The sequence below is a fragment of the Struthio camelus genome, chromosome 4 (assembly GCF_040807025.1).
Source record: "Struthio camelus isolate bStrCam1 chromosome 4, bStrCam1.hap1, whole genome shotgun sequence".
In the NCBI taxonomy this organism is placed as follows: Eukaryota; Metazoa; Chordata; class Aves; order Struthioniformes; family Struthionidae; genus Struthio; species Struthio camelus.
Genome location: NC_090945.1, coordinates 56,651,501 through 56,723,589, shown reverse-complemented (window position 1 = coordinate 56,723,589; position 72,089 = coordinate 56,651,501). Strand labels below are relative to the sequence as shown.

General features: G+C 42.3%; 1 protein-coding gene across 1 annotated transcript; it reads right to left on the bottom strand.

The window, feature by feature from the left end:
* Window positions 1-13,948: 13,948 nt before the first annotated feature.
* Window positions 13,949-48,580, bottom strand: KDR (kinase insert domain receptor). The gene is made up of 30 exons (XM_068942869.1): window positions 48,368-48,580; window positions 47,160-47,250; window positions 46,343-46,539; window positions 45,082-45,206; window positions 44,587-44,755; window positions 42,853-42,992; window positions 42,484-42,652; window positions 40,999-41,110; window positions 40,742-40,905; window positions 39,626-39,782; window positions 37,912-38,032; window positions 37,208-37,316; window positions 36,093-36,437; window positions 34,971-35,117; window positions 34,351-34,482; window positions 32,545-32,651; window positions 32,013-32,148; window positions 31,491-31,595; window positions 30,076-30,189; window positions 28,628-28,716; window positions 26,576-26,732; window positions 24,993-25,093; window positions 23,478-23,600; window positions 23,231-23,342; window positions 22,717-22,816; window positions 22,496-22,601; window positions 20,635-20,786; window positions 16,736-16,832; window positions 16,550-16,638; window positions 13,949-15,671 (listed from the first exon to the last, which is right to left on the bottom strand). The coding sequence occupies exons 1-30, from the start codon at window positions 48,417-48,419 to the stop codon at window positions 15,452-15,454; spliced, it is 4,038 nt and encodes a 1,345-aa protein (XP_068798970.1). The 5' UTR covers window positions 48,420-48,580; the 3' UTR covers window positions 13,949-15,451.
* Window positions 48,581-72,089: the final 23,509 nt, after the last annotated feature.

The following is a 72,089-nucleotide window of genomic DNA, read 5'->3' as shown; positions in this document are numbered from 1 at the left end:
AGTCCTTATGTCCCAGATGTGGCCTCACCAGTGCCAAGCAGTGGGAAATAATCACTTCCCTTGACCTGCTGATGACACTCTGACTAATACAGCCCAGGCTGTGGTTAGCCCTCACTGCTGCGAGGGCGCATTGCTGGCTCGTGCTCAACGTCTCCTCCACCAGGATCCCCAGGCTCTTTACCGCAGAGCTGCTCCCCAGCCAGCCAACCCCCAGCCTGCGCTGCTGCGTGGGGTTGTTGCACCCCACACACAGGTTGTTGCAGTGCTTTGCAGATCTGTGTTGAACTTTGCGAGGTTCCCCATCAGCCTGTTCCTCCACCATCTCAGGGTCTCTCTGAATGGCCTGCAATGAGATGACAGGCCTCTAACTTTTCTGGTCAGCACATCATGCTACATATACACCAAATCCCATATGACCATGAGAGGCACACTTCCTGTGATTGTCAGTGTGCTTAGTCTGTGGTTAGGTACGGGGCATCATGTCTCCTTGTTCCCTTTTCATGAAACAATCATACCTGAATGTACATACGAATGTATGTGCCCTATGACTGTTTTCAGACACACAGACGTGAGGGTGTCTTCTCTAAGTCAGCAGAAAGTGCTTATCATTAGATCACGTGGTGCTGACAGGTGCACCACTTTTTTTTTTTTTTGGCGTTCTGACTTTTAAGCTTTAGAACTTATTGAAGTCCATAATCCTGTCTTTTTAAAAAAGGGAAATGCTGTAATATCTCTTTCTGCACTATCAGCTTGATATTATGCTGGTGGAAGGGCAACACTTCCATTAATCTCAAGGAGCACGAGCCGACTTCCTTATTATCTTTCATTTGCCATTTATTATGACGGGAAGAAACACATTTAACAGATATACTACTTAATGGATGACCAAGGAGGTTATGGAAAGGTAAGCAGTAGTAATAATGATTGTAATGGTAGCAATCAGAAGCCAATAAAACACATCTAACGCTGACCTCAATTAACACTGACGTGCACTCTCATCTTAGCAGTAATATCAAGTAACTGCTACAACATAGTTAAAGCCCAGAGCTCTGCTTTCAAGGGACACTGGTGACAGTTCTGTTTTCAAAACAAACAATTAGAGGCCACAAATCAGGATACCAAGTTGAAATGTGGTCTCCTGAGGATCTCACGATCCTGAGCTTGAGCCCTCAGATAAACACAGTGCTGTTACACAGAGAATCACGTTGCTTTTCTTATTCTAGATGATAAACAGGTGTAACCTGCAGTCTTAAAATCCTGCCAGGAGTGGAGCAAATATCTATAGCTGGGATGACACCAGCCCTGTTCCAGTTTATAAAGCCAGATAATATAAGATACTTACTGAGTAGCAGGCTTAACCTCTGAGGTTAGAAAGTTCAGAGCAATTTGTTGCGAAAAGCTAAGGGCTTACATTAACAGGTCTCAGAAAAGATCCTGACAAGGCGAGGTGCCTAGATTTACGGCAGCATAGGAAATCCTACAGCCAAGAACAATATTCGTGGTGGGTAACTAGGGCTGCACCTAAAACACCATTTCTGTTGCATTTAGGAGCCCATATCTGCAGCAAATCTCCCGAGGAGGAACACTGGTAACTCTGTCGCACTATTTCAGAGTGTGCAAACTGGATTCCCTTCAGGCAACACTAACCTGAAAGCTGAGCTCTAGAAACACAACTGATGTGTCCCGGCTGCTGCTGAGCGTTCAGTCTGTAAGGCCAGATCAGAGCTAGTCCAAGGTAACCTCCTCTCCCCACATATGATGGGGACATTGGGTCCTCGGCATCAACAGACTCGCTCTGCAGAATCTGCCCCTGTTGGGCTGCTTTACCTGCTAATGCAGACACAGCCTTACAGACAATTTCGGTTGGTCTACACAAACTAGAATACTTACTCACGTGAAATTACTCAGGTACAATGACAACAAGCTCAGAAATATTCTCCGTGTTCCCTCTATCCAAAAGATTAAATTTGAGCTTGCCTCTTTTTTATGCCTAGCTGGTATTTGCGTGGCAGGGCATCCTCCACACTGCAGAGTTTCAGCTTCAGTGCCTGGATGCTATCCAGGATGCAGTCTCACATGACAGAAGCTGTCTAGGACCAAACCGAACCAGACATGTCTCTTCTACTGATCTCAACCGGATATGGGAGCCTCAGTATTTCTAAGGATCCAGACACTTGTTCCAAACTTCTCGAGGTCCTAAATATCAAATTACAAGTACCAATCTCCTCACAATAGCTGAAAGGCTATTTAATACAGAAGAGCATTTCACCCACATAATGTCACCCGTACCACTGGGTGAGGTGAAAACATCTGAAAGAGTTTTTGGTTAAAATGTGCAGCTACTACAGATTTATACTGGTGTGAAGCTTTGGCAATGGATTCTTTCTTAGCGTGAATGAACAGATTGTGAGATCAGTCTTTTCTTTAGTTTGGCTTCCTTGGGTGTTACCATGAAGGCTCCCATTACTCACCTATGGTCACAATGCAGATCTGTTTGTGTATGCCTTTCCAGTTTTAGCCTTCTGTGCAAAAATTTCTCTGCACTATTAGTGCTACTCCAGGTTGCTAGGACTAACAAACAGCACTAACAAACAGAGAACCTGCTCAAATATTTGGTAGATGAAAGATGTTCACAGTAAGAAAATAGGTGGGTTGCATCTGAAGGTGCTGAGAGAACTGGCCGCTGTCCTTGCAAGGCCCTTGTCGTCTTCTTCAAAAGGCTAGGGAGATCAGGAGAGGTCTGCAGTGATTGAAGAGAAACAGATTTTGCACATATCATCAAAAAAGGCCAAAAGGACAATCCAGGGAACTACAGACAAGTCATTCTCACTTTGATCCCTGGGAAAATCATGAAGCGAATCCTTTTGGAAGCTATTTCTGGGCTTATGAGGGAGAAAAAAGTGATTGGGTACAGTCAGCATGGATTTACCAAGGGTAAATCATGCCTGACAAATCTGATTGTTTTCCATGATAAAAATGACTGGATTTGTGGATGAGGGGAGAGCAATGGACGTCATTTACCTCGACTGTAGTGAAGCTTCCACACTATTTTCCACAATATCTTTGTACTCCAGTTATGATATTACTGGATGAGTGGGTAACTAAATGGGTAAAAAACTGGTTGGATGATCAGTCTCAGAGGGTTAATGGGTCATCCTCTACCTAGAGGCTAGTGACAAGAGGAGTACCATAACGGGGGGGGGGGGGGTCTATCTTGGGACCTGTTACGTTAAACATCTTTATCAATGACCTTGAGGAGATGGTGGAGTACATTCTTGTCAGGTTGGTAGAGGACAGCAAGCGGAGGGAGCAGTCAATACACTCACGGGCAGGGCTGCCGTGCGGAGGGACCTAGAGAGACTGGAGGAATGGGCCCTTATGAAATTCAGCAAAGAGAAAGCCGTAGTCCTGCACCTGGGAAGGAATAGCCCCCTGCAATGATACAGGCTGGGGACTGCCAGGCTGGGGAGCAGCTCTGCGGAAAGGCCCCGGGTTGCTGGTGGGCCATGAGCTGAGCATAAGCCCACAGTGAGTGCCGGCTGCAAGAAGGCAACAGCCTCCTGGGCTGTATGAACGGGGGCATGGCCAGCAGGGCGAGGGAAGGGGTTATCCCCCTCCACGCAACACTCCTTAGACCACGTCTGCAATACCTAGTCCACTTTTGGCACCTTCCAACTCAAGTTACCCCGTGATCCTATGAGAAGGCATTAAGTGCAACTCGTGCGGTTCCTTTAGAGGCTAGGAACGTTTGAAATGCAATATGCATCAGCATTCTCTGCCCTTGGATTTAGCAATTGTTGCAAGCAGTTTCCCATTCTTTTTCTCCATCTCATGGGTTTGTCAATCACAGAAAATGATGGGTCCTTACAGATCACATGTTGAAGCTGAGATTCATTTTTCCTTCTGCTCTTGGGCAGGCAATGAACTTCAGTGTCCAGCTCTGATTTTTTACATGTTAGCTGTCAGTATAAGTGTAAATCAGTGCAAGGTTTTCCACATAAAGAGTTAAAAAGAGGAAAAATATTTGAAAACTAGTGAGTCAAATTATATAGTCAGAAAAGGGCTGCGTGTCCTGAAATAGACCACAGAGGAGCAGTGCTGTAACTCAGTTTCCGTGTGAACCTGAGATTTTTATATATACCAGAAACTTTTTCCTTTCAGATCCGAAGTTTACCTTCCTCATCTGGCTTGTTGCTTCCTTTAGTTGCGCTGGGAGTGGACTGCTGTTTTGCAGGGAGAAGCCTGGGTTATTGTTATTTAATTTGCCTTCTTGTTTTTTTCCACAGATAATGTCCCATGGGTTTCAAATGCTGTGAGACCAGTGAAAGGCGATTTTTCTATACACCGTTTGTGAGATCCTGCAGAGAGAGCAATCAGTAAATTCTTTATCAAAAAAAAAAAAAGCTATATTGAATCTATATTAAAACTGACAGTGAAAATACTCCCAATTTTTAGTGAGTTTCACTCAATTCCCTTTACAAGATGGTGTTCCCTGCCGGGAGGGGGTTCATAGGAGGGCCAAAATCCAGTGTACTGCTGAAAAAACTTTTGAGTTTGCCCTGAACGCTGGGAAAAAAAAAATTAAATGGTCATGACATGGCATGTATTGAAGTCCAGCCATTCAAATTTTTGCATAACATTGTTCTTATGGTTCTTGCAGACCCCTGAGGGGAAGCCATGCTTATGTAGCCATGCTGTCTGTCTGTCTCCTCTGTCTGCCTCCCGCAGCTCCCACCTCACACCACAACCGTGTGAGGAGGAAGAGGAGGAGGAGGAGGGCTTGAGCAAAACACACTCTTTGGGGCAGAAGGCGCGCGGGCTGCCTCGCTGGAGGTGCCCAGACTGCTGATGCTGATGCATGTGACTTTTAGGAAAGATCGTAATCGCATCGTTGCAGGGAAATCGGGTTGGCTTTCTGTTCAGTAAGGAGGTCTGGCGAGGCTACGGCAATGGGGGCTTGGCTCGGTCTCTCTCTCTCTCGGTTCCTCCAGGCCTGTCTATTTTTCCCTTTTATTTGAGTTACCGCTAATATTAACGCATTACTTGTATAATCTATTTTATTTTAAAATGCCCTTATTTGGGGAGGGCTGAGTATAGAGAAATCCAGCTGTAACTGGATTTTTCTCACTACGTTCCTAGCACCATCGTAAGCATCACTTACCAGGAGCTGATTATCTCTTGCTTTTGCAATGCCAGTCACAGCCTTACTTATATCTCCATCTATCCCCACCAGTAATTAAGAAAAGCTAGACCAAATTTGCACAAGCTTGTTCTAAGGATACTGGGGAGGAAGACTAAAATGTTAAGGTGTCAGTGCATATATGTGTGTGAAGTAAGAGAGCAAGGGAAAAAGCTATTTAAATACTTAAGACCTAAGGGCTAATCTTAAACTCTCAAGATACAGCCTTTTCCAAGGGGGAGCAAAGTGAGTTGTTTCTGCAACTTCCTGGGGCCCCACCCCAGCGTTATGAGAATATTTGTGGAGGAAGCTTGTAAAAAAAGCTTCATATCCCTCACTTGGGAGGACGCTTACAGCGAGGCAGCAGGTCCCTGGAACAGCACGCAGAGAGCGGGGTGTCAGCTGAAAAAGGGGGTCTGCCCCTTCTCTGGGGGCGGCTTTATAAAGCTGCCAACTGGGTTCCTTCAGCTTTATGGGAAAGAGGTAAAAAGTGTTATAGGAATAAGTAAGACAAGTTAACTGCTGTGTTATAGCCCTGCAGAGGCCTCTTACTAATATGTATCACGCACAGCTGTGTAACTTCTGGGTCCAGATTGGCTCCCAGCCACCTAACCCCAGCAAGAACGTTGTACACAGGGGTGATGCCGGTCCTAGGCTGCAGCTCTCCTGGCATCATGCTCCGTTACTTCAAACGCTAAGCTTCAAATCCAGTGTGCCTTTTCTGCACACGCACATTTTCTGTGCAGTGATCTGCCTGCAGAGAAGCCGTGGACACGCAAGCCTTGCAAGAAGCGTGCAGAGGGTCAGAGCTGAGCTCACTGTATTTAGCTATGTTTTCTCACTGGAGACTTTCCCATGGCCAACATACGTGAGTACCTCAGAAAGGTTCATATGGCCAGGGAACATTCAAAGACCCAAAGGCAAACAGTGTTTACATCTCATTGACGTTCAGGAGCTGTTTAGCACCTCCGTGCTTTAGTGTCCAGGAATTTTTTCCCTATAAAATTACTAATTACACACATTTCCCAGTGATGTCAATGAGTTTTCCCTCTCTGGGCATCGCTGAGCATGGTCTGGTTTAGTGTTCAGTGAACTTACAGATACAAGCATGGAATGGTAACAAAAATGTGCTTTATTTTTTGCTCTATTAATTACCACTTTGCATTCATCTTGTGTTTTTCTCTGTCTTAATTAAAAAAAGGAGTAAACACGTTGACTTCTTTGCCAAGTTGTGTGGAAATACAGGATATATATATTTAGCACAAGTCAATCTGTTTAGAAGGTGTAGGAAACCCATCAGTTCCTGAGGCTGCAGATTTCCTCTGCACAACTTGTCATCTGCCTGCTATGGCTCATGATATTATTGCTGTGTACTTGAAATGTCAGGAATGTGTTGTTTATTTGCAGCCAAAAGGCTGAAAATCAGGGCCTAAAGTCTCTCATCCAAAGGTTGCACAGCTTAAACAAACTGCCAACATCAAGTACAGCCTGCGCAGCTGGTACACGGTGGCGATGAAGCATCATTGAAATCAGACTGCACCCGGCAGTCACACACGCTTGGTAAAGCATCTGATTCAGGATCTGTTCATTCACTTTTTGGAGATATATTAGTTTTCAAAGGGCTCTGGACTCTTCTAAACTGCTTAGAGCAATTTTAGCAGAATTCCCTGTACTCACCTGCATGGCGCTCAGTGCAGATTATTTCCGCTAAGAGCTGCTGTTTTAATGTGTGTTGAAAAACGCCATTGTAAGTTTTTATATGCAGCCTGAGGACTATAGCTTTTGTAGAGAATTACGGTGTTAAGTCACTGTTTTAGTTAGCTGTCAGAACTTGTAAGTTAACTTATAAGAACTTCAGAGCTCTTATACATACTACAGTACACTAAAACGCCATTCCAGGAGCGTTTAGCAGTTGATAGTGGAAGCCGAAGAAAGAGTAAAAAAGCAGATAGCAGAACTTCTCGCAGTTATCCTATCCCAGTTTCTGAAGATTTGCAGCTGAGAGACTTCTTGAATTTGAGATCGTGGCTTTACATTTAGTACCGCTGAATATTTTCTTCCATTAATTTGCCCAGTTTTGAACCCATGTAAATGCTGGGACCCTGTTGCAAGGAGTCTCACAGGCTCACTGAGCACAGATGAAGAAGTATAGCCTTGTGTTTGTTTTGAACTTGCCCTGGCTGCCCTCAATGGATGTGCTTGAGGAGACAGAAAACAGCTTTTCCCTACAAATATTTCTCCCTCCACAAGATACTAGCCAAGTATTACTGTTCTTGTCTGTATCACAAAAAAAGAAAGAAAGCAAGCCAGAAAGAAAGAACAAAAAAGAAAAAAGAACGAACGCAGAGAATTGATTTTTTTGAAGACTTTTAAGTATCTGCAGGAATATCTCCAAGTGTACTAGAAATCCTTTCGGCTGGAGTGAAGAGGATAAATTGATACACAGCGGACAGGGAAAGATGCTTCTCTGTCTTGCCATTTCAAAAAATACTCTGGAAAGGATGGCGGGTGGCTTTTGTCCTCTGCAGCAGCACCAGCAACTGCTTATGGTTGCCCCGTGCCACCTCCACCATTCCCATCCCACTCCCCACGATCTCTGCTTTTCAGCTGGATTTCAGTTGCTCAGCATGGCCAAGCATGTACCCCTCTTCCTTCAAAGCCCCCATCTCTGTCTTTGCACTTTCTAAAACACTGGTCCCATATAGGCTTCTCTGCTTATCCAGTGTGCCCTGGCCTGCCTTGTTTACTGGGATAGGAGAGTCTTCCGAATTCTTGTTATCCCATGTTTGGCTGGAGGGTCTAGATACAACTTAAGTATTATGACTATTAATGAAACTGATGCTAAGAAATTAAAGCTCTGGTAACTTGTCATCTGCCCGCACTTTAAGTAAAAGCCCTTAAAAAGGAGAAAGCGCGATATTATGAAAAACGAAAAGCATTTAATCAAAAATCAGATGACAAATCTGTCACAAGCACCAACGTGACAGACAGTTTTGCACCGAAGATCAGTGAATATTTGCAATGGGTGAAGAAGAAGCACTTTTATGGCATGCTGATTTGTGTATATATATGTGTATATATATGTGTGTGTCTGTGTGTATTTATAAAATTGCTTGAAAGCTGCGCAGTGGTAAGGAACTTCAGTGAAGTTTAGCAGTCAAGAGTATGGGCAAGACAGTTAAACACACGACAATGACTTTCTATAGTTTACTTGTAAAACTGTCACTTCAGTCCAAAGATTCAAGACTGAGGACAGATTTTGCAACACTCTCTTCAAGGTCTAAGGCATTTAGCTCATTGTACAAAGCCCGATTCCAGCAGAATTATAAAGATTCCTTCTTAAATTGACTCTAAAACTGGTCCCATAACAGGCTCAACAAACTGTATAGCCATTAAGGGATTCTACATCATACAATATTGATTTCTCTAATATGCATATAATTATACTAAGATGCAAATTGCTAATAAAACTTAATAATCCTCATGAAAAATTAGTGCCATTACCCTGAAAATATGCTTGAAATGCCTAAAGCTATTGTTTCAATAGCATTACCACACCATACGTTAAAAATTGTATTGCTTTATCTGCACGCTCCCTGCTGTTTTAGTACTTAACTAAACTGTGATGTTAAATAGTTGTTGCCAGTTTAAGAACTTTATCAGAAAATATAAAGATGTCTTTGTGACTGTAATTTAAAACTACACATAAGTGCACCCAAAAAGTTCCACTTGTGAAGTTATCTCCCGAGGGCTCTGTTTGTGAGTGTTACCCAGAGTTTAAAGAGACTTTTTATACCCCCAAGCCTTAACTCACTAAGTAACTGATAAGATAGGCCCTACTTTCACTCTGTTCTGGTAGTTTGTAGAGGTAAATGGTGCCCCTGTTTGTGCTGCATTCAAGCCATATAGCCTCTGCTTTCTGCATCTTATCCTGACCCGGAGCCAGCCAGGAGCCAGTTCAAACAGTCTGGGAATGGGGCTATGCTGGACACACAGGAGACAAGTTCAGCCCAACCCTTGGAAACGTTTCCCCAGCCAAAAATAGCAGAACTGAGAAGACGCCAACAAAATGGATCATGACATTGACTGATGTTTGCAAATACTGTGGTATGTCTGTCACGCAAATCATTTGATATGCTCCATCCTCTGATGCCTGTCCCACACTCTCTTTCCGCTAGCCGGAAACTGAGTGTTTTGTGGAGACCTGCTTTGGGACTCAGGCCAGGCAGATGTCACCTCCTCACCAAGAGGATGCACTTTCAGATTTTTGGAGATGCAGATTTTCCTATAGGCTAGAAATCTTCTGGATGGAAAGGGAATGACTAATCCATAAAATCCTAAATAACATGGAGAATATGAGTAGGTCCATGCACTGAGGCCATCAAGTGAAAATTTGCACAGAGCAGATTCAAAAAACAAAAAAGGTGGCTCTTCCTGAGTGAGACGCAGAAGACCTTGCTGCAGAGTGTGGCAGATGCCAAGAGTTTACATAGGCTCAGAAAGCAAGTGGGAAATCCAAAGAAGAGAAATCCATTAAAGGATATTAAACATAAGGGGCCATTGCTGGTTCTGATGTTTCAGCTTGGCTGATCAGTTCTTAAACCATAGCCTGAGCAGGGTAAGACACTCGACAGTGCACTTTATGCAAGTCTGTAAGTGAATTGCTAGAAAACTTTAGGGAAAAGGGGGCCTGTTTCTGCATGAAATACACTGTGTAAGGCAGCTTTCGGATGATTAACAACAAGCAGCAGTAGCCTTCCAGTCCTGCCATGCAATCTCTTAGTCTATAATAACCCTGTTTCTGAGTGCCTGACGTAAAGTAAAATTCTCCAGTACAAGAACATACGCATATTGGAAAAGGACATATGCAATTATTAGAATTGTCTTTCAATCTTGTCCTTCTCTCCTCTCCCCTGCTCCATGCTAATGCAGCACTGCTGAGTCCAGGCAGACTGAACCCAAGGCCCAGCTGCCCACCGGCCCCATCGGCTGCAGTGTTAAAGAGGCTCCTCAGAGCAGGGGTTTGTGCACTAGCTGTACACTACACTTGCTGCGAGCGAGCTCGGCGTCAGCCGTGCTGGCTTTGCTGCGTGCCGTGCTGCCCACATGGGATGCGGCGGCTGCTTAATCTTCACTGATTCTGGTACTTAGTCTGGCAGGCTTAAAACTACCTTGGGTATATCTTTAACGTGCTGCAGTCATGCTTCTGATTATAGTGTGAAAACAGCCCAAGAGAAATAAAACTCAAAGTAGCTATTGCCTTTGTGAAGTCATTATTAGAGCTGGGAGGCCACTTAGCATAATTACACAGAACAAGAGGGCAGCAACAGCCCTGTGGGATGCTGAACAGCTCAGCTCTCCCTGGAAGGCAGAGTTAAGCCTCATAAACCCCAACTCATATCTTCCACCTTTTGAAGAAAGCGTGTTTTTTTTTTTTTTTTTGGTCAAGACTCAGGAAATCACATGGCACTGACATTTTTCCTGGCACCAGAGGCTGTGTCTGGCACTAGAGCTGGGCCTGCAAATTCAATTCATTTGCCTTTTTTTTCGTTCAAACTTACAAAGCAGCCATCATTCACCATTGCATGTCATCCTAACAAGCTGCAAGGCAGAGATACTTCACATTCGAACCAACTGGTGGCAGTCAATGAATAACCTCTAGGTAACCAGAACACCCTTCATCATGAACCTGATATGTTTAACAGCTAATTAAATCTGTGTAGGGATTAGGCTTTACATTGTATAGTTTTATGGCAACAAAACCCAAGCTTCCTAAGATTACACTGAACAGCTCCTTATCTCAGCCCCCGCGATGTTTATCAGCACCATATGTGAAGAACTCCTGCTATGTTTCCCAATGACCTTCTGGGACTTAATCAGCCCGAATGTCAGGGGTTCAGGAGCTGAGGACATATATTATGACACAGAATGCAACGCGCAGCCAGGCAGAATGAAAATCCAGGGCCGAAATCCAAAGAAAAGGTCTCTGTTGCTTAACTTCTGTCCCTAATAAATTTGTCAATTAGTAAGAACAAACGTTAACTTTGTTTTTCTTGCCCTTACTGTTGCTTTGTTAGGTCCCATACTGCGAGGTAACACAGGGTGTGTACTCAAGTGTCAGTGACGAGGGGAAACCTCAGATGATTCACGGTTTGGGAATGTTTCACATAAAAATAGCAAAATCCAGCTTTATATATGTAGTCTACCCACGCTATCTAAGTATGCTTTCCAGCCTTAGAACCATCAAAAAGAGATGAAATAGCAGGAAAATTCTGTCCCCAATTTCAATGGATCTATGATTGTACAGTGCTTGCCATATTAGTCACACATTACTTTTAGGATTAATGAGCACTAGGTCTCAAGAGTCTGGCATGGTGCTTGGAGACATTCACATCAGAAAAAGACAGGGAGGATCATAATAATACTCTCAGTTGGGGTTTTTTATGCCTATGTGAAATAGACTTGCTTCTGAGTGGAGTTATGTTAACAAGAAAAACTGAGGCACAGATTGGGTTTCCCAAGACATTTCCATGCAAAGAATATGATACAATACATTTTTAAAATTGTTTTGCATGGAGATGGACCAAGCTGCCATGCTGGAATGCTCCCGTGTTCTTCAGATGCTGAGTGCCTACACTGAGAGAGATGACATTGCCGCTGTCCTCGAACCCCCAGACTGCCTATTTCAGGCACTGATCTGCTCAATTCCCTGCTTCCAAATCCACCAGCAAGTCCAGTTCATTCTGGAGGAGCCAGCCCAATCAATACCTCGCCTCACCCCTACTCAGCTGCTTATAGTGATATATTCAGATCCCAAATCTTGCAAATACCCCTTCTATTTGCAGTTCCTTGGGCTCAAATCCAGGCTGGAGTTTCCCATGAACTTCATGGATACGGATGTTGATCCAAGTACTGACATTTCTTTGCATGGCTACAGAACGGGGATAAAGAAAGGTCTGGTTTGTGAAGCATTTGCAGATCTATGTGCACTATACCCACTGTTTCATTGAAAATAGCCATTTTAGAATTTAAAACACAGTAGCTTGACTGGAGTACAGCTGAATGTGCTGCATCCAGACTATAACAAAAAGTCCAGCTGTTTTAAAGGGAGTAGCCATGTAGGAGAAGACATGTGGAACTGGATGCCAAATAAATGAACACATTTACAGAAGCTTTTCTTGTTCTTGACACTGAATATACTTTTTAAAAAAAATCTGATTTCCTTTCCTAAAGCAGGGGGGCTAGTTCATACATTTTCCAGGTACCTTTAAAATGATTTGAACTCACAAGACAGTTTCATTGGCTGTCAAGGATTTCAAGTCAAAACTCATTAGCTGAAATGGCCATTTTGCAGCTTCATCAGTTTGCATCATGGTGGATGACTGTTTCAGATGTACTGCAAACACTGTTAACTTGCGCTTGCACATCTGATGATTATGCGTGCAGCACACTATCTGTTACACCAAGCTGCAGAGGAACCAAAAATACAACATTTATACCCTTAAATTGAACATCCTAAATCTTGGGGAATTCGGGATCTAGGGAAGATGGACATTGATGACCACTGAAGAGCATCCATCTTCACCTCTCTGCCAGGGCTCTCCAACTCGCAGCTCTGCAGGGTACCCTTCAAGCCTTGCCAGATTCAGTATTTTATGACAATCATATAATAATACGCAGAATACTTTCATTAAAGATACTGAAGAACAAACAAATTGCGAAGGTTTTTTTTTTTTTAAAGAAGGCACCATTGGCTCTCAATTGCAGTCTACCAGCTAGAGTCTTGCCTGTGAAGCAAGATATGTGTCATAAATACGTAAACAGGAACATAAGTCCTTCCTAGAAGTCCTTCCTTACAGCAGATCTAAGAAGTTTCCGACTTACTCTTCTATCTATCTATCTGACCTCCCAGCTCTTGCTTTCCTAGCTGCAAAATGCTTTAGGTTCAAGGAGGGGAATGGAGAAATATCTCAAGCTGGACACCCTACCATCCTGCAGCTGGGGCATTTATCTAGTGTGTAGAAGGTATCTGGCCAGTACTCAGCCTGAGAAGAGTTTAGCAGTGTGATCTCCTGCTTTTAGGACAAGTGCTCTCACTACGCAGTAGCCTGTTTAAGGTTACGCAGTAGCCTATTTAAGGTTTCCAACTGCAATAAACAGAAGTTGAACTAAAATCTGAAGTTTGTAGCTTAATTTCCACTGCATAGGTTTTAGCAGACGTTCTTATGATTGATTCCTGATATGCTTATGATGATCAGCCTTGCAGTGAGAAGGAAGGAATACACAGCACAATAGAGAAGATCAAAAGGTGCAGTTTTAAAAAATAGACTTAAAATAAAACATTGCTGCACAAGAGTGGGGGCCAGCATTTCAGCTCTAAGAATAGAGGTGGAAGAAATACAAATAGGAAAAGATGAAAAAAGGCTGTAAGGGAAATAAGATTCTCCCCAGGCAAAAGCCACAGTACAATCAGATCAACCATTCCCTAACTGAAGATCATAAACACTTTCAGAAGTGATTCAGTCTGTACTAATAATCTATCCCTCTATCACTTCTCTGAATACAAGTGTTTTCAATTATTAAAAATAGCTGAAGTTAGTTAGTATAGGTACCCATAGAAACAGTGCTAGTCCTGTATGATGGTATAAATAAATTGATTCATTAGATGGTACTCGAAATATAGAGCAGCTGAAAATCTTCCTTGTCAATAGAAGGAATTTAAGAAAATAAATGCAAGAAGAGCAAACAGATCTACTCATAGCCCCTGCCTTTAAATTTCCAATCCCTTTTAATAAAGTAAAAAGTTTTAGCTATGAAAAATTGTGACCTTCGTAATGCTACAGAACACAGATACAAAATGTGAATAGTACAATATCCATTATATAACATATATTTATATTTTAATATATTACATTTATTTCTACATAAAGAGGCTATAAATACTGTATACGTCTTATATTCATGGTTGCTGGCATTTGACATAGTAAGTACAAACAAAAAAAACCCAAACACTAAAAAAAATTCAGAAAAGAATTCAGTAGAAATAGCTTTACATTTTAAAATCTTGTAGTCTGCATTGTGTCTATCAATAGAGCTCTGGGACTACAAGAATACAGGTAAGAAGTTGTCCAATAATTAATTAAAATATCACCACTTGGAGACCATTTGAGTTGTCGTGAAACCAGTCACTGATATGCAAGACTGCACAAGCCAAAATCTCTGCTGGTGCAAACCAATTCTGAGTTTGCAAGTGAAAGAATCGGACCTATGGTTGGGGGAGGGAGGATGAGATGCGAACGCAGGTTACATTTAGGATACCTCATAGGACTACAGGTATCCATGTCCTAAGGTAAATGATATTGCCTTTTCTACCTGTTTTACAGGCTGACTCAGTGACGACTCAGTGGTGGGAATTTTTTGCAGTCATTTCAGTCTAAGTCCTCAGGTATGTAACTGGCAGAGGCTAAGGGGGCACGGGAGGAAAGCTAACTCCAAAACCACCCTCAAGAGGGGAAGCATGCCCTAGGCATGCATGTCCCATCACCTGGATCAGAGCTCTGCCTCCCCCATGTCCCATCACTTGGATCAGAGCTCTGCCTCCCCCATATTAACCAACCTGACCGGGAAGTCTGCTCCAAGGTAATGCAGCTCATGAGGTCTTGTACAGCAACTTTTTTCCCTATCAAGGACAGAGACCATCAGCTCCATCTATATTTAGCCCAGCCTATGTTTAGTCACAAACTGTTGGTGTGTGCCAGAGCCTTGAGATGCAGGTTCCTTTTTTTGTTTGTGGAGGTGCAAGCAAGGGATAACTCTGAGAAACAAGAAGCCAGAGCCATGTTGTTTCCTTCCTGGAGTCCAGCCGCAAGAGGAAAAACAAAAAAGCTGGGCTGTATCTTTATTTCGTACAACTAGAAAGAGTAAGTTGAACACCATGCCGCTGCCAGTTTGGGCAGACGCTCAGTGTTGCCATGTGTTTTACTGGGGCCCCAAAGGCCACCACACTGCCTCTGCCATCAGGGCAACACAACACCCACACTCACAACAGTGAGGGGGCTTTACATCCTCAGCTGCCAATGTCTCTCAAAGAAAGTGGCCCATGGCCTGTCACTGCGCAGTTTTGCTGCAAGATACTCCTGTATCTTCTTCACAAAAAATAAACATCTTTTCTTAATCTCATGAACGCAGTCTTTCTATACATAAAACCTGAATGCCACCAGCCCAAGCAACGAACGCATATCCCTGGGGAATCCACAAGCTGCTCGCTTCGCCCTAGAGTGGCGGGGAGGAGAGGGGAACGGCGTTGTCGTACGCGAGCGTTTGTGCGCAGCAGAGCGGGGGTGAACCCTCCTGGGCGCACAAGAGTTCAGTCTCCTCACTGGAGTAGACGGTGGTGTCCATGTCGTCCGAGTGGTACCCGGACTGGTAGCCACTCGTCTGGTTGGAAGCTTCAGACATGACGGACTCGTTACTCTTGCTGGGCGCCAGCGTGCTGCAAAAACCAAACACAAACAGGCCTGAGATAGCTGTGGAGACTTTCCTCTGAATGGCAGATAGGAGATCCCTGCAGACAGCTGCTTTCCATCACAGCAATTAAAAAAAAAAGTGAAATGGTACATTTAACAAAATTGGCTTTAAGCCCTTTTAAACGTATGCCTCATCACAAGGTAAAACCTTTCCATTCTCCTGTTAGTTTCACTAATACATATAATGATAATTTTATGACAATACAGCCTGACACTGTGGGAGGTAGATTGTGACTGTAGATGAAACAGAGAGAGAAAACTTCAAGAGGCTTCATACATTTCAGCCATGTTGCAATTGTAACTACACTATACCTCTGCTGGCACTGAAGCTGTCCCGGAAAAAAATAATTCCTTTGAGAAGCTCTCTAAAAGCATACGTGAGATTTCAGCTACATGAATGCTACTGTTTCCTGTGAGTTGCACAATTAAAGCCCGGTACAATGCTCCGAAAATACACCCAGGTACATCCTGAAAACTCAAGAGTCAGTTTAAAAAATAAAATAAAAGAAAAGAAACCTTGCAGATAGGCCACCACAAAACTGCCTAATTGTGTGGCACTGCCTCAGTTCCTTCATGGAGTTGTTGGTGCTTTTGTAGTTGAGGAACACAAGTCCTTTCTGCGATGCTGTCTGATGCTCTCAACAGCTGCATTACCTCTCATCTCTGTGCACATGGGAGTCTTGGTACCGAACACAGATGACCAGGCATCCAGTGTGCTACTGCTTATTGTGTGCTTTTAATGGTATAGTAAGAAAAGAGTTCTTCTTTTAAGAAAATTCACACAGCTATGATCTTTTGCATTATTGCAGACAAAAGGTCAAATTCAATCCTATCTGAGCCTTACCTAAAGGGTATTTTCACTTGCTTATCTCTCTCTTCCAGTGTCTTCAGCTCTTCAGACGCAAGAATCATCCCACTGTCTGTCTGGTTTTCCTGTAAAGATATTAGATAGAAAACAATTAAATAGAAAGAGATAAAAAGGAAAAAGCTATATTAATAAAACGAAGAGACATACAAAGGACAGTTTTACCTCCTGAACAACCTTTACAGTGGCTACCAGTGGGACATCTTCAAAAGTTTTCACACTCACAGGTCGGCTTTTTCTTTTACTACCTTGTCGGTACTGACTGAAAAGAAAAAAAAAAATTAGGTTTTGTTCCACTATCCACAATTTGGCTGCTAATGGCACAATGATATCAGAATCCTTTTCTCTCTCTACCGAGAAGTTAATCCTTTTGTCAAAACATATTATGCAAACCTCAAAATATCCACTTATTGAAAAGGATGAACCTCCTAGAAAATGGCATGTTTCTGACCTTCTGCTCCTGACAACCTTGATCCTCAAGCAAATTCTAAGAAATGGCTCTGAGAAAACAGCTCCTTTCCTTAGTAACGCTGGAGGGCTTCACTTCCTGCAAGCTTAGCTTAGAAGTACAATAAACAGAGGAGCCTGGCGCACAGACATGTGTGTCTTTTTTTGGACTGCACTTCTGAGACCCCTGGCTGGACCTAGGACAACAACTGCAGATTCAGCAGTCTTCCTCCCTAAAGCCGTGGGGGTCTGGAATGGGAGCATTACATCTCTCTTGAAGGCTCTTCTCCAAAAGAAGTCCTCTGACTAGGATGACATCTATAACTCAATAAAAAAAAAAAAAGTGGATTTTGATGGAAGTACTAATACAGCAAACACAACAGCTACCCTCCACTTTCTCTCTGTCTAAGTGGTAATGTAATGAAATGGATGTTGTCTCTGGTCTGGCCAACCCAAATCAGAGCAGAAAGGCAACAGTAGCTGAGGTCTCCGAAGAAAGGCCTGCTTGTACCTCATCCCTACTGTCTCACTAGGAAAACAGGACCAATTTATCTTCCTAACAGCTAATGAAGAAAAAGGTATTCCAGGAAGCTATGGAGTTACACCTGCATTCACCAGATGAGGCCATGGTGGGGTACCCAGGCTGTTTTTAAGGGAGGTGATTAGGCCAGTCTGCCTGCAGTAGTGTGGTGCTCTTCCCCGGGATGATTTCTCTCTCAGCCATGCCATGCTGCAGCACAAAGCCGAAGGTAATTCAGAGCATTATTTATCCCATTTCCCAGCTTTGAGTCTAACTATGCCGAGTCCTGCCTCTCTCCAACAGACAATCATTTAATTTGACGGGGATTTTACAAGTTCCCTTTGTGACGGCTCAGATGCTCAGCTACACTTTGGAATGTTTTTGTAATATTAAACCCAAGTCCTTCCTGTTGTAAATAAAACTTATCCTTCTGCTGGGGGACACAGGGAATAACTGAATACTATCCTCCTTAGAGCTACCTTTTATATACCGAAAACTCTTACCACATTCCCTATTTGCTCTTCCTAGACCAAACAAAATAAGTTCTTTTGAGCTCTCTGCTCCAACCATGTCTTCTGTTCCTGTTATTCTCCAACTGTATCCAGTCCACTCAACATAATTTACTTCCCACCCAATCCAGCCAGGACCAAAAGTACCTAAATTCCACCTATCCCCAAGACCATAATCTAGTACACTTACTTTCCTGGACTAACCTTGAGTGACCTGAAATTCACTCCACACCTTGCCTGAAAGCTCCCTGTACACTCACATCTAACTGTCCATGCAGGCACAAACACTGTCCCAAGTGCTTCCCTGCCACATCTCTAGACAAACAGGTCCCTTTTTTTACTTTAAATTTTGCTTCAGTCTTGCAGAGGACCTTGACATGGCCAGGATTGTGGTTACCTGGGATGGTAAGGACTAGGAATCCTATTTTTTGTATATTAACTCTATGATCTGAATGACCACCCAGGATACGCAAGCCCTGGTTCTCCTCAGCCCAAAGAAGAGTCAGTCTACGTCTTCCACGCTGGTTAAAACGAATGAGATCCTCCTTGTTAAGCTGTGCAAACAGAAGCAGAAATGCTGTGGAGCCAGAGAGAGGCAATAATAGAGTCTGTCTCTAGCCTCATGGTTAGGGTTCTCAGCTGATAGCCTAACAGTATTTATCAACATGTGTCTGCATTTTGTATTAGACTATCACATAACACACAAAAACAACCAAAAAGCCTTACAGAAAATCAGAAGCAACTTTCCCTGCTATCCACCAGCCCAACTATTCTTTCCAAGAAGGAAACTTAGATCAGTTTGACTTGATTTTTCTTGACAAATCCATGTTGGCTGTTTTTAATCGCTTTATTTTCCTGTAGATATTTACCATTATTTATTTAATTATTTATTCTAGGATAGTTCCCCGGAATCAAAGTAACCTAATTCCCAGATGACTCCTTTTTCTTTCTTGCTAAAGATAGGCATTATGCTTACCCTTCTCCAAATCCTTTTTAACTCACCATTACCTGACAATCTTTCTTAATGACAATCTTTAAGGTCCAAAAACTGCCTTGGCTAGTTCCTGAGCCAAATATGGCAAATGTTAGGAGGTCCTACTCATTCAAATTTACCCTTGAAATCTAAAAATTCATAATCATATTTCCCCCATGCTTGCTGCTTTTCCTCCAGCTTTGAAGACTACATGAATCAGTCTCTCATCTTAGCTACTATTTTTGTGAATACTAAAAGAGACATCACTGAACAGATGAACATTTTCCACTACGTGCATGGTAAGATCCACGCCTGCAAAATAATTTTCAGCTCCAAGAACAGAAAAAGAAAGCCCCAAAACATGTCTCATAGTCCGCACTTTGCCTCTTCTAGCATGGTTTCCATGGGTGCTTTCTCTCAGATTCTGTGACACTGTAAGACAATACAAAAGCTGCTCAAAGTCTCTCTGAAAGTTTGATGGTGAGATTTAACTCCTTTTCGTAACAGGAAGTGTGGACTGGGAAAAGCCATACGTGAAGTGTTAAAAGTTGAACATAAGCATGATGTTTTCAGTGTCATATCATGCTTTTGCATCTTTTAAATATCCATATTTTGGACTGCCTCACTACTAAAACATGGGGCTGGGAGTTCAGCTCTAGGACCACAAGTCTACTTGAAACTCTAACTGTGCAGCGCCTTTCCATAGTCCTTTCCATAACCATATGAAAACGTGATCTCACACCACCCAAAATCACAGGGAACTTTGTCTTTGGTAGACGTTAATACAAGCAGTGAGGCAGAGGGCTCAGATAGCACTGTGGAAACTATAAGAAAGCTGTCAGCAGAGTCCATCTCTGCCCTGATCTTTTGCATTTAAGTCCTTCTATCCACCTCCTCCTCCTTCTCAAACAGCAGCAAGCACCCCTGGACTCCCAGTATCTAAGCTGACTGAATTTGCTCATAGGCAGCTCTGGGTGAGAAAATCCCTTTTCATATCCTGTGGAAAGAAACCTCCACATAGGCTCCCACGTGTGAGGTCCTTGCAAATTCTAGAGTTTCATCTTAACATAAGCCGTGCTGTGCATTACTGCAAACATCTTTTTACCAGGGGAGTCATCTCTGCTACGATACCCAGTAGCATCTGTCACTACCAGAAGCCTCAACAGCCCACCAGTATTTACCTAGCATTCCCCTTAGCTATCATTTCATGGCCTGTTTACCAGAGATTTTTTCATTTTAGGAGCAGAAATGCCAGGGAGGCTACCTTCCGACAGATCTATAGCTGTAATATAAGAGTATGAACACAGTTGGATTAGAAAAACTTTGTCTTTGTTCTGTTTCTTAAAAAATAAATAACAATACTCTTGTACTTTCCTGAATGAGAATATCAAATCTTAAAAGGACAGTGAAAAAAAATCTGAAGGTTATCACTAACATCTGGAGAGGTAAGAAACTAGTTTTTGCCTACAGAAATTCTACAGATTCATTTTTATCCCTATGGACAAGGTTAAATATGGACCAGAGCAGCTGAACTCTCTTCCTTTCATTTTCCCTGCCCCCAAAATGAACAAAAACTGCCGAGAGGCCCCAGTAGGATGTCCACCATATAAAATACCTAATTCCTGCTGTGTTGTCATAATGGAACTTAGGATCACAGACTTCCTCTTCCTCCCTACAGGAAGCAGGTGAAGTTGGGAGAGAGAGACCCGAATCCTCTTCCATACTCAGTGATACTGACAAAGGAAGGACAACGTAGTCTTTACCATCCTGCAAAATACAGTGAAAAAATATAAAAATGAAATATGCTGTACAGATATATAGGCATAAACAGTTGCATACACATACATGGAGAATGCATCAGTTCAACAGAACTACCTTGGTTATTTTATTAAACTATGAACATTATATCTTTTGATATGAACATATACCTTTGCAGGAGCAGCTATATGAAAAGAGGGAAACTTAAAGAGCCACTGTCACATAGTTTTAGATACAAAATTATGATGTTTAAATGACATACTGTAATATAATGTATAATCAGCATTTTGTCTTGATGTCTTTGAAATTAAAAATGTAATTTTTAGTAATGTTTGAATCCCAATAACACAAATAATGTGGACCTGAAGGAAAAAATAACCTTAAAATAAAAATGAGATTGAATTGGACTACAACATATGAATTATAAAGATGAGACTAAGCATAAAAGGTAAATGAAAAAAGGAATGAAACAGATAGCAAATCAGGAAGTTTTCTAAAAATACTCTGGCATTTAACTTGATATGGTTAACAATAATAATATTCTTTAAAATGTTCTTACACTCATTTAAATTTCCCTTTGAGGTATGAAGAGAGAAATGGATTATGCATCCTTTGGTAATGCATTTCCCATACAAAATCTTTTAGTTAAATTTAGGAAATCTTGCATTTTTTGCATCTATCCCTTTTGGATCATGATACGCATACAATTAACTATTAGCTATCAGGGCAAAAATCCCTTTTGCCTTTCACAGTTACAGTACATTACAGTTCATGGCAAGATGGTCTAAATCATTAGTAATCTTACTATATTGGTTATGGTCAAATATACACAAAATGTGCTCTGACCATACGTAAGATTCAAGAGATTCTTTAGGAAAGCAAACAAATTATTTTTTCTGAGCTTTGGGGTGCACAGAAGATATGGTAATTTTAAAGGATATGGTAATTTTAAAGGATAGGGAATTTTAAAGGATAGGGAATTCTCATCACTACCAATAGGTTGGATAGGGAGAACAAGTATAAATGCAGAGCATGAGGCAAAATTCAGCCTCAGTCTAAAGGGTTTGCATCCATTTCCCAGGCCTTGCCCACATTTGTGGTACATGAAGAGGGAGCCACAAGATGGAGAACCAGAAAGGAGGTCCGTTTACTCTAACTGGAAGGCTCACTTACTACACCACCTTGGACAATTTTTAATACTGTTATACTCACGGAGCTGCTGATACACACAGAAATGCCAGTGCCCTAATTTTTCAGAGGAGTCTTTAAGACATTGCGGCCCATCCTCTCATATACTAAGATATCTATCTTCTGTAGTGGAAAAATCAACAGGAGTAACCTGTTGAAATGTCTCCGCAGTTAGATACATACATGGAAACGGAGATAGAGCAGGGAAGTGACCCTATGCTGATAACTCACCAGCAACCAAGTTATTCAAAGCTAAATAGCCAAAAGAGTAGTGTTATGGGAAACCTCTGCTGGCAGAGTGAGGTGGCTTTTCGTCACCACGACACAGCTCTGTGATCTTTCCTCTCCCAAGCCATTCTTTTCTGACAGTTGTCCCAACTGCTCTTAAATGATGGGAGCGATAGAAAAAGCCAGGGCTCGCTCCTCCATGGCTTTAACAGTCAGTACCCAGCCACAGAATTTCACGGTGGCTGGGGGGCAGACGGGGTTCAGCTGATGGCTTTGCCAAGCACAGAATACATTTCATGTACCTGACGGACATTGGCTTGCAGTAAATTTCCCAAGTGCTCCACTAGCTCAGAAAAAGTTGGTCTTTGCTTAGGATCTCCATGCCAGCAATCCAGCATTGTCTGGTACCTAGAAGGACAAGCCCATTAAAATATTAGCATAGAGAAAAAAGAGCATATTGCGTATTCAAACACCTGCTATTATTGTGAGGTATATGTGGACAGCTAGAAGAATAGTTTCTCACATTTCTGGTGTTGTATAGTCTGGTGCTCTCATTCTTGTTCCTTCTTTCAGTCTTCTGCAAAATTCCTCATCAATTTTCACTCCAGGGTATGGCGAAGCACCTAAAATGAGAGCAATGGCAATTTTAATGCATTAGACACTTAAATTCTGGGTTTAATTTTCAAACAAATAATTCACTATGGCCCAAGCTAATAAGGTAGTTCAGCATACTTGTCTGTACAAACAATTTATATTTATGATGGCAACGGCAATTGATTGAGTAAATGAGGCACATAATCACATACTGAAATTGCATGAAGACGCATTTCAAGTCCACATTCTTACAGTTGTACTTTGAGGAATTTGAGTATTTTATTTTGATGGAAAAAATAAACAAAAAACAAAAAAAAAGTTTTCATAATTTTGAAATTTTTAAGAAGTAAAATGTTAAAGATGATCCAAGAACAATTCTACTGTTTTCTTTAACAGATATTTCAGTTTCAAGATGGCTTAGTAATGAAACTGAAATGACTCACCTAATGAAAATATTTCCCACAGCAGAACTCCAAAAGACCATACATCACTCTGAATGGTATATACTCTATCAAAAATGGTTTCTGGTGCCATCCATTTTAGGGGTAGCCTGGCCTGAAAGCATTAAAAAAAAAAAATCCAAAATATTGTAGATTAGTAAAAAACTGAGTTTCCACAAATGCACTTATGGTGAGAATGGAATCACAACTTTGAATTAAATCTTTCTCAAGTACAGCGTCTGAAACTTACATCTCCTTTCCTGACGTAATCGGGGTCTTTGTAGATGTCTCGAGCCAAGCCAAAATCACAGATTTTGACCACGTTATTGTCTGATAAGAGGATATTACGAGCAGCCAGGTCCCTGTGGATGCACTGCAAAGAGAAGTAAACAACCTCACACGCTGCCTGTTGTCACAGCTCTATCCACAGAGCTGATCTCTTTCACATATGTGCTCTCCCACCCTCAAAGGCCAGATAGTTCTTAAAACCTTTTAAGCAAAAGGAACCTCAGCATCAACTGTTACAGATTTTAAGTGCTTTTTTGATGGTCACAACTGATTTGGCTCAGAAAGACTTGTATTCCCAAGTCCAAACATACATCTGTTTATCCAGTATGCAGACAGGGCCTTTGAAGTAAGCTAATTTATTATCCTAAGAAGCTGACACAAAACAGGTTCAGATCTGATTATCTTTAGATTTATTTCGGTTCACTCAAATCTGTATGCTCCACTCTTCCTCTGAAAAAATACCACACTATAAAGCCAATTCGATTCCAACAGAAAGTAATCTTGAGGAAAGTCTACACCTTAACCTATACAGAATGACAGCTTAGCCAGCAACCCAAAGACTTAAAACTCAAGCTTCAATAGCTTGAGGTAGAAAAGCCAGGCTCTGTAGGAAGCTGCAGATTTGCTTCCAGTATGGACTAGGAATACAGATCCTGGAAAGATATACATATACACCAAACAGGATGTATAAAATGTAGACAAATGCATGCTTATAGAAAAGGCTCTGAAGTAGGCACTTTTACACCTAACACGCATTCTAGACCAGATTATATTCCCACCTTCTATTTCCTTTTGAAGTAGGCACTTTTACGCCTAACACGCATTCTAGACCAGATTATATTCCCAGCTTCTATTTCCTTTTCCCATATGTAAGTACTCTTTGTTTCTATACAACTGCAGGCAATTCTCTCCCTTGCTGGCATTTATATCCTTTGAAACATTAACTATACCTATTTAGGATGAAACCCCACAGGAGAAGGCCAAAATGCAATGGAGGCATTACTGACTGCCCAGGTATTAATTATTTGGCAAAAGATTCTCCACGGAGAGATTCATGGAGTTTCATATGCAAGCATCATCTCTCCTTAATGCTGTCCTTCCAATCCCACTGCACAAACTATAGGCAATTTCCTCAGAACAAACTCTTTTCACTCTAGCTTAGCTCCACTTACTAGCGATCTGTCCCTAATTCCTTTAACTATCCTCATAAGTCAACTCCCCTCCTCCAAGTACTTAATCATTCTTCCATGCATCAGTGAACCACGAATCATATACAGATCGCTAACATTTGTGTCAATAATTGCATGACCTGCTTCTTCACTCTGCAATATTATGAAGAGATGTTTTAGGGCAAAAAGAAAATGTTGCGGATGATTGCTAGTCCAAAGATGAACACACTGTTTGCTCCTATAGACCTACAGCACAACTTCCTACAGCCAAATAAATAACATGCCACTCTTCCTGAGAAGTTCCTTACTTTGCGTGAAGCCAAGAACTCCATTCCCCTCGCCACCTGGAAGCTGTAACAGATGAGGTCCTCCATGGTCAAAGGGTTCTTGCAAAGGTCTTCAGGACCAGCTGCAAAGAATCAGACGACAGTCAAGCCTGCACTCTGTCACTGATTTCACCTACAACTGCTTCTCAAGTAGATGCCAGCGCTAAACTTATGCCACAGGAAGTCAAGCTCTTTTTTGGCCATATGCTTTAGCACTAGCAACCCATTTCACACCAAACTAGTCCCGAACAAAACAAACTTCAAGATCATGGGTTATACCCCACACCCCCTTGCTTACTTCCACAGGTCTCACCAGCGGAGAGAGTTGCAAAACACTTCCAAAAGAAAAATAACCAAAAACGCAGCTCATAGGTTCCTAGGACAGGAAAGATTTGCTTTGGCTTCAACAGATGTCTTTGGAGACCAATGACAGGGAGGGGGGAAGAATATGCCATAGGGAGAAAGACCTGAGTTTGGTAAAAAGCCCTGCTAATTTAGGGAAGAAGCAACCTAACCTCATCCTCTATCAACGTAGAGGAGTAATGTACTCAAGTATCCAACAAAGTTACCTAGGCATTTTGTTCCTGCCAAAATAAACAACAAAGGGTTTCTGCTCAGCTCTCGATTTTAAGATGAAATCTATCAAGATTTACAACACTGGTGGATAAGCCCTCATCTCAAGGCCTGCTTCAGGCCTACTGACTACTTCTTACATCATCCCAGCTCAGACAGTCAGAGGTTACACCAGAGAGGTCTGAAAAGGACAAAAATGATGCAGAAATGCATAATCAAGTGCACGTCAGACATCATCTATTAGGATTACATTGAAACAGCACGACCTTCCTCTTTGTTAATTTACTAATGTTTTTCTTTACATTAAATGATTTCTAGTAGAAGTCCAGACACAGGCAATTGAGCTATGGCTTCCACCCTGACCAGGCTGATCCTGTCACTTGCTGAAATCAGTCAGGTCTGAAACGCTTTGGCTGCACTGAGCACTTAGCACCATCACTGCCAAAGCAGAACACAGCAAATGCATCAGTGAAACCACTGTAAAGAGTATGCATGTCCAGGGGAGGCTTCAAACACGAGTATGAATCAGATTTCCTGTTCCTGACATACCATCTGCAGAGAAGGAAGGCAAATCAACTTCTCCACTAATAAGCAGTGAAGCATGTGGCATTTCATGATATTTAACTTCTGGGCAAACCTTGAGGAAATTCAGTTAGCATTCTGGAAGACCCTGGCACACCCCTCTCTGCACTGCCTTCAGTGCCTTTGCCCCTTGATTCGTACTGAAGACACTGGAATGTTAAAAAGACTGATCTTCAGAAGGCAGTGCACTACACATATCTACACCCTTTCTAGACTGTAAATTATCTGGGATTGGGTCAAGGGGTTTGGGATGCTAGACTACAGTGATCCATAAATCAGGAATTTTGGTCATCCAGGAAATACTCTGCACACAGTTTCAAGGGAGCTTTGGAAATCATTCAGTCCCTCATGCCCTACATCAGCCCTTGCCAATGAAAGCTGTTCCAAAAACAAGAGAAGATGTATCTTACCATCCTCCTCTTCCACGTCACTCAGGGACCGCTCCTCCACAAAACCAGAGCTTGCTGAGCTCTGACTGCTTGTGATGCTGTCCAACCGTTGCTTCAGGTCTGCAGAGATATCACCAACGTAGTTCTCTTTCCCCTGCCTAAACCTGGTGCTTTTAGTCTAGAAAGGAAAAGGGGAGGGGAGGAAGGGAAATCAAAAATAAAAAGCATCTCAGAAACCTTTCCAGTCGAGGAAATGACGTTGCACCCGCTCTACAACAGGGGCATCACTGAAGGCATGCCAAGAGCTGTAGGCCTCTGTGTCTGGGCTGCTCATCCAAACCCCAGAGCTGGCAGGGCAGGCAGCCTGCTACAGGTGCATCCATGCTTGCTCAGCTCTAAGCTGGCCCCGGTTGGGTGCTGCCTTGCCCATCTGGGCTGGCACAGTGACTGCACGAACAGACCCCATGCAAGCCAGGGCCAGCCTCCAGCCCGTCACCACACAGGCTTGCTGGCTCCAGTGTCCACGGGCTTGAACACGGCACTCTACTTCCCACTGCCAGCATACTTTTAGCCTGCTCCCGCATCCTTTCAGCTGCCCCAAGTGCAATGTTTCCGTGTTCAGGAAGAAAGCCATGCTCACAAGCGCCAGGCTATCTGGCTTTCACAGCCTGTGGCCTGTCTTTGGCTGGATTCCTGGCCCTCACAACTTGATAAGCATGTGTGATGCTGGTGAATCCCCTCTCATACTGCTGAATCTCTCTATATTTCTATTGCTTCATCTTCTGCCGCTGCCGAGACCATTCCGCTAAACCTTAACCCTGGCTAAACCCAGAGCAGCCCTCAAAACCTGATTTATTTCCTTCTTCTCCTAAGCCACTGAATGGAACTGGAGAGAATCCCAGGCCCAAAGACTTCCCCTACTACATTTCCATTTTCTCCTGCTTCAATTTTGTTACTTTCCACCCATGGCAGCACTAGCTTCTTCCGTTACTGATTCCCAACCCCATTGCTTGTATAAGCAAGGGTCAACACCCTTCTGAAACCTTGCCTGTTTCTTCAAGGCCTCTCTGATATTTGTTTATCCTTTTTACATCACAAAAGGCTGCAGCAAGTTACCTTTGCCAATATAAAATAGTAAGCAATTGCTCCAAGGATAAAGAAAAATAACGCCCTGGAGAACTGACAAACATTTTGAAGGAGCTCTGATCTAAATACAGCAGCTGCAGGAAAACAGAAGCGTGAGGCTACCAACGCTGCAGCACACAGCACGAGAGCCTCCCTCCGGGTTTTGGTGAAGAAGGTTAGGCCTTCTGATCATGAAGTTCAGTACTGAGTACCCACAGCCGAGTTCTTCATCAAGCATCTGATTCTCAGAGGGAAAGAATCCACCCAACCCTCTCTGGAAATCAACCCCCCTCACATATGTATCCATAAACCAGCTTGAAAATGGCAGCCTCCATCCCCCTTTAAAATAGGGATGCAAACAAGGGATGTTGTGATGCAAGTTCTCCTTCATAAAGAACCTTCAAGATGTAAAGCTTAACAAACTCAATAGATATACTGATTATGCAAAAAGATTAACTGAACAAAGTATGTATAGGCTGGTTCCATGATAAGCCAAGCCCAAGCAGAAAGTGGAAAAGATCACGACATGTTGAAAAATATCTATGGATATTTGATGAATATATACACTAAGCAGAGAGTGCAGTTATTTAAGGTGGTCTGGAGGTCTGGAGCTTAACTGAGAAAGGAAAAAATTCAGGCTGATAATCAGAAAAAACTTCCTGACAGATACAGCCAAGTGCAGAATAACCTGCCAAGGGAAATACTGGAAGCCCAGTTTCTTTGCACTTTTTAAGCTAACAATAACAAAACAGCTACAATGCAGGGGCCAGGGGAAAGACTAGATGACCTCTGATGTCTTTGCCATCTCTCATTCCCATGAGAAGTACTAGCTACTCTTATTAAACAACCTGAAGAATTGCCACTATACTCTCTACTAGAAACAGAAAAACTGGGTGTAGGAAAAAAAAATCATATCAAACATTATACAATTAATCTTGACTCTAATACCTTGTATGGAACAAATTCACCCCTCTTGCTCCGCAGGTAAGCCGATAAATTTCCGAACTTGCAATATTCCACGATCACCATGAGTGGTCCTGTATAACACATGAAACAATAATTTAGAAATATCATTTATATCCCAACTTATCTTAAGCATGATTTGTGATTTGAAACATATACATTTCAAAAAGCATCCTGCTGCTTTCCCAAAGGTTTAAAAACACTCATAATTAAAAAAAAAACACAACCCAATTAAAAGCAGGGATATTACTCCTTTTCTGTTGTATAAGGAAGGAAAAGAAAGCATGTACTTTTCAAAAGCATGGGCCTAATTTTGTATATGAAAATGTATTTATATGTGTGTTTATATTTACATGAAAGTGCTAATAATTGCCTATGCTAATTGACCCTGTAAGGATGTAACATATACATCTGAATGAACGTCAGTGCAGTTAACCACTTAGCTGCAGTAAAATACACAGGTATATTATTATCTATGTATTTTTGCGCAGACAGTTAAGTTCTAAAAACTTAAAACAGGAATCTGTTTCAAACATAGATGCCTTAATATTACAGCCCAATGTGTTACTTCATGCTCAAATTGCTTCATATGTTACATTGATGAATTTCCACCCTAGGTTCTAGATACTGGACATGTCTATTTTCTTATGGACTAAACAAGAAAAGAAATATTTATGGATTATGTTTCCTTCAATAACTGCACTACTTTCATGAAACGTTACAAATTAAATTCTGATCCCAGAGTAAACCAACAAGTCAGCTTCCCTGAAAAAAATCATTGCAAAATTACTTTGCACTGACATTCTTCCAAATTAGCATGCAGTGATGATTTGTTAAACTAAATATCTGTCCCAGACTATAAAGTAAAATAGGTTCATCCACCCAGAGCTGGAATCCAAATTGCAATTTCCCCTCCTAAGCACCCACACCCCCACCCACCCACACTCACACACACACACACACACACACACACACACACACACAAACACACACCCATGCACATACAAACCCACACCCACGCACACACAAACATACACACCCTCCACGTTCAAAGCCAAGCTGGAAAGTAGCAACCTGCAGTTGCACTGTAGCAGGTGACGAGAATAAGACTGATTTGTGTAATCTGGTACCGGATTCAGACTCCAAGCCTCATATATATGAGGCGCCCACTACAAAAACCGATCTGAGGTACAGAAAGACAAAGTGACAGAACAGCCCAAGGACAGAGCTAGATATATAACTTGGGGCTTCAGATCCTCCTGTCCCCGTTGCTCAACCTGTTCACTCTTATCAGGAATCACCCTGGTGCCATCACTTAGCAAACACAATTTCTTCCAACTCTTGATGAAGAAACTCATTTTTCTATGCTCCATGGGGTTTTTATAAGTACTTACAAGCTCACTGAAAACCTGGAGGGCAACTCCATTACTTACCTCCTGGTTTCGTACAGGCTCCAAGTAAATTGACAACATTTAGATGATGGCCAATATGAATGAGGATCTTCAGCTCTGACATAAGTGCTCTGTGCTCACTGTGGGTTGCACCCTCTGTAAAGGTAACATAACACAGATGAGGAGCATCACAGACAGAAAGGGTTTTCCCTCCTCCAGCTCCTCTTCCTTTACTTCTTTCAGCCCATCTAATGAGCAGTCCTGTTGGTTAGCCTATGTCGGCAATGCTGCAGGGCTCCCTAAAGGCTAGGCACATGCATAACAGGGCTGGTTTTGCTCTGTTTTTGAACCATTTCCAAACTCTGCCAGGGTAATACATCAGAACAGGGACACAGACAGTCCAGACTAGCAAGCATCTTTTTTTCTATGGACCTTTTGAGTAGTTCATACTCTGCCATGTGACCCTCCAGGTCCAGCCCACCCATCAGTCAGCTGCCAAGCAGCGGTAGAAACATTGCCCCATAGCCTTTGCTAAGGTCCACGCTAGGGTGGGTCTGATGGGTCCACAGACTGGGGGAGACATGGCCAGGGGTTGAACAGGCCTGGCCCTCCAGCCTCACCAAAAGGCTGGAGATGAGGCAGGTGTCCCCAACCTGCATGGCCAGAAAGAAGAGGAAAGAGCTAAAACAATGAGGAGAGAGGGACAGAGAAGGCAAGTCTCTGCAGGCTGCCTGAGCACCAGGAAGCTGGAGGGACAGGGCTTTCCCCCCGCCTCCTGTCATTACAGCACGCTCATCCCACTGGAACAGTTCGGTAATGAGTCTTGGCAGTATACAACACTCGGTGTTAATAACAGTGTCTAAGCTCTGCAAATGCTCATGCTGTACCGTCAAAAATCCTGCAGGCCTTTCCCACCCTTCCTCCAGTACAGCACAGGGCTGGGATACATCCCCTGGCCACACAGCCCCATTTTGCTGTTCCAGCTCAGTCCTCTTCAGGAACAGTGTTTCTGGGAACTGTAGCTTTGAACTTTCCTGTGGCAAATGTGAGGCAATATAACATGTTCTAAAGTAAGGAGAAAGCGGCTCAAAACTACTACTCATTTTGGAGCATGGCTAAGTCATTGTTTGAGACTTGGCAGAAAGGTCCCCTATCAGGCAGCATATAGCAAAAACGGACACGTGCAAACTGCTTGCAAGAGCAAGTTCACATTCTGAATGTTTGTAGACTTACAACGTAATGGCTAAGAAACCACAGTGGCATTGCTCCAACTACTGAAGAGGTTAAGGTATGTACTTAGTCTAGTCATTGCTTTATTATACCAACGGTTAAGCTAAACTTGTATACATCATTGGTGCAAGCACTTTGGTTGCTTTTGTTTTTCCATCTGCTGGTTATGAGATTGGCAATATCCATATACTGTGCCTTCAAGGTGACATTTTAGTCGTTGTTTTTACCTTTAAGCATTTTGACTGCCACTGTTCTGCAGGTAGCGGTTTTGTCAATCCCAAATGCATCTGCTTCTATCACCTGGCCAAAAGCTCCACGCCCAAGAGGTTTGCCTTGAATTGAGGAGATGAACAGACTGATTTATATGCCTGACACAATGGGCAAAAGATGCAGAATAAACAACAGCTGTAAATTCAAATTATACACTAGAAATTATCAGAGAGCTGATAACGGGGAGAGGATACATTAAATATAATCATGAACTTTTTCGCCATAGTGGAGTCAGATGAGGCTGTGATCCAGCAGTCTCCTACAGCTTTGACCGGTAATATGGAGGAAGGTCATTTTGGCATCTTACTCAAGTACAGAAAAGAACTGCTCTCTTACTGTGCCAGTTCTGCATGGATCAGCCTCAGAGCCTCCCCCAGGCTTCAGCAGCAGGGTAGTCCCCAGCAAACAGGTCATGTCCTAAAACGCCTCCTGGCCCAGGGCTGCAATATTACTAAATGGTTTATGTAGTGAAAACGCACCTAGCTTTAACCGGTCTCTGGGAAACTCCCATTTGCTGGCATCATAAGGGAGTCGTTCACAGTGCTCATCTATAGGGACTTCATCAGGATCCATTATGATTGACAAGTAGCCAGTCTTCATGTCCCCTCCATTGGCCTGGAAAATGATATTAGTTGTAGTTTCACAGATTTTTTTACTGGAGATGTGCAGACAAAGTGCCAGTTTCTCACTCTGTAGTGTTCTACTACTTCCCAGAAATGCCAAGCTACCATTCCCCTATGCGATGTCATTGTGAGGGTAGTTATCATTAATTACTTGTATTTTTAATAAACACAAACAGTTGAAACACTTTTTCTCTTCTGAGGGTGGGTTCAATTAAAAACAAATTTCTGTGCCCTCAGTTCCAGACAAGAATGTTATGGCATGGAGAGAAGAAAATGTGTCTGTTGATTTAAGAACAATAGAAAGAAACAACACAAAAGAACTCAAGTCAGCTTTCGTTTGTCATGCAAGACCAGTGCTGATAGGATAGTAGGATAATTATTTCATTACCCGCTTAACGGTCCGCAGGATGATTACAAGAAGCAACCAGAAGAACATGGCAATCACTGCAGTGCCAACTAGGATAATGAGCTCCAGGTTTGTTTTCTCTTCAGCACCTGGGAAGAAATAAATGAATATTTGCGTGATAGTTGGAAGCACTTTGGTTTTGTTTATTCATTAAAGTACAGAATGGAGTTCTTTGTTCTGAAGGTTCGTTTTAAAAGCGCAACATGTAGCAAGGAAAAGCTTGCTTTTTATGTTGGAATATTACTCTTAGTTCTGTGTCATTTTACACATGACATAGTTTCTTAGCGTCAGCTTTGTTCGTCGGATGCTGACAACCAAGGGCAGAATCTGGACCTTCGACATCTAATGAAAAATAAAATATCTTATTTTAAAAAGAAATCGTTGTTTTGGAATACCCCAAATGAATGATTCTTTCTCCAGAAAAGAAAAATAAAAATACATCATATAGTAAATAAAGTGCTGTGAGAATGATCCAGAGAACAATCTCTCTCTTGTCTCTTCACATGCTTCAGCTGGGGTATGAAAAAATGTGGTTCTGCAACAACACATGAAAATAAGGACTTATTTACAGCATCCCTTTTCCAGTTCAAAAGTCACCAGCAAATACCACTTGAACACCTAGTGATGTGCAAGAGCGACTCTCTTCTCCAGCTCCCATTCCCCATATCACGTTCCATTTTATCCCTTGCACCATGTAGTTTCTCCTATATAAGAATACACTGGGTTTTTTTTCCCATTGTTTGGCCCCTCATAAGCTGCGTTATAAATTCCTGACAATGAAAGAACACGTCATACAAACATTTCCAATTCTAACAGACCTCCAGGTCATGACCCAACCATATTTACTAAATCAGCTGAACTCTACATTAATGTTATCTGCAGATAATTTCTACCTCATGTAAACATATTGCCCAACATCTTGTTATCCTAATGGGATCTATGAATAGCAAAATACTGCTTTAATTAGCTTAATGTAATAGAATGGACAATCACCCTGACTAATAGGACAGAGGCTTGTGAAGGATTCAATGACTAGTTTTCGTAAACATACTAGTATCATGGCCAGGGAGCTTTTAGTTCAAGGTTTTTAATTGCAAAGTCCTAACTCTTCTTGGAAAGTTTGTAGTGGTTCCACTGAGTGGTGAGTCAGACTGTGGACTAACCTCTTGTTAGGATTTATTTTTCATTTTTGCAGGTTGCAGTTCAGTGTGCCATAACAGGATAGGATCAAATGAGAGATGGGTCTCACAACCACTACTTTCAGAGCTTTGTGGATTAAGCCCGGGGTCCCTTAACCCCAAAACACTATCTATTCCTGTCACTGAAATCAGACAGCCTTACAACAGATTGCGCAAAGTCCTCTCTCTGTTCTTCCTAGACGCTGTGACAGCAATGAGATAGTCTGAAAAGTTAATACTCTTTAAAAATCATCATTTGACAGCTGAGTTACCAAGACAATAGAGATGTCCCAGGATTTCTGCACGTTTAGGTAGGTTCTGTTTTATAGCTATACATGAGGCTTAAATTGTCAGAGTTTTCTTTGCAATAGATTTGACTTCTGTTGAAACGAAATAAACACCGCAGAGAAGAAAGCATCAGTCTCAACAGTAGGAATCATGATGCTGACAGCTGGTTATGACAGGACCCAGTCTGAGGTTTTTGGAATGGTTAGGACTTTAAACAAGCCTCATGATATAATTTTAGACCTTCGACCAGGATAGCAGGTAGATTTGCCTTTCAGTGTTGATAACAATTTCATGCACAGTCTGGAAACAAACTGATACTAACCTTCTACTGCAAAAAAAGCCACTGCTTTTCTGCATCCAAGGACATTGCAGGCAAGGCAGGAGTATAGCCCTCCATCTTCTTTCCTCACTCGACGTATGGTCAATGTTTTGTTCCCATCTTTCAAAACAATACCTAGAAAAAATAATTATTCTTATTTCTGCTAGGTTTTTGACAGTTTGTGTTAAGAATTAAACTTAGGTTAGCTTTATACCTGTCTCCATAATCTTAATAAGTATGTCACACTAGAGTGAGAAGAATAAGGAATTACAAAAAAACAGAATGAAAAAGGTAGACCTAAATCCTACCAATAACAAAATTTTACAAGATGTGTGACAAGCAAAAGTCTGAAAAATTTATATCATATCACATGAACATTTAAATTAGCCCATACTAAAAAAGCTGGCTTCAAGTTTCAGGCCATTTTTAAACTTCCTAAAAAGTAACAGTGGGTTACCCACAACAGTGGGTGACATACAAATGAAATGTCACTTCCAAAGAAAAAAATTGACACATTCTTAGAAATTTGAAATGAAACTTTTCTTGATGGAAGTTAGCAGTGCGCTCCATGAAAGGAAGCCCTTAAGTGATACAAAATTCATAACAGAGGAGCAATCCCTCACCAGAATCTTCAACAAGTGTTTCATTGTTTTTAAACCACATGATGTCTGGAGGAGGAATGCCATTCGCTGTGCATGATACTTCTATAGTTTCACCAACGTTTGTTGTTTGATTTTCCAGATTTCCTATGAGTGTGGGTGCCATGGGCTCTGTTGGTATGAAAATAAGGTAAAATCACTGAGAATGCAAGAAAACATCTACTTCCCAGTACTAACATTTGATGACTTTACACGTTTGATCCAGTAAAGAAGCCTCAAATCCTTTTAAAACATCAAGAGTCCCAAGGTTCATGTAAAGATCTTAGCTAACCTTCCATATTATATGAAGAAGTCATTATACCGAAAAAAGTTGTTAACAGTATTGATGCAACCTGCTTTGGACTGCACAATCTGTAATTTCCTTTGGCTGCTGAGGGAAGAGGGAATAGGTGAAAGATTGCTTCCCTCACATTTCTATTTTCAGGCCTGTCTGATATTGCTGATCCTTCAGACATTGGTTCAGGACAGCCCAAGAACACGCATAGGTATTTTCTTGAATTAGTACCACAGTTGCCTAATTAACCTAGATGTGTAGGCCTCAAAACAAAGTTATCGTTATTTGCGTCAAAAGCTAATTGATTGTAAGTTTGTACTGCTGGTGCCTAAATCTCAGCGTTATTTGATGACAGTTTTAAATTATATATATAATCTCAAACTCAAGAATCAATGACACAATGCAGTAACATTAATGCCACTGATATAAGCAGGCATTTACAGCTACAGAGAAAAAGGTGTTTTGATATGTAAAATTGCAAAGTTATTGAGCGACAAACATGTGCCATTATTTGGGCAAAAGCTAAACTTCTTGCATAGCACAATTGCATTGTCAATGTTTCCTCACCGATACTGATGAAATGGTAAATCTCTGCTGCCTGGACAATCTCCTCTGCTCCCAGACCCACAATCAGCAGTGGTCAATATGATCAAGGCATCCCCTTTGTTTACAAGAAACAGTCTAAATCTTTTTAACAAAATGAGCGCACCATTAAGCGACGCATGCAGGGCCTGAAGATACCAAGGACTGACACTATTGCAGTAGTTTTCATAAGCAACAACTCATTTTGGTTCACAGTTAGAGATCCATACCTTGAACAGTGAGGTGCTTGACCAGGCAGTGCTGTGTTTTAGCCTTTTTGTCCTGAGCAATGCAAACATAGTCCCCTCCATCCTGGAGAGAGATGTTATGGAGAACGAGCTCTAAGGTGACATTTTCACCATTGGTATTTGAAACAGTTGCATTCAGCTTTTGAAGAGCATCAAGGTTCTTGCAGACAGGCATGGGTAACCCTGCAAAGGGAGTCTGTGAAGTATGAGCACTGAGTTTGTACCATGACAGCTTCTCAAAGGTGAATTTGTCTGCTGTGCATTGCAAGGACATGTTATCCTTCTCTGTGAGCTGATTTCGGGGCTGGACATTAATTTCAAGACCCCCTGCAAATTAAAAAACACAAGAAATTTCTATTAGGGTGTACATTTTGTCACCAGTATTTACCTGAGAAAGCTTCTTTGGAAACCTGCAAATATAGCCTCATCCTCATTTTGCCCAGATGTAAATGAGGAAATAAAACACTCACAAATCAGAGCAATTATTTATGTAGCGAAAATAATCTCATTAAAGCAGCACACTTAATATGGATCAAAGATAGGCCTGTGTAATGAATAGAGTTCCTCTTCCTATAGAAGTTCCTGGCAGCCTAAGATGATTCTTAGCATTATTTTATGGCTAATTTTTAGATTTGAATTAAAGTACTGTTTCAGCATGTAAATATGGAGACTGATTTTCAGGAAGACAGAAGCTCTTTTTCACTCAGTTTTGAAAATGTTAGTCTTAGCTTTTATAGTAAGATACCAAGGACTCATTCTCACTCATTTTCACTCATTTTGTGACACTAATATAATTTCTCCCTTGCTTTTTTTCAGTGACTGCCATAGCCCAACAGCAGTCCATGTCAGGACAATAGTGCCCATTCTACGTCATTTTCATGGGCCTGTCACTCCATTGATGCCAATAAAACTAACCATTCAGTAAAAGGTAATTAGTGATTTTAAAGACTGCATTAGGAAAATATTCAGTAGGCCATATAGATTAAAGGATTTTATAAAAGACAGGAATCAAACAATTGTGTTGAAGTTCATGTCATTAGTGAAGCAGAGGAAATAAGATTAATTTAACATGGCTGTTTTCAACAAGGTAGACTTACTGGTCACATGAAAGGAGATAACTCTCTCACTTGACCCAGCTCTGTTTGTAGCCATACATCTGTACAAAGCAGACACATTCGCCGCTTGAATCACAAGGGTGCTCACAGTCTACAAAAGAACAATCGAGCATTAGTGCCAACGTAGGTGAGCCTAATCATCAAAACAGCTCAGCAAAGTGTCGTGTAGGTATCTGCAAAACTGAAAATGCCTCCCCAGCACAAATCCATGACATGTCATGTGCACAGTTTGTTACTGCTGTTTACATTTTTTTCTTAGCTGTGTACCAGTAAGACAAAAGAAAACAACAGAAATAAACCTGTCAGAATGCACACTTCAGCGTATGCATTAACGCTGCACCCACAATCTTTTCTGCTCTTCAGTCTCTCCAAACTCCCTCTTGTACAGTTAAATGGTGAGATTAACTCACTTATCTCCAGACCCATAAAGAGTACGCACTGAAATCTAAGTCAGTCAGTTTCCTCAATGGAGGCTCACTTTCGGTAAGTGTCTAAAACATTTGAAGCATCTATCTCTGCCTACCACTTTCAACAGGAGCTTAAATGATTGGCTAGAGCAGATTCCTAAGTTTTAGTTGGTTAACATTAGGTGAAAGGAGTCTAATCCTTAATGCCGTATTTCCAGATCCTCAGGTCACTGAACAGGGCTAATCATTCCCAACTAATAGAAAAGAAAATCTGCTCACCTTTGTTTTCCCAGCGATAGTAACAACTCGATGTTTAATTTCAATCTGATTCCCACCCTTTCTCTCTGAGATCACTTTCCATTTCCTGCATGCATATGGATTGGCTCCTGAGCGAACTTTTCTGAGATAGGTAGAGACATATGCATTAGATAAGGAGAATATTAGCCCTTCAAGACTGGGGATTTTTTGCTCTCTTTATAATACACAGATACTTATCTATAAATCAGATGGATCATTGGCCACACTCTACATCTGACAGAGAAGAGTATGTTTCTGGAAACGTTTCTATTAAATTGCCCCCTACAACCTTCTAAGACCTTTGTGCCCTGTAAAATAAGAATTCTCCAGGCCTAAAGGTGAATTTCGTAATTTATCTGCCTATGTCAGTTCAATCAGGATGCTTGGAGGGAAGCAGCTATTCTGGGAACAAATCTCCATTCATAAATGGATGATTCAAGTTAATTTAGTTCAAAGGAAGACAGAGAGACATAGAAATCACTGAACTCCCTAAAAGAATTTCTTGAGGACAGTAGCCCTTGTGTAGGAAGCAACCAGGCACCAAAGGAAGAAACTAGTGGAAGTCATTTTGAAAACAACAACAGGAAAGAAGAATGCTTTTTTTTAACCTTTTTTTTTTTTTTTAAAGGAAATCTGGGCTTATGGCAGGCCCAGATAAGGAAAGCTGCGTGAATCTCAGTCAGGCACTCTCTCTATCATTCCCCAACATCAAGCAGTGCACTTCCTCTGAGATACACTTTCACACAGATAAAGAGCACCATATACTCAGCACTTGACCAGTGCAAGAAAAAAACACAAAGATCTGTAATTAGCATAAGCAGCAAATTTCCTGTGTTTGGGGTTGAGTTTTGGGCCTGCAGCTGCCCAATGAGAGATCTGATGGGACAGCATACAGATAGTTGTCTCTGAAACGCAGCACAAACCCAGATACCTTCAAGAAGGCACGAAGACAACAAACAAGCGCTGGCTTCTCGCTGAGGGTGGCCCTTGCCTTTACAGCTCACTGCCTACAAGCTCAGCAGAGCCCAACTGTGGCAGCCTGCCTATTAAGTAACACGATCTTTCCTTGATTGGTTATTAGGTTAATTTTAACCATGTCCTACAACATGAAGTCAGTCTGAGCCTACAGTAGTCATGAGCAAAAGCTCAGTCATGACTTAAATGGGAGCAAAACAGAGAGAGCAAGCTATCTAGCGACAACAGTCCCCAGACCTGAACTCTTCCATGTCCAACTCTCTCCCTAGCCATTTATACTTGTACAGGGCATCCTTAATTTTCCAGTCCAGTTCAGCTGAGTTCAGTTCAAAATCCAGACGGAGGAAGACATCATAATTACCTTCTAACACTGCAATTCTGATTAAATCCCGGTCTAAAACTTTAGGTAGCTGTGCTAACTCTGTCTCTGGCTGAAAGCAGGCTTAAGAGGACTTTTCAGCAATCAGTGACCTTGAAAGCAGAGAAATTCTCCAGCTATGACCCCCCAGGAAGCTCCCTGACCTCTGGTAGAGGGAAGTTAGTGTTCCTGCCCTTCTGCCCCATATCAGAAGTTCTGTCTGCACAAGGCTCAAATTTGTACTCCATAGAGTCTGGTCATGAAGGCAACAAGCCAATGAACACCCCCCCCAAAAAAAAAAATCTCTGAAGAGCTACAAAAGTCACAGAAGATAGAAAAGTTGCCATATCACTTCGCACTTACTGGGGGCTGAAAGTGCACTCCTCCTCCAGCTGCCAGTACCACAGGATGGTAGCAGGAGGCGGGACCGCGTAGACAGTGCAGGTGAGTGTTTGAGTTGAACCATACTTGTAGGAGTCGACAGGTGCCAGCAATGCATTCTCACCGATCTGAGGAGGAACTACAGGAGAGAGCCAGCATGTTATACCTCCTAGGTGGACGGTCCCTCTCCTGCTAGAACGGAGGGATGTTCTCGGACTGTATGGCATAAAGAACCTCTCGTGGCAACTAATTCACTCAGTGCCCCATATTGCTTCACCCTATAGGAAGCTGGTTGTCCTCCATGCCATCTGACTGCAACAGAGTGCATCTCCAATGAAAAAGTACGTATGAGGAAGAGATGAACATGCCCAACACCTTGCTGGATCAGGCCTTCAACACATAAGGCTTAATAGCTCTAACAAATATTTATTTCATTACCCTCCAGAATGTAGCCTTCAAACTTGCACTACTATCTCCAGCCATTAAAAGCATATTATTTCCCAGCCCCGATCCCACTGCCTTTAGCCTCACTGCCCTTTCCAAGACCTATGGTTTCCAAAGCACTCAGGCTAGGCTGTTTCCTGGGGAGCAGAGAGGAGGAGGAAGGCTCCGCAGGGCAGGACAGAAGAGAAGGAGCAGCCCATCTACGGCAGGAAGGATGGGCGAGGCAGGCCAGGACAGAGCAGGGTGGGGGAGGACTCCGGCAGCAAGGCAAGCGGGAGAGAGCATGGAGGGCAGGAAGAGAGCAGGACACAGAAGCAAAGAAATAATATACAGAAAATAAAAAGGAAAACAAACACACGCATGCGTGTGTGCACACACACACACGTGGGCGCGCGCACACACACACACACACACACACACACACACACACACAAGCATCATCACAGCAAGAGCCTGCAGTTTCTTGAGAGGTAAATCCTGGAACAAGGATGGGCCATCTCTGCATTCCCATGACTGAGGTTTTAAGTGATCTCTTTTAGGCCCCTTTCCCCTCCACTCTTTAGGTCTTCATAGCACTGAGATGAATTTAATCCTAGAAATGGTAATATACTTTATCTACATGTAAAAGAAAGGTACCACTCATGTATCACTTACCATTCACAAAGAGGTTGAACGTATGTCTCTTCTGCATCTTGTTAGTGGGGTTTGTAAGTACAACAGTGTAATTCCCAGCATCCTTTTCAGTTGCTTCAGTGATTGTTAATGTGTAACCAAGTTTAACTGTATGATTTGCATTGATGGCTTTTCCATTTTTATACCTAAAGAAAATATATGGTGATTTGAATACTTCAGGGATTTACCTTGACTAAAAAAAGCTCAGTTTTTCTAACATGTTGTGTCCTGATTCTTACCATTTTGCCTCTGGTAGAGGATATCCTTTAAACCTGACAGGAATTTTTACTGTATCACCTAACTTTGTCTCAACCACATTCTCCATTTTCTCCAGATGAATAAAAGGATTTTCTGTAAAAATAAATAAAATAAAACATGGTCTTTCCACATTGACAGAAATGTAAATTGTCTCCATTTAGGTTAGCGTTTAACAGAAGATGACAGAGAAAGGCCCATGATGGGATGCCACTGAGATAGCACAGGAAGCTTCAAATGTATGATCTATGAGACAAGCCTGAGCCTTAAACCCCAAGTTGGGCTCTGGAAGGATGGATCCACCATGCTCACAGTCCTTTCCCTTACACAGTGGAAATACACACGTGCATATGTGTATCATAAAACTGGCTTGATTGTCTCATTTCAGGAAATAATAGTATTCAAAATAGCATGTGATAAAGTTATATAATTGAGAAGAGGCTGAAAGTATTTACTTGAATACTCTATTTACAGTCACAAAATACTCTGAAATGATTTATGCTACTTCTTAAAAACCTGCACTCAGACTAAGACAGTGATTGGCCCAGTGGCTAAGATTTACAATGGAATTGATTTAATATCTGGTACACTCACTATAGCAAATGATCTGGTTTTGGATCCTGAAGAAAAAGAGACTCAACTTTCTCCTGGGTTCTTTCTATCTTGAATCACTGTGTCACATAATAAATTTGAAGGCCAAAAAAAAAAAAAAAAGCCATTAAGCCTTCTGGACTCAGACCTCAGAAAACCACAGTCTCCTCCAAAATATAAAAACCTTTGTCTGACAGGGTGATTAAAAATCAGCCATTCTCATGCTGGCAGAATTCTTCCAGAAGTAAGCCAGTGGAAGCTTGCTGGGGTTCTGCCCAAGAGGGCCTTGAGAAAAGACTGTAGGATGTGGCCCTGTACTTATCTGTGCACTTAACCAAAGTTGTTTCCTTTGCATCATTTCCTTATGACCTAGAACTAGAGTTGATTCAGATATTCATAACGTAAAGGCCAAAAGTTTTATTCTCCTAGCTTCATTCATGCCGACCCAGACTCCTGAGAGTCACAGAGCCACCAGAATCTAGCTTAAGTTCACCTGGTCTGAGAAAAGTCAACCTTTATACAATTATCCACACAAATTAGCTTTACAGTACCTTAGAGAGGACATCACAGAAGAGGACCAGACGTTAACCTCAGTTTATTTTACCGTTCATTTTCCTAGAGGACGTTATGGCTTGCAGTAACAGTCACATACATCATCCTTTAAAAGCTTATCATTAGAAAATCTTGTGGTATAAATATAATTCTATTGAAGAATATGTTAGCGAGTGCAACGCTGTAGCTACAATTTGGTCAATTGCTGTACATTGAAGTTTTTCATTATATAATATGGCTCAAATATATCATATGGATATTCTGCATCCCAGTAATCAATCCCAACTCTGAAACAATCAACAGAACTGAATCTGAAGATCCCATACCATGGATAATAAAGTAACTGCTGTTTTTCATGTTCATACGGCCGCTGGATGCTGCACAAGTATATCGACCTTTATCACTTAAGGACACACTGTCAATGGTAAGAGTGCTTACAAACTTCTTTATTTCTCCTGTAGTGGTTTTTAAATCCCTTATGGTTGCACGCTTTTCCTGTAACAGACAAAAGATAGAATTGTTCTGGAATTGGTTTACTCTTACTCTTCCTCTCATCCTTTGCACAACCGTATATACAACAGACTAGACTTTGCGTATTATCAGCTCTTTTGTTAATATTATAAAGGAGGAAACAACATTCTAACTAAGCCTAATTTTGTTGTGATGTCGGCACCTTTAAGTTATTATAGTTTTACCTTGATAGAAGGGTAGTCCCATTTAAAATCAATTCCCACATTCAGCTCCGTCCTTACAGTACAATTTAGAACCAATTTTTCTCCTACTGCCAGCTCTACTTGGTAATGCGGGTTCATAGTCAGGTCATAAATTCGGTACCCTAGAGGATGAAAAAAGGCACAAAAAATGGAGGGAAGAAAAGCTTTCTTCACAGCGTTCAGCAGCCACTTTCCCAGGAACATTCATCTTCTCAAAGCTCTAGCGTGGTGCGATGACTGGCTAAAGAAGCCTGGAGAGAAGCCTGCATATGTCTGCACTGACCACTTCTGATCTGTGACATGTGAGCTGTGTCAGACAGCAGTGAAGCAGGACATATACACTTGATCTGAGCCCCCCTGATGGGGTGAGAAGAAACCTTCCCTGCCTCAGGCAGAGCAGGAGGTAGAGAGGAGACATTGACCCACATCATCTTTTTCAGTGAGATGCAAATGAGGTCTGCCACACTTCAAGGAGACCAGAGGCCAGGCAGCCCCCACAAGCACAGCACTGAGCCTAAGCAAATTCATCCTACGCCTCAGCAGAGCAAAGGGCCAACCCCATCTGTTGTTGAGCAGCTGATTACAGGAGAAATTCAATGATCAGCCATCAAGTCCTGGCAGCACAGTGACAAATCCCACTCCCCATCGTTGGCACTACAGCTTGAAAGCAGGCATGCGGGGCAGGACACCCTCAATTCTTTCGAGCCACTTAAAAGTTAGATGTTTAACATGGGCTGTTTCTCTCCTCTATAGTTATGGGAAAAAGGTAAGGCACACCACCACTCTAGGCAATCTCAGACACCATCCTAGCCCTGGTGAGACCTCAAGCTAAAGGAGATGAATCTCCACCCAACAATACCATGGAACTTTATTAAGAATGGCAGTCTCACGTTGCTAAAATTACCCAAAGTTTAATTTGTGCAATCAAATATTTAAAATATTCCAAAATGTATAGAAATTCTGAATTTGCTCCAAACCAGAGCAAAGAACGATGAACTAGGTGGAGAAGCAAGAGATTGCTACACAGAGTAAAAGATGGAGGGCTGTTATGTCTTCCTGCTTCAATGACACTGCCAGGCAAAGGGAGACTATCTGGGTGCTAACTAGCCTTTTCAAGCAGTTGTTGTGTCCTCAGAGTTAAAAGAGAAAAAACTACAGTTTCAGCGCAGACTTAAGCCCTCACAGAATCATCATGTTATTTCTGAGTTTTGATGAACAACTGATATGATATCAGGAGAACATACATTTCTTTCAGAGTCAGGACATAACTATGAAGGCAGACAAGACAACCAAATTCCTAGTGAGACACCTCTCTTCAGATCCCCCATTCCCTTGGTATCCCCTCAGAGCAACAACCCTTCCCTCTGCTGCTAAGGGATGCCTGCCTCTAGTTCCCTTCAGTTTTGACTCAGACCCTAGATAAGTGTAGATAAAGTAGAAAAGAGAGTGACTTTAGGAAAAAGGGCTTGCATTGCTGGAAAAAAAAATCCCTAGCATTTATGTAAAACACTAAAAATAGAAGCACTTATCCCAACAATCAACCAGAAACAACACAATACACTGCATTTAAAAGAAAAGTAACATATATCACAACACCCATTTTGCATTAGCTGCATTGTCAGTGCTGAACAACCTACAGTCTAACAAACCGTAGTTGGTTCAGTATGTTGTATCAAGCAAAACAACATGGGCTATAGGGAAAAATCTTTGCCTTACCTACAACTGCGACTATGTATATCACAGACTGGTAGCTTTCATCATCTATTTTAGCTTCACAGAAGACCATGCCTGCATAGTTGATTAAATGACTGGGTATAGTGAAGCCTTTTTTATTATTCCATGAAATTGATTTACCATCAGGAACAAATATCTTCTCTGGATATTTCTGTTTGAAACATTGATAAAAAATATAATCAAATTCCAAAAATCAAGCAGTCCCAAAGTTTTAAGTCCAATATCTTCCGTAACAGCATAAGCCTACTTTTAACATCTTAGCTCAAGCAATCTTCTTTTCATAGACAATGAATGTGTATTTGCAGAGTGCAGGAGCACGGATGAGTATAGTTACCGCGCTCACCTTCTAATCATAGCTCTAAAATTCCCACAGAGAAAAATAGTTTTTTAAGAAACATATTTAAATACTCCATCATTTGAAGTATAATCATATTGACTTTAACTAACTCTTAAAACAATAATGGGCTTTTTCCTTACCGCATGTAGAGATACATTGAGATTTGATACAGTTCCAAGGCATGGTACTACCACTGTTTTATTCTTAGTGATGTATACAATGCCGAGTTGATCACTAACTGAAGTCACAAATGGAGATCTGTAATCTAGAAGAACATTTGGTTGGTAAATAGATATTATTTGTCAAGTGATTTGGGAGCAAACTTTTTCCATTTTTTTCTTTCTCTGTTTATTCCTTCTCAAATCAGTTTTATTTCTTTCTACCTGGCAAAACACTCAAATGATGAGAATAAAGGGAGGGCTATGTTTTGACAGCCACCCAGTTTTACAATACTATTATTCTCAAAACAGTTATCAGCAGGAGTACGTACTTCAGAGAATAGCTTCCTGCCACGGCACTCTTTGTGCAGGCAAAAATCTGATTTACCCTAGTATAACTTTGCTTGCATAAGTATTACAGGAAATATCAGTTAAAGTAGTGACACGCTAAACAGCCCCCAAAACAGCAGGGTCCTTTTCAGAGTCAGTCAAAAAAAAAAAGAGAGCTCATGATCTTATAGAACAAGCTAGCTCATGTATATAACAACACCCCATTGTTAAAAATGCTAACCACAAGTTAGAATAAAAAGGAAATAGGACGCACAAGAACATGGGTACCAACGCAAGTGCAAAAAAGGGAGATGCCTTAGTGTATGCACCTTCTTAAGCTGAATGTATAACTGAAGGCTTTGCAGCAGCTGCCATGCTCTTCAGCATTTCTATCAACAGAACTGATAGCCTGAGTCTGAAACTCAGCTTTTACTCCTATAGTCAACCAATGCACGGAAGCTCACGGTTTAATTTGTTTGAACAGCATCAGTTAGTACAAATGGTAAAAGGCAGGGTGATACGTCTATTTTAAAAAATACATACGACCTCTATAATCCTCCCTTGTAGGAAACTCCTACTGACTTCAGTAATAGCTCTGCAATCATGAGGACAGGCTGAGAGCACAGTAGAGATATATGCAGGCTAAGTTCTGGGCAGAGGAGAAAAGTAGACTAAGTACCGTACATGGAAGGTTAATTTAAAATTACAAGCACACAGCTTTTTCTATTGAAGGCAGCGAGCATATTGGCATGTAACTACTTAGCATGAAAATGGGTAGGAAAAATAATAGTTTCATAGGACTAAAAATTTTGGGATTTAGAAATTTTAATGCCAAAATCATTTTGAGACGCTTAATACCCCTTTTCATTTTGCAGAGAGGTGGGAGTCACATATGAACTGTGTAAGCACTTACCTTGAACATAGACATAAATGGTTGTAGCTGCCTGGCTGTCCCTGTAAAGGCACCTGTAGTCTCCTGTGTCATTGCCTATTACTTTTAGGAGAGTAAGCATCTTACAGTAGGGGCCATCACTACAGTTTGTCACAGCGATACGCTTCTCAGCACTGCTCTGATTGTTCGGCCAGAACCAGTCCAGAGCTCTCTGACCACTAGGAAAGCAAATGTTAGAGAAGCATTAGCACGTGATGGGTATCAGTACGGTTGCCAAGCTGGTAAAACTCAGTTCTGCTAGTCTCTACAGGTACAAAAAGGAATTGGCTTCATTACGTAGCATGGATTGTCAAGTCCCATATGACAAATTCACACAAACCAAGCTATTACTAATACCTACGTGGAAGCTATTTCATTTTGAGAATTCAGTGATGGCAAATCGAAGTAACACAGATCCTAAAAGGGAGGGGCGAGAGCCTCACTCCCCAGCACACCCTGCAAGGATCCAGCTAATGCCGCGTCTCCTTGCACTTCCCAGCTCCTCTCACAGGGTAGTAGTCGGGACTAGACCAAAGCTACTCTGAAGCACTTTTTATGTCATGCCCATTGGCTAGCCTGCTGCTGTACCTTTCTTCAGTGATCCTCCGTTACTGTAACCCTTTAAGATCATTTCTAAAGCCCATCAGGGAAAAGCACAGGGGAAGGGAGAATTACAAAGGGAGGGGAGAGAAACGGGAGAGATGAAAGGAGAGAGAGAAAGAGTCATCTGTAATTCTGTACAAAAAAAGGCTGCATAAGTAACCCCCATCAAAAGCATACTGGCCAGATTTGCCCTTACCTGCAAGTAATATTTAGAGTAGCATTTGCAGTTATTGTGAGGACATCTTTTTGGATGCTAAGGCTTGGCTGATCCAGAGAAGTAAATAAACCTGCAAAAATATGTATGAAAAACCTCCAGTCAAAGCAATTACAAGATAAAAGTAAATGCTGCTCAATCAGAAAAGCATCACATACAAGTAGATGCTACATGTTTTAAGTGGACACTTTCACATCATCTGCTTAGCAGTGTAGCGGTAAATAATGACTTTTCACACATCACAAAGTTCAAAAACTCTGTCATAACAGGAAGAAAAGGCAGATGGTCAGGACCTAGCTGCAGAGCACTACAATTCATCGAGCCAGGGTGGAGTTCCTGTTTTTTTGCATTGCCAGATTCAAGGTCTAACAAGAGGATGTTGGACATTGAAATAAAGCGAACCTTCATCTGATGATCTCACTCCCTGGGGAAAGGGATCACCAGCTTTTCTTATAATAAATTGCATATATTTATATTCTTTGAGCCTGCTGATTAAGGAATTCAGTGAAGAATTCCTTTGCACAGTTTGCCACAAAGTCAAGGTCTCATGAGCCCAGCACTGCTCTTCTTTACCATGTTTTTCTCACGTTGCCCCTCTCTTCCTAAGCAGCCGGGCAAAACCCATTACCCTCGAGCTCTCTTCACGCCAGGGTTGCATCAGGCTCGCGCCGAGCCACCTGCGCTCGCGAAGGCTGCGATTTCAGCGCCGATGCTCGCTCTGAGGCAACACAGTCCAGGTTGCGCAAGGCTTGCGAGGAACACAGCCAGAGGTTTTCAGGCCGCGCTCCCGCCAGGAATCCTGCCCCACCGGCGCAGGACCAGGACTCCCCACCGGCACAGCGCGGCCAGCCGCCGCGGGTGACAAGACGGCCGGGCCAGGCCTTAACTCTTTCCCTGCCCTTCCCCTCGCGCGTCCCCGCGGTTTAACCAAGGGCGGCCGATGACAGCCCCGGGCTGGGGCTCCCGCCGCGGACCCGCAGCCCAGCCGACGGCTGCCCCTCAGCCGAGCCGCACCGTTGCTCATCAGCACCGCCGGGCACAGCCCTTCCCCGCCGGGCTGCAGGCCCGCGGCCGCCCGGCCGAGCCCCCCTCCTCGACACCCCGCGGGGCCGCAGCAGCGCAACGGCTCCGCGGCCGCCCCCCCTCCCCCCAACCGCCCTTTGCGGGGCGCCCCGACGGGTGCCGCTTACCGGGCGCCAAGCACAGCGCGGCCACCAGCACCAACGCCGCGCCGAGCTCCATGCCGCGGCCGCCGGGCCCTCCCGCCAGCCGGGGGCGGCTTCAGCTGCGGGCGCTGCCGAGCGCGGAGCGACGTCGGGGCAGTGGCAGCGGCAGGGGCCGGGGCAGGAGCCGCTCCGCGCCGCGCCGCGGGATGCGGGACCCCGGCGAGCGCCGCCGGCCCCGCCCCGCCCCGTCCCGTCCCCTCGGGCTGGGGGCGGGGCCTCGCCGCCGCCGCCCCGCCCCGTCCCCGGCGGCCGTTGGCCGGAGGGACGGTTGGGCCGTTGGCGGCCTGGGCCGGGCGGGCGAGGAGACGTTGTCGGGGTGGCCGGTGGGACCTCGCGTGACAGGGTTCTTCCTGAGGCACGTGCAGGAAGACACGGTTCTTCTCCTGCTGCCCCTTGACTTTATCCACCCGAGCTTTTACGTCTCTGACCATAGGAAGACCTGCGTTTGCAGGACAACTTGAAAGTCCCTCAGTCAGGTGCATCTTCTCGGCGCGTGTGACACGTATCCATCAGTTTAACTGACTAAATCACGTCCAGCAGAATCCGGCAACTTCTCGTAAGATTCATCCTTTCCACCCTTTTCCTCCAACAGCCAAATCCAGTACTCTTTCCCCAGGTATCAATACCAGCTGCGGTACTGATTCCCCTTTCATACTGCAGGTTTCATCCCCCCCCCCCCCCAAAAAAAAATTAACCCCCATCCCCAACTAGAATTGTACTTTTTAATCGAAATTATTAACCAAGCCACTGTTGAAAGACAAGTTCATGAAGCAGTCCTTCTGGGAAAATAAATACATGGTCATAAATGCTTTATCCATACACATAAATCTACAGCCTCAGGGGGGAAACAAATACATCTGCAGTAACAAATGGGTAGGTAGGTAGGTGGAGAGATAGACAGATAGATAGAATAGGTAGACAGATAGATAAAATAGGTGGGTAGATAGATAAGTAGCCATCTAAGTAGGAAAATGGACAGAAACAACATAGCTATATACATAACTGCATGCATGCATGTACATACATATCTGCATACTACAGTTTTCTCTTTACCTGCAGATCTGCATGTGAGCCTGTCCACAAATGAATAAGTTAACGAAGCAGTGATTTTATTTTGCATGCTGTGCAATTCCAGCTGGTTTACTGTACTTGGGAATCAGCGTAATTTCCTTTGAAACACCCCTGTTGATCACAGAAAAATACAAGGACTGGGAGAAGCCAAATTTCTGTACTAATTTTTTCCCAGAAACCAAATAAACTCCATGAAAAGTCAGAGAAGAATCATATGGCCCAAAAAGTGGCAAGTGGGCATCGTGCAGATAAAATGTGTTACTGCTATTCTTATGAGCTCTTAAACCAGCAAATTGGTAGCCCTCATCTATCTCCATCATATTGTAGGTTGGGTCAGTGGTGTCTCTCAACTAAACAACTGTCCCTTGCTGAGACTATGGCTAGGCTGCATATGAGGTTTACGTTTATGTAGAAGTGATAAATACTTAGTGAGAACCAAAGCCACCTACTGTTAAAGAGCCACTTTTGATAACTTCATTTGTGGTGCTGCTGTTTCTGTCGTTTTTGACTACCAAGAACAACATTTTTATTAGAGATGATAAACCTGCCAGAACTGTTTTCCTCCAAAGCAGTTTAGCTCGTTAACAAAGCTAATGAAATTATAGGGATAAGTTGAAAAATGTTCAAATGAACATACTATGGGATCCATGGAACACAGGACAATCACTCGTACCTCACTTTACTGCTTTCTATACTCATATATAAACTTCCAAAAATGCAGTCTGTAGAAAATATGCCACTATACTGATTTTAGCAAATGACTTTTCTGAGACTTAGTTAGACAATACACAAATATAGCTTACTGTAATTCCATTTATGGCCTCTTTTCAAGCATAATTATTGCTATTATGTCAGGGGACTGGAGTGGGGTGGTTGGTTTCGTTGCTGAAAACGATCTTGGCATCTGAGCTTTGTGCAAATAACAAATATCTAAACTTGCAAACAAATCCAAGCAAATATCCAAATATCCAAAATAATAAATATCCACTGCTTGCCCTGAGGCTACCTAAGCAGGGATACGTGACTTCTTCTTCAGTCAAACTTGCAAATGCACCCCAATACTTCCTACATCTCCTTTTCCAAGTCTGGTGCCTCTTAAGTGAAGACCGCAGAATGTTCTGTACTTCTGTAACATGCCCAAAGGCAGCAAAGAGAAGAAGGTAAAATTCATTTTACACCAGGATGGCACAACTCAGATGAGCAGCAGGTTGGAGGAGAGACAGAACACTGCAGACTTCAGTTTCCCAGTAATGGCCCACTAGAAGTTAGCCCTCCTTGTCCCTTGGGGATCATTACATCCCCTGCCTCCTTTCTCTGCAGTTTCCTGGGGAAGGGAAGGGGAGGAAAGGACAGCGGACACACGAACCTCCAGGCTAGTCAATGCACACACCTAGCTGAACAGCCAGCAGTGAGGAGCGTGCAAGTTATGAATGTCAGGTATCCACAGAGAAGTGTGTAGTCCAGAAGCACGTAGTCAGACAAAAAATTAAAAACAAGCAAACAAACAAAAAAACCTCGCCTGCAGACCATATGTTGGCTGTACTGCTCCAGATCAGAATCTACCCTTTTTATCCATTCTGAGCAGTACTTATCTCCCTTAGTGATCCCACTGAAATCTCCGTCTTTACCCTGTAAATGGAAGTACAATCCTTCAGTCCTTTGCCTGGCTGTCAGTTTAAGCTTGTTAACTAGAATTATGCTATAGAAGCTGCTGCTTCACTGTATTCATTACTGTCCCTAGCGTATCAGAGAAATTTGTGATATGAATGAAGTAGAAGACAAGTCCTTACACTCCAGATATTTGAATGAACTCCCAGCCCTGCAGACATTTAAACATAAGAGGAAATTTACTCTGGAGAGTCATTTTACTGATGTAGGGCTTTTCATGTGAATGAATTTATTTACATGCATAGTGTGCATTGGACTAATCCTCTAATAATATCAAGTAAAAACTATGGTCAATACTCATTGGAAATGGTAGGTGTACAAGGAAAGCAAGAGCTAAAAAAGATGTGAAATGACTTTACTGACACAGAGTATACGGTATCATATGTGCTTTGCTACACTGATTTTTATATTTTGAACTTTGTTGTGGCTTTCTCAAGAGGGTTGTCACTGGAAGACACCATGGGAAACCTCTGAGAGAAGAATGGACCGAAGCACAGGAGAGACAGTTACCTATCATCTAACTGAAAGACTGATCTAAATACACTGCTACTGTGATACACTGCTACTGGGATAGCTGTGGGATATTAGGCAACAGATGGCTGCAAGGTTGAGGGGCAAAGGGGCACAGTTTACAAAACCAAAATCCCAGTGATTCAAGTGATGGCAACTTTCATATCCAGTCTTTTAGGCTATAAGCTCTGTGCAGCCTTTCTGCCTTCCTTTAGCCTTGTAGGATATCAAATGTAGCCTGGCTTTCACCAGAGATTACCGGCGCTGAACCATGTGGCGCAAGTGAAAGAATCCAAATACGAGAATCATAATCCAGACTACTGAATGAATAAAATGGTGAGATTTCCTCCCTCCTCAGAGACTGTTTCAATCTGGGAATCTTGTTTCTTCCTGGGATCCTCAAAACAACATGAAATAGCTTCTAATGCTACACCTACCCTTAGGCTCAACACCCTCACCTGCCTTAAATGACAAACAATCCCTTCAAGACTTTTGAGGACTGGCTTAGTCAGAAAAGCCTGCCGCTGTCTTGGCCAGACAATTCCAGTAAAGAATGCAGGGCTGGCATGAGCTCCCCAAACACCCAGCCTTCCTACCACACTGCGTGAGTCTTGGTCTGGCTCGGGACTGGATCTGGAGATTTGCAGGAGAGCTGATATCTAATGGGTGGGATACACTCAGCCAGCATGATTCCTGTACATTTAGTCAGATCAATTCCCTGCTAATACAGCATCTTCCAAAGCCCCTTAGAGGCTTAGTTCTTAAACCCCTTGCCTACACCTTGAGATGGAGAGTGACAGCAACCCTCCTTCGAGTTTGTTTTCAGCCCTCGTTAGCCTCTTTGCCTGCAGCCCCCCAAGGAGGGAAGCTCTGTTTCCGTGACACAATCACTGGGAACGATCTGTATGACAGGAGGGGGCACGAAGTCGTGCCTTGGCCAAACAAGGCCAGCAAACTTTTGTTTATGCATCTGCTCCTCTGGTCGCCAAAAGCTCATTAAAAACAAGACACAAAGAAGCAGGACAAGAGACTGGCAGCTCCCCATCACTCCCCCTTCCCTCTCCTCCCCGGCTTGTCACGACTCCCCCACGCTTGCTCACTCCCACCAGCATCTCCCGGCTGCCTGCAGAGCCCAGCCAGGACAACTGCAGCAGCAGGGGCAGACAGGCAGCCTTTTGTTTGCTTAATTATTCAAATAACAACCTGGGGGGAGATAAGGGCTGGCACTGGGAACACCGATTATGCTCTTCCTTGCTGCAGCAGTTGAATAGGTTTGTAAATGGTCCCTGGCAGCCTAAGGTGCGCAACTGCTCAGTGAAGGCCTTTCATTTAGAAAGGAACACTGATAGCACCACTACCTTTAATATTATTCCCATTTTCTCTTCTGCTAGTACCTGTAGTAGCAACAGAGAGCAAACATGCTCGTCCTCACCACGCATAAACACACACACACGTTCACTGCATGGAGAGGAAGGAAGCAAATTAACCCACAGAAGTGAAGACTGGCTGTGGGGAAACACAGTTGCTGTGCAATCCTTCTTTACCCCTCAGCAAAATACCTCCATATTCACAGAAGACAGAAAAGCATTGCCAGTTACAGCTGCTGAATTAATGCTGGATGAGACCTAGTGAAAGCCAACTGGGCAGGCTACGAAGTCCCTTGCAGAACGCATCTGGGATGGTGCAGCCAGTGGCCAGATCGGCTGGCAGTCACTCCTTCATGCCACAGCTGGGGCTGCTAGGGTCTCAAGCATCTAAAAAAGGGGTGGGTGGAAGTATGTGGCTGTGGGTAGTAGCTATGAGAGTTCTTGGGGAAGCTAAAAAAATTAGATATCTGCTTCAAGGAGCAGATAGGAGCTCAAGGAGCGTTTCAGGTGCTTTAACGCAGCTTGTACACGGATGTAACTATGTGCAATCAACCTAGCTTGGAAGTTACCCACTGCAGATACCACTGCTGCAACAAGCACTGGAGCCAGGCAGTATGGCTTTATTATAGTTTCATTAGGCATGCTTTACTGGCACAGCTACGCTGATAAACATTGCTAAGGCAGACATGGAAGCACACTTAAGATCCCACAAACAGAAGAAAATAAGATGGCAGTCATTTAATATTGAATGCCATCGCTTTTCATAGAGAACACGTGCAAAAGCAGAAATACATTCAGCATGTCACATACCACATACGTAGGCCCCAGAAAATCTATTGGTTTGCAAGTGGTATTGCAAACACTGTATTCAAAGGACTAAATTTATTGTTCCAGTCAGAGATAAAATCACTGTCCTAGGTGAGAACAGGCATGGGAATAGGAATGATAAAGCAAAAAAACCCACTTATTTTCAGATAGAGTTGCCTAAAGGCAGAGAGCTGAATGATCCTTTTACCTGTTTTCAGAGTATGCCAGCAATGTTAACACCTTTGCTGGAATCTGCAGACATATCACATACATTAGGCTATGTCCAGCTATAAACGGAAGGTGTGAGTTCAGCATGTGTGGACAGCCCCAGAATAGCTTTAATCTAGCTAGGCTGGACACTGATGGTAACACAACTGGAAGAGCAGGTTTAATGCTATCAAGGCCCAGACTAGTCTAACTTGCCTTCGAAATGTCTCTCTGCTCTTAGATGCCTAATTGTAGTTGGAGGCACATGGAATTTTAGGGACCAATCTTTGAAAAATTAAACTTCTTTCTGTTTATTTGCTTGCTCCCTTCACTTCCTAAACTTCCACCTCTGCATTCTGAGCTTTAATAACTGCCCATGCTAGGACATTAGCCCTTCATTTGTCGGGTCCTATGCACCATCTATGCTTTTTTTTCCCCTCTGGGCTGGGTTGCCCACTAAGTGCACGACTGCATAGCGAAGAGACAAATGCCTTTACTTTTGCATGAGGCTGTAGTCTCGGGTAATCTCTCTTGCACTTGGAGCAGGAAGCAGCTCTGAAGCATAACTTTCTGAGCAGGAAGCAAAGGAAAGGCAATTAGGTAATTCAGTGTCTGGGCCCCTGGAAGTGTGGTCAGTGAGGTTAATGGATGGGGAACTAGTGACAGGGACAAGCTACTGATTCTTACATAGGGGCAAGTAACATGCACCTTTTTTTTCCTTTTTTTGCTTTGGAGGCGTGCCCCAAAGCCAGTAGGTCTGTGAAAAAAAGTCTCAAAGCCTAGGTTGACAGAACTGCTAGAGAAGGAAAAAGACTTTTTTTTCAATAGCTCACAGGTTCAGGATAGTCTCACTGCATCCCTTTCTGTGAAGAGATTTGCATCTCATAAAAGTATCCCCACCTCCACCCGCAGGAACGGACAGCAGTTTCAGTCATTTTGTCAACACAGCTACATTTTTATGCTGATTCCCTTAATATTCACTGAAGGAGAAAGAGAACAAACATGGCAGGGAGCATAACATGAATATACTCAGAAATAGGGTTTTGTAGGATTCTGGACCCTACACCTGTGAATATTTAAGTATTTTGTCTCACATGGAAATGCACTATCAGGAAACTTGAGATGTCCATCCTCTACAGCACTGGGGGCTAGTGCCTTCTATTGACCTGAAGTCAGGCCTTCCACATCCTAAAATGATATTAAAGTATGAGCAGAATAAGGCATGAAATAAAAATTAATAATGACCAAGTGATTAATACAAATTAAGACGAGTATGGGAAAACTGACCAGAATAATAAGTAAGAACAAGTAAAAGACTGTTTAGATACATTACCTTCCAAATTAGTAGGAACTGATAAATTTTGCCCTATGTATTTAAAGACCTTGCCATATCAAATGGCAAGCCACTGGCGATTATCTTTGAAAACTCATAGAGTCTCATCGGAGTCCCAGATAACAGGAGAAAGGCAAATGTAGTATTTATTTTAAAAAGGGGGCAAACAGGAGGATCCAAGGAATTCTAGAGCATACAGGCTAATCCCAGTGCCTAGGAAGGTACTAGACAAGTTTCGTTTATTTACAGTAAGTTTTTAAGAATATCAAGGATAATAGAAAGATTTTTAAAACAGGTGAAATGGAACAGCTTTGAAGAAATTGTGCCAAATCATTTTCCTTTTTTGACCATATGACATATAAGTCCCATTTCCTTAGGAAATCAGACTGAAAATTATAGATGACATCAACAGGAAAGAACTACCAACACTTCATAGAGCAGGATTAGAATGTCGAATCATTCTGACACAAATCAAAAATGGACCAAAACAAGGAAGACAAAACTTGCTAAAGACAACTGAAAGACACTAGACTGCATTTGAGTTCTCCTAGCAAAAGCATTTGGAAAGGAATAATCAAGTGTGCATAAATGCGAAATGAGGAGGAAGAACTGCTCCTCTTGCAGAAAGGGTCCATGCATTGTGGCACGACACCGATGAATAAAGCAGCTGCGTGATGCTGCTCATGGTGTGCGTGTACCATGGAGACACTTATCTGAAATGGGTGAGACCTCAGCTGAAGAAATATCTCCATTTTGACATCTGTGGACATCACATTTTCAGAGAGAACTAGATAAACTGGAAGCAACACAAAGGAGAGCAAAGCATTGTCAAGAATTAAAAAAAAAAAACAACCTATGAGGAAAAGTTCAAAGAACTGAGCTTGTTTAATCTAGAAAAAGAGATCAGACAGATGGGTATGATAACAGCCTTCCAGTGTGTAAAGGCTATTCTAAAGAGGACCCTGATCAATTATTCTCATGGCCACCAAGGGTAGAGAAAAGAAATAATCAATTATCAGTCTGATTTTCTGGAAAGCAGATTTATATCAGATATTATGGAACACTTTCTGACTTTCAGGACTGTTAAGCACTGGATAAGATAGTCTAAGGAGTTTGGGAGATTTTTAAGATCAGTTTAGACAAATCTCTCTCAGAGATAAAATTTAATTTTGGCTTACAATAGAAGTAGGGATTAGATATTCTCCTGAGATTTATGCCAGTCCACGTATTCATAATTGATAGGAATACAATTCATGGTTTCTTTGTCTTTAATAAAACAGGCCAAAAATGAAGCACTTTTGGCGGGGGGGGGGGGTGGGGGTTAAGTATTACATTTCATTCAGCCTACAGCAACATTTTCTTTTCTTTCTTTTTTCAAGCAGGGGAAATTAATATGATAATCCTGAACTGTTTCTTATTTTACATTTTCTGTCTGGAGAGTATCTTGGAGTGAGTGTTTTTGTTGTTATTTTTTTCTGACCACCACCCAAACAATCATTCACACAGCCTCAGTCCCAGCCAGGAACTCCCTAGCATAGCAAAAGTGCATAAATTCCTCAGGGTAAAATTTGATGGAGAGTTCTGAAATGTGTCAATAGTTGCCAAAGTACAAGCAGCACATTATAGTGATGGTTTGATAATGTAAAATGACTTTCCCAAACTAGTACAAATGGCAATTTACAGTACATGTGTCAACAGCGCATGCTTTTTTCTCAATTAGTACTTGCCAGTCTATTTAAGCAGCACTAGGGAAATGTTCAAACTGGTTTCTTCCAGGCAATTAATTTATTTTGCAAATATTTTCACAGACAGCAGAACTTAATGGTAACTGAATGGTCTTTCCCAGCCGGAAGTGTCATAACTACTATGGAACCCACAATGTAGGGGCTGAGAATGTATCATAAGCAGCCTCAAGATAAGGAAAAGGACACAGCAAAGGCTACTGTGGACAAAGGAGGAATCTCAGTCACTCTACAATTCACAGAATCACAGAATCACAGAATCGTTTAGGTTGGAAGGGACCTCTGGAGATCATCTAGTCCAACCTCCCTGCTCAAGCAGGGACCTCTAGAGCATATTGCCCAGGATCACATCCAGACGGGTTTTGAATATCTCCAGGGAAGGAGACTCCACAGCCTCTCTGGGCAACCTGTTCCAATGCTCTGTCACCCTCACAGTGAAGAAGTTCTTTCTCAGGGTTAGGTGGAACTTCCTGTGGTTCAGTTTCTGCCCGTTGCCTCTTGTCCTGTTGCTGGGCACCACGGAGAAGAGGCTGGCCTCATCCTCTTGACACTCCCCCTTCAGATACTTGTACACATTTATGAGATCACCTCTCATTCTTGTGAAGACTTTTTGTTTACTAGAATACCTAGCTATCGCAGTCCCTCCAAAGAACCATTACTATCCTTGCATTCAGGAAGGCTTGTTTCAAGTGTGGTTCAAGTCAAAATATATTTGCATAGTTGATACCTTAAATGTAATGAATCAGTTTAAATTTGTAATGCACAAATGGATCTTTAACACCCATGTCCCAAAAGCCTTTTTTTGTGAAAATACAAAATTTCACCTCAACTAATTGGCTATTTGCCTATTAATCTTTTTCCTCTCTTTTCTTCATACCCACTTTAATCAGATATTAGCCATAATTTCTCCTAAAGAAAAGAACTTTTCCACTAATGACACATCCTGCTTCTGTTCAGACTCCCACTCAAGGCAGCAAATTAATCAGGTTTGGAGAGGGGCAGATCTTAATTTCAGGAGGGATAGCTCAGCTCATTTGCTGATCAAAATCATAAACCTCAGTTTACAGAGGTGCAAGTCACTCCTCTGCAATCCAGGGAAGCAGCCAGACTCAGTTCTTGTAGCCACAGTCTTCATCCCAAAACCAAAATCCAAACCCAAAACTATGTTTTCTATGTATTTTGCCTTTGTGAACCAGTTGACAGATTGATTTATTACACTTTTTTAACATGTGACTATTTTCTCATAGCTCTCATCTAAGCAGAAACATCATACCAGATAACATATACCATTTCACTGCTTTCTGCTGTCTCTGTAGCTACATGAATCCTCTACATGAATTTAGTAGCTGATGTGCGGCAGCGTGGCTCCTACCAGGAGAGGAAGTGACCAAACACTTACTGAATCCTCCATTGAGATTGTGTCACCTGTCAGTCCACCAAAAGTTAAAAAATACATTCCACTTTGTTTTCTGGAAGGGGACACCAGAACATGCAGTGCACAAAATTCATAGGATCATCATTAAGGCCACACGGAAATATTAGGTCCTGTTGTCTGACTACAGACTACCACAGAAAACCACAGATATTATAGGGAGCCCACTGGAGCACAAATCGTGACTATTTACATGCAAATTCTATGAGAAGAAAAGAAGAATATTTACTAGCAGCTTGAATCTGATTGAAGTTATAGCCAGACAGAGAATAGGTCATGAAGGCCTCAGAGTCTGCGTACTATCCAGGAGGATTTTAGGATCATCTAAAATAGCAGCCTTAACACTATGTTGAGATAGTTTTAAAAAGACAAACAAGTATTCACTGTACATGCACATATTAATACATATATATATATATATAAAATGAATATATAGATGTATATATATATTTATACATGCACGTATATATCTTTACTTTGTGGGGGCTCAGAAATATTTCTGGAGTTCTACTAATATGCCATTTATTAACTACGTGGTAAACATAACTGATAGGTATTTCGAAATCATTGCATTTCACAGAAGTGCTGGTTCGTTGCTTACAAGAAATGCATTAGCATCTCCATCCTTTCACTTATGGGAATACACAAGACGACCATTCCCTGTCAAGCTCATAGAAAGCGATGAGGAAGAACTGACGCTCCTTGCTTCCTGTCCAGACTCAGAGGGAGCGGATTAAAGGCTAACGAGGCCAAGGAAACTCTAAGGAAGGTCCAGACCCTTGGGAGGTCCCAGAAGGTTTCCTAAAGACTGTCCTGCAGCTGAGGGAGCAGCCTGGGACAGTGCCCAGCTCTGTTCTTTTCCATCATCCAGATCACATTTTCCAGGAGAGCCCTGGGTACGAAGCACCACACACTACGAAAACTGGTACTCAGGAGGCCACGTGATGGAGCGCTGCCAGACTAACCATTGGGATACTGCTTTCTCTGCAAAGGTTATGCTTCAGTAGTAGTATTTCCAGTTAAGACTAGCAGAGTAGCTTTGGGCAATGGAGAAAAGGTGAGACAGGGAACAGTGAATCCAAGAACTACATGCAAACACAGAAGGCACAGGCTACACAGGTGCAGAAGTAGACACGGATGCCAAATTTACAGCCTTAAATTAGTAGGAAGGGCTTTCTCCTGAGGCCATAGCTATTGCCACTTATAAATGAATGGTCCAAACATGGTACCGTGTGGGGTGAAAACCGTGTAGGATTCTCATGAACCTCAGATTATCTGGGTTTTGATTTTTCTCCTGTAAAATACCATGGGACATAAGCCAGTAGTCATTCTCCATAAGCCTGAAATTAGATGCTTTATTGTTGGAAATACTATGCCAGCACTGAATCACTGGCACCATACAACTCCTTATTCTTTGACATCTGCTAACTGTTGTGTGCCAAGAAAAAGGTAACTGAGCAGTTCAAGGAAGGAAGACATTGAGCTCAGGGTCACTTGTGCCTGCCAACAAGACTTACTTTACTGTGGATGACTTAGAAATACAGGAAGACTTGTTTTATAAAGGATAGGAATCCAAGTGTAGAATTGGCATTTCTAAATTCTTAAAAGTAACAAACAATGGTTTTTCTTTTTTTTTCTTTCTAGAAAGTATAACAACTGGAGACAGTGAAGTAAGAACGAATCTCTCTCTAACATCCACAGACATATGAGCATTCAGTGTGCTATAACTAATGCTGTCTCTTCATTCCTTTCCCTCTGACTCATTCATAGTGCCATTTACTTTATTCATACATTTTAATTGAGGATTTGCTACCCTCTTGTCATCTTTTTAGTCACTAGATTTTTTTTTCAGGTGAACCTGTGAAAATATTTTGGTTGAACTGGTGCAAAAATATATCAGGCAAACCCAAAGTGTGGATGTCAAAATATGCTAGGAGAATAACATATCTACTGATGTGTGATAATATTATCCAGTTATTAAAGGAAGTAGGTGGGAAAATATAGGTATATGGTTTCTAACTGGCAGGAAAAAAATGACAGGTCCTAATTACGAGCTGGTAAAAGACTTTGCGTTCTGTTTCCTTTCCTTAATCCATTTGACCTACTGAGCACCGCCCCAGCCAGCCAGGAGAGCAGTGTAGGCCTTCTCTGGGACATACAGATAACTCAGGGAGGTTTACCATGCTCTGCTGGTGCACAGGCAGTGAAAGTTACTTTCTGTAGCCTCTAGCCTTCCTCTTGACTATACATGTCATCAGGAAAACCAAGTCCAGGCTCACTACTTTCTCTTCCTCCCCTTTAGCTCCGCATGTTTCCTGACCCCTGACTCCTCTGCTGAGAGGGCTTGCCACCTGCACATCAGCTCTGTTAGCACAGTGACATCCTGTACCTTCCATGTGTCCAGAATTCATTATTTTCATCAGACCGTATGATAGCTATGTGATGGGGATATATTTGGTTTCACACCACCTTTGTGATTGGAAAACAGTGTTTCCACTGTGAAGTGCAGCAGTGATAACTGAACGGCAAAAAAGGAGTCAAAAAACACTTAACATCATACTTGCTGTATTTTTGGATAGGATGATGAATGTCTGATGGAGAAGGGGACCATTCCTCCAAATATTTCTGTCCTCTCCTGCCAAGCGACATCCTGCTGGGATCACCAGGGGGATCCAAGCTCTTTTTTTCCCCACTTGTGCGAATTACAAGCAACACACCCAAGAAGACATCTAGAAAGATGACTAATCCATGCTCTACCCATTTTACCCCTCATAGAAGGAAGAAATGTGGAAGTTTTTTAAATATGTGATTGCCATTGTCATATGTCACGTTAGTCATATTGTCACACTGTCACATGTCAATGTGCGGATGTTGACCCCAAATTCAAAGTCATTATATTTGTGTGCAGTCCTTTTGGTCTCAGCTGGAACTCTTTACATATTAGCATTGTTGTAAAGCCCCTGACCTATTTTACCTGTTTGGGATAAATCAGTACAAGTATTTTAATATTAAAATAATATTAATATTTAATATGATTTATAATATATAATATTATAACATTAATATTTAATATAATTTAATATTATAATAATATTAATATTATTATATTTTAATATTATAAGGAGAAACAATAGGATAGCAGAAAAAAACCATTTGCACCTTCTCCTATATTCCCAAATTGCTGGGAAATTTTTCTGTTTCCAAGCAAAGCTTCTCTCCTTGAGAGATGCTTGTGCTAAGAAAAAAAGAAGAGAATAGCAGCATCTGGAAGGTTACTAGGAGTGCCATGTTCAAGGTGGTAGTTTGACAGAGAAATAAACCAACCTAAAAAGGCAGAGCCGGGAGGAAGAATATATCTATCCCCAAATATTCAGCCATGGAAGAAAAAGTTGGCTCTTCAGTCTCCTTAGAGTTCAGCATATTCTTTTTCTTACCATTATTGATCAAACCCACTGGATGGTTACTATTCTGGTGCTACAACAGATGAAATTACTGCCTGTTTGCCACTATTCAGCCCTGACATGATAGTGATTGAGCAGTGAAGACAGGGTCATCCCACATGAGTTACCAATCCTGTACTCCCCAAGAGAACAGAGGCAGACCAAGGAGTTGCACAACACCCTCTCCCTGCATGGTGATTTTAGCAAGCCATGGGAACCCAGAGCACATTAATGAGGGCTTCACTGCAAAATGCTCTTTTATCTAGAAATAGCTAGGAACTCTGACCCTATGGCCAAGGCATTAGGAACAGGACTGCATCTCTCTGAACAGTGAGGTGATCTTTGCATATTTGTGACTACACGTGGACAAGCTGAGTGTTATAAACAAAGCAACTGAACCCAAAAGGAGTCCAAATTGATCATCAGGAAGGTTTTCAAATCAGAGATAGTTCTGGGCCTCTCCTGGGCCAGACTGCAAGGGGGAACTTCTAACCAAATCTAACTGTTCTGAAAAATCATACTGCTCGTAACTGGATCTCTCCTCTGATCAGGGCTGGAATTGGTCTAAAATATGCTGACCTACTATTTCTTTCAAACACAGTTCAAAGCACAAAACAAAATAGCTCAGCCTCTTGGGAGAGATATCCACACTTAAGCAGTTTCAGCCTGTTGTCCTGAGGAAACAAAGTACACCATCACATTGTTCCTGCGTCCAAAGTCCCACTCTCCTTACTAGCTTTTGAATTCATTAGCCAATTTCTGTTAAATTTGAAAGAGGGTTAGAAATAGCAAAGATAACTATGTTTGTGGAAACTGGCAGCTAGACAGAGAAGAAAGACTCAGTTTAGTATCCCTCTAAGGAACAAGTAATCTCTTTGACAGCCCTCCAGACAGCAAAAGAGGATACACGTATCGGCCTGCCAACCAGTATGTTCCTCACTCCTGATTGCACGCAGCACAGGTACAGCTCCAGACCGGTGAGCGTCGCAATAGCCATGTGCTGAGGAACTGGGATTACACTGAAGGGACTGTTAAAAGGACACAAATCCTTGGGAAACTAAGCTCTATTAGTGCTGCTGTGCACAAAACAACGTGCTAATGTGTTAATGTGTTCAGATATATTTCAGTTGCCAAATGTCAAAGCTACTTAGATTTATTTACCATATGTCATTCATAACCAAATGAAAGGCCAGTGGCTTCTAAAAAGAAATCACAGTGCTTCCAAAGGAACTACATTTCAGTGAGTTTTTTTCTGCTCTTTTTTGTGCTGATACAAACTGGAAAACTCTGCATGGACATCCTTCTCTGGCTGACATTAGTGTGTCTAAAATGACACTTAAAAGTAACTCTTCCTGAGAATGCCAAAGGACAAAGAAAAAATCCCCAACATTTCTGATAGGCTTATTTGTCTGTATAACACTGTGGACAGTAACCCATATTCAAGCCTGGCATTATCACTTTGAAGTCAGTAATGAATTTGGCTCAGTGTCATGAAGGAAGAAATGCCAACAAATTCCTCGTCTCAAATATGGTTTTCTAGTTGCAGTATACCGAGTCCTTACCTGGACACTTCCACCAATTAGTAAAAAAGAATTTCACCCGTGAGCTGATATCAGACCTACTGTCTTAAAAGCGACAATGTCAATGTTAAATGTGAGAAAGGATCTATGTAGAGAAGGACATTGACTTTTATCTATCATAAAGTGTTTGCACAGCAGGTATCAATCTGTTGTGTCTGTAAGAGGAAGAATCAGAATTAAAAAGATTGAGTTCTCAGGACAGGAATATATATTTGGAATTTGATTTAAATTTACTTGGATATATAGTAAGATTAACTGCACCAGTGGAGTTAATCTAGATTTTTTTAATATGAACAGGTTAGATTTCATTCTTAATGGTTGGCTTTTACCAAGTATCTACCTGAAGTAATTGCTTGTATCAATTGGAGTACAGAAAGATTTTTATCCTCCACCACAAGTGAGTAGGTGCTTTTTATGCAGTAGGAATAGCCATCATACAGAGAGCATCTTCCTACAAGTATGCATCAACCCAGGTGATGCACAAATGAGTTTATGATATAGGAAAATCCTTGTCTAGAATTTTGGAGATGATATTTGGAAACAATCTTAACCTGGAAGAGATTTACTGTAGGAGTAAGGGAGCTGGAGATCACATGACAAAACAGCAAGTCAGGCAGCCCCATGCTTTTACCCATCCCACTGCCTGTTTCATACAGTGTCTTCATCCAGGGGTAGGTGAAACCACCCCTACTTTTAGCCTAGTCTCTGTGATCATCTTTAATGGTAGCCATATGGCACTTTGTAAGTGCACTTTTTTGGCCACAGGGGAATTGTAATGGATTGCATAAGGAAGAGCTTTCATCTCGGTGTCAGACCTCTGGAAAGGCTCTGCAAAAATGAACTTTTCTGAAGGCTGGAAATCTGTTAGGTTTAGGTATTTTACTTTTAGTGGCAAAATAATGTTCTAGTTGTGAGAGAATGGATATGGTGGGAAAATAACACAGGATCTGAAAAGTTAGATTAACTTCTGAATAATTTAGAAGGGAAAATCTCTCTTGAGCTCTTGCCTTACGGATAAAAGTCTGATACGCATAGAAATTTTTCTTTCTATGAATCTCTTCTCAAAATGCTATAGGTCAATCAAAAGTCATGTTTTCTAAGTATTTTGTTTTCCAAAAGGTTCAGCTAGAGTCTGGCAGTCATAACCCAGTGTTAGGAACTACAGTTTTGAATTATCATTGACCAGAAAGGACTAAAATCCAAGCCACCCACTTCTTGGTTATGTGAGTTGACTACTGTGTTTTTTATACATAAAGTGGGTTACCATTGGCAGCTATTTCAAAAATAAAGGCTCTGTAGTCATGTTTTGTAATAGCCCAATCCAGCCAGCATGGGTTAAGGACAGAGGCCACTTTACCTAGTTTCTGAATTGTGATGGAGGAGGTGGGTAGAGAGCTGCTGAAGGTGGCGTCGTTCTGGCTATGGAGGGAAGCAGAACAGGCAGATATGACTTCCAGATCAGAAAGGGACCTCCAAACCAGCTAGGAGGCAACGCTGAGGTGGGTGTTTGGAGGAAGTTCTTTTAAATCACAGTTTTGGAAGGAGACACGGATGAAGTCTACATAAATCCTGTTTGAGGTGAGTAAGTCCTTTTTGGGGTTCTGGCCCTTTGATGCGGAAAGGATTTAAAGAGCAGCTGTGTATTTATTTTACAATGCATTCAGCATGTATACTTTTGAATGATAAGATGGTTTATCTGTAGTTTGCTTAATCTTTTCCTGTCATTCCTGGAGATTAAGCACCATTTTCACTGTAAACATTCCCTCTCCTCCCCTCATGATTCCCTGAGGATACACCACTTCAGATATCCCTGCAAATAATGAACAGGCAAGGACTAATAAATATTTCACATATAAAATGCATCCTATAGCAAAAGACTCTGAGAGCCTCCTTCAATTTAGGGGAAATTTCCATTTGATTTTTCTTTCTTGAATCCTTTCTTAAAACTCAGAGCTGAAATGATTTTGAAGTGAAACTAGCAAACATGCCCAGATCTAGAAAGACTAAAAAGATGGGAAAATCAGCTAGCAGGGAGTAGAGCTGTTACTTTGAGCACATGATTCCACCTGATACAACTTTCTGTAATGAATTTTAGAGAAGAGGCTATACCCTAACCCAGTGAAGAACAGTATAAATTTCTCCATTACCCATCTAATGCACACCATATTTCCAAGACTAAAGAATAAGTAAGGGGAAAATGAAATTTCTGGACTTATCAACTTTGAGTAAGAATGAAGAAAGAGAAATCCAGAAAAGCTCATATAATTTTTCCTTCAGCTGAGTTTTCATTAAGAGTTGCCTGGCTATAGCTTTTCTATTCATCAGAGAGCAACTAATTAGTAAGGCATAATGTACGCAACATCTTACAACGCTGAAGTGGAACTAGGCCTACAGAAAATATCAAGCTCCTCACAGCACATTTTGAAGTGTAGCTGCAGAATTTTGCCCATCAGTGACACACATTTGGGGCTTGATTCTCTTGAAGCTGAAACACATTGAAATCTTGCTTTGATTTCAATGGTTCCAATACATTCCTAATGCTCAGTCCAGGAGGAAACTGTGCGCAAAGCTTTGGTATTTTTTACCAACATGTTGAAGTTACTGCTTCCTTCATTTTGTCTACTGCCCAAACGTTCACTATCTGTGGAAAAAAAAAACATTAGAAGAAGCTGCATATATATGAACATATAATCCCTTTTTTAACAAATTGTTTTCAGTACCTTTAATGGGAAGAATGAGTCCACAGATGCCCAAAATTTTACGCGTAGACTCTTGTTTAAAAAGAAACATGAATAGTTAAGAAAACAGGAAAGTGTTGGTTTTCCTTTGAACCAAGGTCTGATTCCTGAGCTAGAAACACTTGTGGTGATTTCTGCCACCCTTTTCTCAGATGCTGCTGCTTTTGCTCTAGTTACATCTCACCAGTTGCTGTGACAACTTTTGAACGATTGCCATTTACAATCCAACAGAAGAAGGTAAGCCAAGATGGGTGCCTGTTTTACAAAGGAGACTATAAACAGCAAAGGTTCGGTAAGGGCAAGACCCTATTGGAAACCAGAAGACTGAACAGGTTGGGACCTGAACATCAAAAGCCATCCCAAGCTAAGCTGACCCGCCTTGAGAATCACAGTCCTTTCTTTGACTTCATTGTATTTTTGTGAAGTATGCTTGTTCTATCTGTCTGTGTATGGTTTAGTCCTTTCTTGAATAACATGCTATGCTAAAATGCTAGCTATGTCATCATTTTTAACTGCATAGCTCTAATAAAGGATATACTTGTGTAGGAATTAAATCAGTTTATTTAGGTGCTTAGCTCTAATTTATTTGTACTGGAAGTTAAAATTTTTCTTCACTGGTTAACTTTTTCCCTTTTTACAAAATTATTTCCTTGCTGCCTTCAGCTGCAGTTTCAGTGGTCCAGTACCAATGTCTCACCAGGTACATATTCTGTTCCTGAGGTCTTTCACAGCATGGACTTAACCAGAGCCCTCCCAGCCAGATAAACACCTCTAGATTAAAGCATCACAGAACAAAGCAGTGATTTTGAAGCCTCCCCTTCCTCTTTCTTACATGTTGCTGATACCAGATCATGCTCATCGTTTGCTAATAAAAAATACTCAAAAATCAGTCATTGTCAGCATGTGAAAAAGACTTCTGCATTCACTCAGTGGTGTACTTTACTTTCAGAGGCCAGGTCTGTGCCATCAGCTGAACCAGTGATCTGTTCTGCCTTAAAATCAGTACTGGGGTTTGCTGTGGGGGAAGCTGTGCTTCCTATATTGCCATAGCACTAATGTTGCCCAAAGAAAGCCACAAGAATGCATGGCTGAGGCTGGGGGATAGCCTGGTGCCACCTCACTCAGAAGCAGTCTCAGCTCATCCCACTTGCGAGCTGCACCATCAGGGAAAAATGCCTGAAGGAAAACTTGTTCATGTCAATGGCAGCAGTCCCATTCACTTCACTGGGCTTTGCATCAGGTCTGCAAGTTGTCAGTAAGCGTTGAAGGTGGAAATCCCCCCATAAGCATTTAAGTACATGGGTGAATCCATGAAGACCTGCATTTTTAACGGCGCTAAATCCTGACCTGATACAATCACATTTCAAGAACACGTCAGGTTTCGACTGACTTGCACGCACCATGTTACAATGACGCAGTTCTGAGGGTTGGTAGACTCTGAAATGAAGAGACATTTTCAGCAAGCTTTCGGCAAAGTGTGTGGGTAAGGCAAGAGCAGACAGGGAAGGAGACAGCTCTGGGGCTCCCGGCCTGTTCAGTGGAAATGAAGTAACATCAGCAAATTTGTAAGAGCTGACTGAGACCTTTTTCAAAGAAGTACAACAGCTGCAGGGCTGACTTTGAGGCTGTCATCCTGTGCTGCACTGTGCACTTTGACCACACTCTCACAAACACTGTGTTCTGATTAAAGGCAGGCTGCAGAAAATACCAGGTGAAATGATACACAAGCGCTTCAAAACACCCAGGCACTCTGTATATACAGAGTAAGCAACAAGCAGATCTACAGTATGAGTAATAATAATAATAATGAGGGTGATCATAACAACAAAAGCAGCAGCACCACCAAGCAGGCAGAAGAGGCGAGAAAGATCATAAAATCTAATAGGATTCATTGATAATAGCTCTTGTTTTTCAATAAACAACTTTAATCCTAAAGAAGGAAATGGATTTTGGACATCATTTATACTAAGAGTTGCACTCTGACTCCACACAGGTCCAGTAATTAATAGTTCATTTCAGCTTGATCTTGCAAGGCTCTGGGCTTGCTAGTCCCAAAAAAGGTTTGAGCACATGCTCAAGTTTAAGCACGCATGTATCTCCGCTGCCTTGCATAAATGGAGGGAGTGTTTTGAGCTGAAGTATATACTGACATGCACTATTGGACTTGAGCTGGGATAAGCAACTGTAGCACCTTGCAAGATTGAGTCTTACATAACTAAAAAGTTGCAACTCAACAGCTTGTCATTCTGATAGGGTCTCACTGGATCTCATGGAGTTGATGCCAGGCTGTGTATCACGTGGTACAAGGATGACTTTTGCACTGAGAACAGGAATATGTCTTAAGCAGTGATTAATTTTGCTGCGTGCTCTGATTTCCATTACATGGTGCTTCAGTTCAAGCACTTCTTCTTGCCTCAGGGAATATTTTCCCACATCTCCAGTTGTTTATAATAATGAAAAGGCTAGTCTTGATTTGGAAAGAGCAATGTGCACAGATAAGATAAAATTACTGCTGAGGAACTGAGAGCAGTCCTTTCTTTGCGCTACCCCTTGTTTCAAGGCCTGCACTCTTGTATCCAGGCTCCCTCTATCTTATTAGCAAGCAGCAGAGCCTAGCACTATAGATGCTGCCTAGCCAGTTTCCCAGCCATCAGGAAATGAACGTTTTGACAACTTAGCCAGAATAACAACATAGCTAAAGTTAACAGGATAGCAGCTGCGAGAACTTATTTCTCACATGGGGCCTACCCACAACTGTTGTTGCAAGCTGAGGTGGAATGATGGGACCTCAAGCTCTCCTTTAACTGTATGTATTTATTAATGGAAACAGCCTTCGCAGAAGGTGATGGGCTGACAGTCTTGAAGCCTGCAGCCCTCTAGTTACTAAGAGAGAAAGTAAATGGGTAACTGCAGTACAAGCTTTCCTGTATTGCAACACCAGCATCTTAAGTCATCATCCAGGGGACCACTTCTGGGAAGGGACGAAAGTTCTGCTTCAGAGCTAACTCAGTCCTAAGGCTAAAGGTCCTTCAGGTGAGGTTTTTTATATGCTGTTAGTTAACGTGTTTCTTTTGAAAAGGGGACGAAAAAGAAATGGGAAGTCTCTCCTTCACCGGGCCCTGCCCCTGCTGGGTCATTCCACCCCAATGTACAAGGCAGCAGCAGGGTAGACCCTGTGGCCCACCTCTCTGCAGCAGCACGATGAATAATTTGTTCCCAGATCAAACGGCAGACCAGGAAAATTCTACATCCCTGTGAATCATTAAGACAAAATAGGAAGGCAAAACCTTTTGTTGAAGTGCTGGGATGTCAGGACTATCTCAGCCAAGAAAGGATGTCTGGTCTCCCAGCCTTAGCCAAAATGGGGCCACATGGGGTCTCGCTACACCAGCCGTTGTAGCAGGATTTGTGGCCATCTATCCTGCTGGAAAGGGAAGAAGATCCCTGATCTTCCCAGGGATATGACCTCACTGCATCAGTAACTGAGGCAGTCATTCCCGCTGTTCAAAGAGTGGCTGGACGATGAGTCACTGGAGAAGGGAATTTTGCCCAGGATTAGAAAGTTAGGTAGCTGGGAATTTACAGAACAAGAGGTCAGTCAGCCCACAAATCACAGGTGCTTTCCAGCAGCATGTGGAAACTACAGTTCTGGAATTAGGAGCCATGAGCAGCAGTTGGGGAGGATTAGGCGCCTTGGAGCTGTGCAATGAATGGAACAGAACACTTCCCAAGGAGCCAGCATGCGTGCACTGCCATGAGGAGAAGGATGCTAGCTGTGTTACAGAGGCATCCTCATTCCCAGGTTGGTCACGCCAGCTTGGGTATTTCCATACTGTGCTCCAGAGCATGAAGCGCTCCTATGTGGTTTTGTAACATCCCTCACTAGAAGATGCCTTGCTAAGGTAATCTGTTTTACAAAGGAGTGAGATTTCACTTAAAGATGGGAAGTGCTGGGGGAGAAAACTGGAGCTGGTATAAATCAGTGCAATTTCTCCAAAGTCACTGGAATTATCACCATTTACACCAACTGATTTGGCCTCTGGGGTGTAAGAGGAGAGGTTAGCAATTAGGCAGTTCAGTTAGAAGATCCCATGACTGACAGGGTGGAAGACTTGTAAGAAAATACTTTGCTATTTATGGAATAGCTGCTTTGTATGAGATTCTCCTGACAGTTTACAAACATAAATGAGAAATACATCATAAGTTGACAGTGTTGATAGGCATTTTCCTTGGACCTAACTATGCCGTAACGCAGAGAGACAGAGGGGCAAACAAAGGCTCGTATTTATGGCATACAACAAGTCCATGGAGACCTCTGTCCATTTTACACGTGCTCCTTTCACTACAGGCCTTTTGTAAGCAGCAGGCCTTTCAGAATTATATGCTTTGTTCATGTTAGAGAGGTGCAGAAGCTCTCATAGACATTTTATAAATATTTGGCATTTGAACTTGATAACCTTGGCTCTTTAAGCCCCTTGGATCTTAAGCTCTATTCATAATGTCATTGTCCCTAAGTGAACCATAGCCTTCTTTAGAACAGGTTGTTGCTTTCATAATTTTTCTTCCAGCTCCAGGAAAATAAGGTTGAGCTTAGTTGTACGAAAAAATAGCTGCTATGCGGGTGATACCGCAGCAAAGAAAAAGCCACTAAGCAGGACTCTGGAACCAAAGTCTATTGCCAGTAGAAGATTTTTATCACCCCTATGTGCCCTTCTTCAAACTTGGTATGAGAACGAAGCTCCATTTTAAAAGCGGTTTATGGTTATTTTTGTTAACTGAGCTTGTTTATTGCCTCCCAAGCAAAGGTAGTACTTAACCTGTCTTGCCAATGGGCCAAAATATTTCCCAAAACTATTCCATTTGGACATAACCAGAAGGCTTTCTCATCTTAGCACTGACTAGGGCTGTGTTGGAGTTTGGGCGCAGTATTTTAGAAACGGTGGAGAAAATGAAGAGGCCTTAGGGGTCGAGGGGTGACCCACAGCTGCTGCCTTTTTGGTACTGAGCGAAGAAGTGGGCCAGGCAGCACTGCCCCGGGTGGAGGTGGTGCAAGTAGGGCAGGCAGGCAGGTGAAGAGGTGGCACCAGCACAGGGCCAGGGCCACGGCCAGGAAGATTAGCCTCCGGCCGGCTGGCCCTCCTGCCTTCCTCCATCTGCCCTGGGCAGAGCTTTTAGCCCCCTCGCATTAACGCCTTGAATATTTTTCTTAATAGTTGTTTTGCTTGTCTCTTTGGTAACCCGAGCATCAGTGTTATAGGGGAGCAGACACGTGGCATCACCCCAGTGGCTGCTCCATACAAAGAGCACCATTAAGAGCGCCCCTGTCCTTAGCTGGCTATTCCTCCGGCCGGCTGGCCCTCCTGCCTTCCTCCATCTGCCCTGTTACTCTGCTCTAACATCCCAACTGCTTGCAGGATTGGGCTCCAAACTGGATCACTGAAAGGTTTAAAACAGCCCTTTAAAAAAATATATATATTTTTTTAAACCAAGTGAAAGGCACTAAGTTTTTGGAACATATCAAGCAAAAAATCATTGTAAATTAAACAAAAAAGTCTTGCAGGTAGAACAGAGCTAAGAGATAGACTCATACCTGAAGAAGGAATCTGAGGTGCTCATGATCAATATTTTATTAACTGCTCTTACACAAACTACTGAAGTAAGAGGGGATCTTTTTAATATATATTTCATCCTTCACACTTTATAAAGTAGAACAGTGCAACAGTTAATCAGCATCAGTTTAGCCATTAAGATGTCTGCTACAACACATGCCGATATTTTTCACAGGGTTTCA

Bases quoted from the DNA above. Each gene is read 5' to 3' on its own strand.
- KDR (XM_068942869.1), bottom strand. From the start codon at position 48,419: ATGGAGCTCGGCGCGGCGTTGGTGCTGGTGGCCGCGCTGTGCTTGGCG. The intron at 45,207-46,342 runs GTAAGTGCTTAC...ATGTTCTTCTAG, and splicing joins CATTTATGTCTATGTTCAAG to ATTACAGATCTCCATTTGTG. The intron at 40,906-40,998 runs GTAAGAATCAGG...TATTTTCTTTAG, and splicing joins CCTCTACCAGAGGCAAAATG to GTATAAAAATGGAAAAGCCA.